We start from the raw sequence: 72089 nt of genomic DNA, 5'->3' as shown, positions 1-72089 counted from the left end.
TGTTCAATAATGTTCCAACTGGAGAATTCCATTGTCTGTAGAAAAGCAATGGAATGAGAGCTACCTCTCATGTGAAGTGCACATGACTGAGAACGAGGCTGCTGCCAGACCCCTTAATCAAACAGCTCTCATCTGGCCCCCCTTCACAGTAGAAGCCTGAAGCAACGTACTAAAGACAGTTGACATCTAGTGTAAGCAGTAAGAAGTGCAAAATGACCCATATCCCACTGTGTATTCAATAGGGGCTGAGTTCAAAAACTACAAACCTCAGATTTCCCACTTCCTGTTTGGATTTCTTCTCTGGTTTTTGCCTGCCATATGAGTTATGTTAAACTCACAGACATCATTCAAACAGTTTTAGAAACTTCAGAGTGTTTTCTATCCAAATCTAATAATAATATGCATATATTAGCATCTGGGACTGAGTAGGAGGCATTTTACTCTGGGCACGCTATTCATCCAACAGTGAAAATGCTGCCCTTATCTCAAAGATGTTTTAAGTAAAAATACTTAACTACTACTTACTTTGTTTTTTGGGGTATCTGTACTTTACTTTACTATTTATATTTTTACCAACTTTTACTTATACTTCACTACATTCCTAAAGAAAATAATGTACTTTTTACTCCATACATTCTCCCTGACAGCCAATATTACTTATAACATTTTGACAGGTAAATGGTCAAATTCATACACTTATCAAGAGAACATCCCTGGTCATTCCTACTTGCTCTGATCTGGCAGACTCATTTTACAAAATGCTTTGTTTGTAAGTTATGTCTGAGTGTGCCACTGGCTATCCATCAAAAAAATATATAAAAAATAATATGAATATATATATATATATATAAGGAATTTAGACTTTTGTACTTTTAGTAGTATTGTACTGGTGATTTTCACTTTGACTTGAGTCATTTTCTATTAAGTTATCTTTACTTTTTGTCAAATATGACAATTTAGCACTTTTTCCACCACTGCCATTGACCTATAATTTCTGAGCCCCACATGGAAATTTAATTAACATAATCAAACATTCCCATCAGAATCCATCTGTTTAAGCAAGGGATATCTGTTGATTTGCTTGGGCTGAGTCTCAATCCACCACATCCGCCGATATCGCCCTTCTGCATCTGCAGTGAATCGTGGCAGAGCTAGAGCAATGTTTGTTAGAACATGAGACAACCCAAAAATTGCTATTCTCAAAAAAACATCTGTAGCGTCCGAAATGTTTGGCCTAGAAAGTATTATGACCACTCTATTAAAAGATGAGACTCTCACAATTGCATTCTCCGTTTGGGCTACACACTAATATGACATCTCTGTGGACAGCTGAGACGCTCACTAACATAATGGTGTTCTCCGTTTTGCTCTAGGGGGACCACAAGCCAAACAAGACTTGTCTGAATGTCCCTGGTGCCAGTAAAAAAATATGGAAGCATATATGGAGATAGTTCAGAACTTAAATTAAAATTGTTTCCTGATCTTTCTTATATCTCTCAGATATAGGACAGACACGTCTGAACAAACCATGTTTTCCCCCCCCTTGATACCATTCCACTAATTCCACTCCAGCCATTACCACGAGCCTGTCCTCCCCAATTAAAGCACCAGCAACCTCCTGTGGTGTCCGGGTAGTGTACTCCTTACCGTTACCATAGAGGAGATAACACAGCACACTGTACACCCAGCTTTAATGTCTCCTTAACGAGCATACTGATGATGACAAGTAGGAGAGAATGTTATCTCTTCCTGTATGCCTCCTCTGCCCTGGTGAATGATTTAGATGGAGAATAAGAGAGACACGTAGCAACCTATTCACCAGATTATCACTTCATTAATAAACCTTAGGTGGTTTCAATACTTCAGCAGGCCTGCATTATTCAAATTAAATATCTGTCCTAATTACCTCCCCCTGGCAGATCTATGACTTTGTTTTGGCTCCCCGGGGAGAGGGGGGAGACGGGGGAGTAAAGGGGAGGCAGAGGAGAGGAGGGCCTGCAGACCAGGAGGATCCAGAAATAGGCCCTTTGTGGAATCCTCTCTTCTTGTTGCCTTTCTCCTACACTAATGATCATTAAGCTTGGCTTGTCCGCACACACGCCATCCTCCCTCAATGGAAAAGTTATCGGGTTGTTTGAGGGAATGTTGCTTTTGAAGAGAGAGCAAGAGAAGGAGTGCGCGGGAGTGGGGGTAGTCCAGTCATTTGTTTTTATTTTACCCTGTAAGTTGACTTAGACCATGTTGTTATTTACAAAACAATCCGGGGAATAGTTACAGGGGAGAGGAGGGGGGATGAATGAGCCAATTGGAAGCTAGGGATGATTAGATGGCCATGATGGAATACAGCCAAGACACCCGGGTTAACACCCCTACTCTTATGATAAGTGACATGGGATCATTAGTGAACACAGAGAGTCAGGCCACCTGTTTCAAGTCCCTTCCGAAAGGAGGCACCCTAATCAGGGTAATGACCCCAATCACTGCCCTGGGGCATTGGGATATGTAGGCCAGCAACCCAGAGTCGCCGCTTCACTGTTTTATTTAATTTTTTATTTCACCTTTATTTAACCAGGTAGGCTCGTTGAGAAGAAGTTCTCATTTACAACTGTGACCTGGCCAAGATAAAGCATAGCAGTGTGAACAGACAACAACACAGAGTTACACATGGAGTAAACAATAAACAAGTCAATAACACACTATAAACATTTTTTTTTTAAAGAGCCGATATACATTGTGTGCAAAAGGCATGAGGAGGTAGGCAAATAATTACAATTTTGCAGAATAACACTGGAGTGATAAATGATCAGATAGTCATGTGCAGGTAGAGATACTAGATACTGGTGTGCAAAAGAGCAGAAAAGTAAATAAATAAAAACAGTATGGGGATGAGGTAGGTAAATTGGGTGGGCTATTACCGATGGACTATGTACAGCTGCAGCGATCGGTTAGCTGCTCAGATAGCAGATGTTTGAAGTTGGTGAGGGAGATAAAAGTCTCCAACTTCAGCAATTTTTGCAATTCGTTCCAGTCACAGGCAGCAGAGAACTGGAAGGAAAGGCGGCCAAATGAGGTGTTGGCTTTAGGGATGATCAGTGAGATACACCTGCTGGAGCGTGTGCTACGGGTGGGTGTTGCCATCGTGACCAGTGAACTGAGATAAGGCGGAGCTTTACCTAGCATGGACTTGTAGATGACCTGGAGCCAGTGGGTCTGGCGACGAATATATAGCGAGGGCCAGCCGACTAGAGCATACAGGTCGCAGTGGTGGGTGGTATAAGGTGCTTTAGTAACAAAACGGATGGCACTGTGATAAACTGCATCCAGTTTGCTGAGTAGAGTATTTGAAGCTATGTTTGATATGAGTCTGGGAGGAGAGTTTACACCTGCATTGCTTGCTGTTTGGGGATTTAGGCTGGGTTTCTGTACAGCACTTTGAGATATCAGCTGATGTACAAAGGGCTATATAAATACATTTGATTTGATTTGATTAACAGTGTAGCCAGACACCTAAGTACTTATAGATGTCCACATATTCTAGGCCGGAACCATCCAGGGTGGTGATACTAGTCGGGCGTGCGGGTGCAGGCAGCGAACGGTTGAAAAGCATGCATTTGGTTTTACTAGCGTTTAAGAGCAGTTGGAGGCCACGGAAGTAGTGTTGTATGGAATTGAAGCTCGTTTGGAGGTTAGATAGCACAGTGTCCAAGGAAGGGCCAGAAGTATACAGAATGGGGTCGTTTGCGTAGAGGTGGAGCAACATCATTGATATATACAGAGAAAAGAGTTGGCCCGAGAATTGAACCCTGTTGCACCCTCATAGAGACTGCCAGAGGACCGGACAACATGCCCTCCGATTTGACACACTGAACTCTGTCTGCAAAGTAGTTGGTGAACCAGGCAAGGCAGTCATTAGAAAAACCGAGGCTACTGAGTCTGCCGATAAGAATATGGTGATTGACAGAGTCGAAAGCCTTGGCAAGGTCGATGAAGACGGCTGCACAGTACTGTCTTTTATCGATGGCGGTTATGATATCGTTTAGTACCTTGAGCGTGCCTGAGGTGCACCCGTGACCGGCTCAGAAACCAGATTGCACAGCGGAGAAGGTACGTTGAGACTGGTGTTTCGCGGGTACTATTTAATGAATCTGCAAGTTGAGAACTTGTGAGGAGTCTTTCTCAAACTAGACGCTCTAATGTACTTGTCCTCTTGCTCAGTTGTGCACTCGGGCCTCCCAATCCTCTTTCTATTCTGGTTAGAGCCAGTTGGCGCTGTTCTGTGAAGGGAGTAGTACACAGCGTTGCACCAGATCTTTAGTTCCTTGGCAATTTCTCGCATGGAATAGCCTTAATTTCTCAGAACAAAAATAGGCTGACGAGTTTCAGAAGAAAGTTAATTGTTTCTGGCCATTTTGAGCCTGTAATCGAACCCACAAATGCTGATGCTCCATATACTCAACTAGTCTAAAGAAGGCCAGTTTTAATGCTTCTTTAATCAGGAAAACAGTTTTCAGCTGTGCTTACATAATTGCAAAAGGATTTTCTAATGATCAATTAGCCTTCAAAATTATAAACTTATTATCTAACACAACGTGCCATTGGAACACAGGAGTGATGGTTGCTGATAATGGGCCTCTGTACGCCTATGCACAGTTGAAGTTGGAAGTTTACATACAATTAGGTTGGAGTCATTAAAACTTGTTTTTCAACCACTCCACAATTTTTTTGTTAACAAACTACAGTTTTGGAAAGTCGGGATTGGACATCTACTTTGTCCATGACACAAGTATTTTTTCCAACAATTGTTGACAGACAGAATATTTCACTTATAATTCATGGTATCACAATTCCAGTGGGTCAGACATTTACATACACTAAGAAGACTGTGCCTTTGGAAAATTCCAGAAAATGATGTCATGGGTTTAGTAGCTTCTGATAAGCTAATGTTTATTTTTTGAGTCAATTGGAGGTGTACCTGTGGATATACTTCAAGGACTACCTTCAAACTCAGTGCCTCTTTGCTTGACATCATGGGAAAATATGAAGAAATCAGAAGACCTCAGAAAAAAATTGTAGACCTCCACAAGTCTGGTTCCTCCTTGGGAGCAATTTCCAAATGCCTGAAGGTACCATGTTCATCTGTACAAACAATAGTACACAAGTATAAACACCATGGGACCACACAGCTGTCATACCGCTCAGGAAGGAGACCCGTCTCCTAGAGATGTCTCCTGGTGCGGAAAGTGCAAATCAATCACAGAACAACAGCAAAGGACCTTGTGAAAATGCTGGAGGAAACAGGTACAAAAGTATCTATATCCACAGTAAAACAAGTCCTATATCGACATAACCTGAAATGCCCCTCAGCAAAGAAGAAGCCACTACTCCAAAAACGCCATTAAAAAAGCTAGACTACGGTTTGCGACTGCACATGGGGACAGAGATCGTACTTTTTGGAGAAATGTCCTCTGACTGTTTGGCCATAATGACCATCATTAGGTTTGGAGGATAAAGGGGAACGCTTGCAAGCTGAAGAACACCATCCCAAACGTGAAGCACGGGGGTGGCAGCATCATGTTGTGGGGGTGCCCTTCACAAAATAGATGGCATCGTGAGGCAGGACAATTATGTGGATATATTGAAACAACATCTCAAGACATCAGTCAGGAAGGTCGCAAATGGGTCTTCCAAATGTACAATGACCCCAAGTATACTTCCAAAGTTGTGGCAAAATGGCTTAAGGACAACTCAGTCAAGGTGTTGGAGTGGCTATCACAAAGCCCTCCCCTCAACCCTATAGACAATTTGTGGGCAGAACTGAAACAGTATGTGGGAGGGAGCAAGGAGGCCTACAAACCTGACTCAGTTACATCATCTCTGTCAGGAGGAATGGGCCAAATTTCACCCAACTTATTGTTGGAAGCTTGTGGAAGGCTACCTGAAATGTTTGACCCAACCAATTTAAAGACAATGCTACCAAATACTAATTGAGTGTTTGTAAACTTTTGACCCACTGGGAATGTGATGAAATCAAAACTGAAATAAATCATTCTCTCTGCTATTATTCTGACATTTCACATTCTTAAAATTAAGTGGTGATCCTAATGGACCTAAGACAGGGAGTTTTTTTCAAGGATTAAATGTCAGGAATTGTGAAAACTGAGTTTAAATGTATTTGGCTAAGTAAACTATATAAACTTCCGACTTCAACTGCAGATATTCCATAAAAAAATAATTCCGTTTCCACCTACAATAGTGATTTACAACATTCACAATGTCTACACTGTACTTCTGATCAACTTGATGTTATTTGAATGGACAAAAAAACGTGTTTTTCTTTCAAAAACAAGGACATTTCTAAGTGGCCCCAAACTTTTGTAAGGTAGTGTATATGTCAATCCCTGATCTGGTTCACCTTTCTTTGTGCTTGTCCACCCCCCCTCCAGGTGTCGCCCATCTTCCCCATTATCCCCAGTGTATTTAAACCTGTGTTCTCTGTTTGTCTGTTGCCAGTTAGTTTGGTTCGTCAATTCTACCACCGTTTTTACCTTTGCTCCTGTCTGTTTCTAGTTCCTGTGTTCTAGTTTTCCATGTTTTGACCATTCTGCCTGTCCTGAGCCTGCCTGCCATTCTGTACCTTGTCACACCGGATTATTGACTTCAGCCTACCCTGACTCTGAGACTGCCAATAGTTCTGTACCTTTTGGACTCTGATCTGGATTATCGACCTCTGTATGCCCTTGACCTGTCATTTTGCCTGCACCCTGTTCTAGTAATGAACTTCTGTTACTTCGACACTGTCTGCATCTGGGTCTTCCCTAAAACGTTATATAGTATGTCGACACGTCATCAAATTAGTGGATTCGGCTGTTTCAGCCACATCCGTTGCTGATAAGTTTAATAAAATCAAGCACACAGCCATGCAATCTCCATAGACAAACATAGAATGGTGTTACTGAAGAGCTCAGTGACTGCCAATATGTCACCGTCATAGGATACCACATTTCCAACAAGTCAGTTCGTCAAATTTCTGTCATGCTAGAGCTGTTATTGTGAACAGGTGCCCCTGCCAGTGCTCACGCGCATTGACTGTACCGGTACACCCTGTATATAGTCTCGCTTTTGTTATTTTACTGCTGCTCTTTAGCTACAAGTTACTTTTATTTCTTATTCATATTTTTTAAACTGCATTGTTGGTTGGGGGCTTGTAAGTAAGCATTTTACTGTAAGGTCAACACCTGTTGTGTTTGGCCCATGTGACTAATAACATTTTATTTTAAGTGCAAACTTCTAGGAGCAACACTGGCTCAGCCGTGAAGTGGTAGGCCACACACGCTCACACAGTGGGACCGCCGAGTGATGAAGCTCGTAGAGCATAAAAATGATCTGTCCTCGGTTGCAACACTCACTACAGCATTCCAAACTGCCTCTGGAAGCAACGTCAGCACAAGAACTGTTTGTCGGGAGCTTTATAAAATGGGTTTCAATGGCCGAGCAGCCACACAAGCCTAAGATCACCATGCGCAGTCAGACTAACGAATCTGGGTTTGGTGGATTACAGGAGAACGCTACCCAGATGCATTGTGCCAGCTGTAAAGTTTGGTGGCAAAGAAATTATGGTCTGTGGCTGTTTTTCATGGTTCGGTTTAGGCCCATTAGTTCAAGTGAAGGGAAATCTTAACATTACAGCATACAATGACATTCTAGACGATTCTGTGCTTCCAACTTTGTGGTATCAGTTTGGTGAAGGTCCTTTCCTGTTTCAGAATGACAATACTCCCATGCACAAAGCGAGGTCCATACATAAATGGTTTGTTGAAATCAGTGGGGAAGAACTTGACTGGCCTGCACAGAGCCCTGACCTCAACCCCAGGCCTAATTGCCCAACATCAGTGCCTGACCTCACTAATGCTCTTCTGGCTGAATGGAAGCAAGTCCCTGCAGCAATGTTCTAACATCTATTGAGAAGCCTTCCCAGAAGAGTGGAGGCTATTATAGCAGCAAAGGGGGGACCAACTTCTTATTAATGCCCTTGATTTTGGAATGAGTTGTTCGATGAGCAGGTGAATATTCGTAAGTAGAATATTCCTATTCATGCACAGCGATATGCCCTCTGCATTTCAGATTCTGAGCCATACTGTGTTGTAAGCCTATCAGGGTCACTATCAATCATTGTAGGATAGTTCACCATCTTAAAAAGCAGGGGGTTGGTCTGATGCTCTCTCTTTAACGATGATACTGCTCCATCTCAATGTGCTGCATAAATCACAGACACACTCTGAAGACTACAAATCCTTATAATGCACAGTGATATGCCATCTGCATTTCAGATTCTGAGCCATACTGTGTTGTAGGGGAAAGTGTGGTAATTTGAGCCAAAGGGGTTAGTTGAGCCACCCTTGATTCTAGGAAACCATAAACAAAATGTAAAATTAGACCAATTATTTAGGAAGATGTCATCATTTCATGGAGTCTGTGAAGGAAGAAACCACATGGAAAAAGTGGTGAGCAAGTTAGGTCCAAAAGACAGATTTTCACCAAGTCAAACGAATTTAGATGTAGAGATTTCATAATACTTAAATCTAAACTAAAGTATATCATTGTAAGATTGTTCTATACATCAGTTTAGGTCTCTATAAGCTTCCATATGAGGTCCTAAACCTAGCATGAATGCACATCATTGTAGCATGTGGTCTAATATAGTCTAAATGTTTGGGTAAGTGGGTAAGTTGAACCAATGGCCATGAGGTAAGCTGAGCCAAAAGTTGAGCTAATGGCAAGTTGAGAATATTGAAGTGTTTTCTTCCCGGACATAATGCAAGGCATTATCACTGGCATATGAGGTAACAACAGGGCCTGTCCTATGTTAAAGTTTGTTTTAAGTACAATGTGTTTGTTAGGTGTTAACTTAGCTTGTGTTAAAATATGCTTAACGTTATTAAAATACGGAAAGCAATTGTCATTGTGTTCAATTGTGTTTTTGAAATATAGATAAACATGGTTTTAAAAAGGTAGTGGTAATATTTAATTCAGCACAGAAATGTGTAGGTGCTCCACATACCCCATAGCCGGGGTAAGTTGGGCCAAGGGACCACTTTTTTGGTACAAGTTATGTTTTCAAAACTGCAATGTTTACATTAATTCTGATTATTTCCAGGGATACAAGGAACTAATTGGAGTGGTGCTGAATGTAAAAAATGGCCCAACTTACCCCACTCTCCCCTAAGCCTATCAGGGTCCCTATTAATCATTTTAGTATAGTTCACCATCTTATAAGCAGGGGGTTGGTCTGATGCTCCCTCTTTAACGAGAATACTTCTCCATCTCAATATGCTGGATAAATCACTAACACTCTAAAGACTACTGTTTTGAAGACCACATCCTTATAATGTACTTGATTTTTAACATTCACTGCCTTTAAGTCAGCAAGGACAGAAATTACATAATGGTATTGACACATATTGTTTGGTACTGTAGAAAAGCAAAACAGAGCCATCCTGAACTCCATTGTAAATGACCTAATTATATTTTATTGGATCGAGCACTGAGTACTCCATTTGAGAAGCTGAGCTCATTACAACACAAAGTTTCCATTCTGATTCAGCCAGTGATAGAATCCATCTCTTCCTCAGTTTGTGAAGCTTCAGTCTCCCGTCACCAAGCCTCAGGTGTCATTTTTTAATCAAAGTTCCATTTAATGCCACCTTATTCCTCCTTCAAGGGGGAAAATCAATTTTTTTGCAGTGTTAGGACCATCTGTTATTGTGGGAATCATTTCAAGGTTGCCTATGTAATTTCACACCAGAGTAGGCTGAATTAAGTCCACAGTGTACCGCAGGTCTAAGTCATTGAACAACGGCCCACTCCTATAAGACCAATTCCAGCAGTGAAGTTTGATTCAGTCCCACATAAGGGTATGAACTCTAGTCAGTCACAATGCCAAGCTTGTTTGGTCATCAGACCAAAAGTGTGTTTAACATGCAGCCAGTAGTCACTATTGCTTTTCCTTTTGCCTTTCATGCTTACTTAGTTGAAGTTTGAAGCTTGGCTTGAATGTTTGAAATATAATTTCTCTCTGTAGCTTCCTTACTTTATGATATTTGAAAATTAATTTCACGGTTATTCCCCAGTGTTATTCCAGTGTCACTGAGTTCAATCACTGTTTGTTGCTGACAATAATAGACCTCTACAGGATCGGTGTCCCCCCAGTGGGACGGTTGAGCTAACATAGGCTAATGGGATTAGCATGAGGTTGTAAGTAACAATACATTTTCCCAGGACATAAACTTATCTGATATGGGCAGAAAGCTTACATTCTTGTTAATCTAACTGCACTGTCCAATTTACAGTAGCTTTTACAGTGAAATAATACGATGCTATTGTTTGAGGAGAGGGCACAGTTATGAACTTGAAAATATATAAACCAATTAGGCACATTTGGGCAGTCATGACACAACATTTTGAACATAAATGCAATGGTTCATCTAGTGGCAAAAATCTAAATTGTGCCTAGATTCTGAAGTTATATATTGGCCTTTCTCTTGCATTTCAAAGACGATACATTTTTTTTTACCAGATATAATGTGTTATATTCTCCTACATTCATTTTACATTTCCACAAAATGTGGAAATGGTATCAAGAATATGCATATCCTTACTTCAGGTCCTGAGCTACAGGCAGTTAGATTTGGGTGTCATTTTAGGCGAAAATTGGAAAAAAAGGGTCTGATCACTATAAGTAAACCATTCAACAATTGCCATTCTATCTCAAAGCACTTCTACAATCCCTGTTGTATCAGAATCCACTCATGCAATTACCAATCTATTAAACTACTCATACAACCACAATTAGATTTTACTGTAGCCTGTACAACACCTTTCTTCCCACTGCTTTTCACCTTTACTGTTATTTAACTCAGCAAGTCAGTTAAGAACAAATTCCTATTTTCAATGACAGCCTAGGAACAGTGTTCAGGGGAAGACCTACAGATTTGTACCTTGTCAGCGCAGGGATTTGAACTTGTAGCCTTCTGGTTACTAGTCCAACACTCTCACCACTAGGCTACCCTGCCGCCCCATGCTTGACTGATGATGTAGCCTACCCATTTCTCTGGATGCTACAGTAGCTGGCAACTAATTACATTGGAGTACATTGGCTTCTGTTTCTGCAAATGATGGGCTTTTCCCTCTGGAGTTTTTCCCAATCAGGCCTCCATGGGGTAGGTTCTCTGTGGCTTGGCCTAGAATGGGAGAGGGCTGGGCTGGCGTGTGTTGACCTTGTTGCCTGCATGGTGGCAGTGCAGTTTGAAGGTTTAGCCAACGTCCTTGAGTTTGACTGGGGAACTGTGAGGCTGTGCGGGCCCTTCTGCATACTGTGTGTGAGGCTGGGGATTAGGCCTTCCATGCTGGGGCCCGGTGGAACAGGACTGGCCAGATGGGCACCCAGCCCCTGGCTTCCACCAGTAATTTGTCTGAACAGCGTGGGACGAATGGCTTGGATGTGCTCTCTCTCTCTGTGTGTGTGTGTGTGTGTGTGTGTGTGTGTGTGTGTGTGTGTGTGTGTGTGTGTGTGTGTGTGTGTGTGTGTGTGTGTGTGTGTGTGTGTGTGTGTGTGTGTGTGTGTGTGTGTGTGTGTATGTTTGTATGTGAAAGAGAGAGAAAGACAGAGAGAGAGAGAGAAATGTCAGAGTAAATGGAAGAGCGCTGGGCAATGGTAAAGGGCAAAAATGTCCTCCCTTTACATCCCTGCAAATTCTGCCAGTCTGGAAAACTACCTTACAGTGGCCCTCACAGACTGTTGTCCAGAGCTGTGGCTGTGTTGCTATGGGCGATGTAACAAACCACTCTTGGCAACAGGTATGGCAGCTCTCAGCCAGGGAGTTTTGGATAGCAGTGTGTGTGTGTGTGTGTGTGTGTGTGTGTGTGTGTGTGTGTGTGGCAGCTATCCACAGCCTGCCTGTCTATCCATGTTTATGCGTAATCAAAGGGAAGTTAATAGGAGATCTCTCAACACTAAAGCAAAACAGGGCTTTATGTGTTCACTGTGCAGGTTTATGGACAGGGATTCATGGGCCATATTACGGCCTCTCAGTAAATTCCCTTTCAGTAAAATCAAACCCTGCACTGCAGTCAAACTCTGCAGTTACACCACAACAACTGGACTTCGCTTGTTGGCGTATGGCATGCTCCTTTGCTCACTCTCTCCTCTAAATTCAGAGCTGGCTGAGCTGAGCTAAGTGCAGACAAACACACACACACACACACACACACACACACACACACACACACACACACACACACACACACACACACACACACACACACACACACACACACACACACACACACACACACACATACCACACACACACTAGCATCCTCATTACCCGAGACTTTGCCCAGGTGTGTTCCATCAACTCCATAGGTGAGGGACAGTCAAGTGAGTCCTGACAAGGTCCCCTGCCTGAGACCCATTAAGTGGTTCCGGTAGTTTCTGGCCTCCTGTGGATGTGTATGGGGGTTGACAGGGAACCAGAGTAGTTCTGGGAACAACTAACTCTTGAGGAGACACTCTCTTTTACTCTTGGGAGCGTGGGCAGTGGCTGGCTGCAGTCAGAGTGTTTTTGGAAGCTAGCTGGTGTGAAAACTGTGTTTCTTCTCTCTCTGTGGAGGTGAAACCGGAAAAACAGTCCTGGAGGTCACACCAGTGTCATGTTCAGTTGGCACAAAACAGGGGATATGGGGAGGTAGGACCACATGAATTTGAAATGAAGAAATGCTTGTTTTTGTTTTTCTTTACAAAGTCTTTATGTCATGGTGTTTCCCACTGAACACAATCGGATTAATTTGTGGTGAGACATGTATTATGGCGTATATTTGGCCCAATTCTACAAACATATATTGACAGTTTATTATGCTAGTACAACTCTACTGTACCTTATCTTTGTAGCATTTTCAGGGGAAAACAGTTGACACGGTTATTGCTTAACAAGTTTAACCACTGAAGTTTTACCTCTACAGTAAAAGGAAATATTGAGCTCGCTGCAACCAGGGCCTTCTGGTCCCCACACATGAGTTTGAAAACATGGCACACGTCAGCTAATCCGCTGAGGTTTCATTATTCTGCTCCGTAAAAAGAGGATCAAGGTCATTTGGCCCGATGGTCCGACCTAGCTGTTCATTAAAACAAGCTTCAGAGAGAACAATTAATCAAAGCATTCTTTTAATCCATCTAACTCTGAGAAATGAAGGTGTGCTTGTTCCACAGATAAAAACAGTCATTAGCCGTTACTTTGAATTTTTCCCCTCATGTCCACGGATGCGACTTTCCGACTTTTTTATATTTCCCAGCTAGCCTCAGTACTTTTACCCCAGTCAGCTATTTGGAAGCCAATTACAAAGCAAAAAGCAGCATCCATCTACCTGACCTAAACCTGAGAGTAAAGAGCACACTTAAAATGACATTGAAACGAGTCTGTTGGTTGACACCCAAACAATATAGTTATAGTCTAAAGTTAGCATTTGAAAATTCATCAAGTATGTTCACCTATTTCTACTGCTTTCTATTACTCTTCCTGGAAGTGCAAAGTAGCGACAGAATACTTTTTATACCCAATAAGTATTCAAGTACTTTCACAATGTGTGAGAGACCTATACACATTGATTTAATGTGATCAACAAAACAATCTAACCGAGATGAATTTCACAAAGATGTACTAGAGAGACATATTGGCATGAGTCTGAAGAAAACTCTCTGAAACTTTTGACTAGCAACACAAGAATAATAAGTGGTTTTCAGTCGCTCTGTGAGAGAAATGTCTTGCCGTGGCAAAGCAATTTACCACATGTTTGAAAGAAAGGGAAAAACGGCGACGCAACAGGTGAGACAGCGGTGACAGACTTGTTTACTTTTAATTTTCTTTTCTGCTCCCCAAATGCTATGTGTTAGTCACACCACAGCTGCCAAGGTTAAAGTCTCGCTATTGCCTCTCACATCAACCATCAACCAGGAGCTGCAATATTGTTTTCTTCAGCCAAGTGCGTTATGACTCCCCAAAAATCAGGCACAGCGATAGAGGTCCACTCAATCACACTTACAAATTATTACTTTCCAGCCAGTTAACATTTATAATGACTCAAAACTTGGAATGAGAAAATATCTGTTTTCCTGAGAAAAACGTCCCCCCCAAAAATGTATTTAACACATCACACTGTGCAACTAACATCATTTTGAATTAATGCCATCACACTTCACTGGCTGAATGTCTATGAATTTGACAGTTAAAATGTAAATGAATAGCAATTCAAATGATCTCAATGTATTTATTTATCTACATATCAGTTGAAACTGCTGTTGGATGTAACTATTTAATCCATCCCAAATTAAACATTTTTATCACATCACATCTTTGTTTTTCATTTCCACAAAAAATGCAAAGAATATCACTACGTTGCATCAGCTTAAGGTTTTGCATTGGTACAAACAGTTGTCACAGCCAATGGAATGTTGTCACTACACTTGAAGTCTCAATATACTTTCGTTTCACAGACTGAAAGAAAGTCTTCAGAAGAAAGAGAAATATGCCATTGTGTGAGGTTTTGTAGGCTTGTAAATAAAAGAAACAGTGGAAATGACACGCAAAGTGAAACATCAGAGAGGCTTGATTTTATGAAATCCTCCTCCTCTCTCCTGAACTTGTCCCATACACATTTCTCTATTCTCTGTGTCACCTCTGGGCTCAGATCAGACTGTTATATCAGAGCTGCATGATGCACAAAACACAATAGATATATTGCAATCGTCATTTCAGACCAACTCGTGAAAGTCATATTTTCATGTGCATGTGCATTTCATGTCAGCATTGCATGCTTTAGTATTTTTTTTATGTGTACCTATACAGTATCAGTCAAAGGTTTGGATACACCTACTCATTCAAGGGTATTTCTTTATTTGTACTATTTTCCACATTGTAGAATAATAGTGAAGACATCAAAACTATGAAACAAACATATGGAGTCATGTAGTATTGAACAAATCAAAATATATTTTAGATTCTTCAAAGTAGCCACCCTTTTCTTGATGACAGCTTTGCCCACTCATTGCATTTGCTCAACCATCTTCACCTGGAATGCTTTTCAAATGGTCTTGAAGGAGTTCCCACATATGCTGAACACTTGTTGGCTGCTTTTTCTTCACTCTGCGGTCCGACGTATCCGAAACCATCTCAATTGGGTTGAGGTCAGGTTATTGTGCAGACCAGGTCAACTGATGCAGCACTCCATCACTCTCCTTTTTGGTCAAATAGTCCTTACACAGCCTGGAGGTGTGTTGGGTCATTGTCCTGTTCAAAAACAAATGATAGTCCCACTAAACGCAAACCAGATGGGATTGTGTATCGCTGCAGAATGCTGCGGTAGCCATACTGGTTAAGTGTTCCTTGAATTCTAAATAAATCACAGACAGTATCCCCAGCAAAGCACCCCCACACCATCACACCTCCTCCATGCTTCACGGTGGGAACCACACATGCGGAGATGGTTCGTTCACCTACTCTGCGTCTCACAAAGACACAGCGGTTAGAACTAAAACTCTCAAATTTGGACTCATCAGACCGAAGGACATATTTCCTCCGGTCTAATGTCCATTACTCGTGTTTCTTGGCCCAAACAAGTCTCTTCATCTTATTGGTGTCCTTTAGTAGTGGTTTCTTTGTAGCAATTCAACCATGAAGGCTCGATTCACACAGTCTCCTCTGTTACTGTTACTTGAACTCTGTGAAGCATTTATTTGGGCTGCAATCTGATGTGCAGTAATTCTAATGAACTTATCCTCTGCAGCAGGGGTAACTCTGGGTCTTCCTTTCCTGTGGCGGTCCTCATGAGAGCCAGTTTCATCACAGCACATTATGTTTTTTACAACCATACTTTAAGAAACTTTAAAAGTTCTTGAAATGTTCCGCATTGACTGACCTCCATGTCTTAAAGTAATGATGGACTGTTGTTTCTCTTTGCTTATTTGAGCTGTTCTTGCCATAATATGGACTTGGTATTTTACCAAATAGTGCTGTCTTCTGTATACCCACCCTATACCTTGTCACAACACAACTGATTGGCTCGAATGCATTAAGAAGTAAAGAAATTCAACAAATTCACTTTTAATAAGGCACACCTGTTAATTTAAATGCATTCCAGGTGATTACCTAATGAAGCTGGTTGAGAGAATGTCAAGATTGTGCAAAGCTGTCATCAAAACAAAGGGTGGCTACTTTGAAGAATCTCAAATATAAAATATATGTTGATATGTTTACACTTTTTTGATTTCATGTGTTGTTTCATAGTTTTGATGTCTTCTAAAATGTAGAATACAGTAAAAATAGTAGGTGTGTCCAAACTTTTGATTGATACTGTACATGTATACTTTTAGAAATCGGTGTATGTCATAATTCTTCCTTGCACCAGAGGGTGGCAGAGACCTTCCTCGAGACTTTTATTGGACTCAAGTCAATTATTATTTCATGATTGTATCCCTGTTAAAAAAAGGTGAGTTTTCTGTGGTCCTTTGCAGAAGCTTGAATTGTTTAGCGTGTGAGTTTGTTTCCTGAGTGAGTTTCTGAGACTAAGTGTTTGTTGTTTTTTCAAGTGTACTGTGATCCTGATGCTACCAAATCTCAGTAAATGTTTATGTTAATCTTTTACCACTGATTCCTCATATTGTCTCTTCTCTGCACCTGGGTCCAACCTTGCCACGTCACAGCGAACTTCTGCCACAACATGGACCCAGCAGAGATCACCCAGGTCCAGAATGTGGAAGCCCACCAAGGAGCAATGTTAGGACGGCAGCAAGAACAGCTGTCCAAAATCTCTGGGACCCTTGGGGCACTTGTCGAGTCCCTCCAACCACGGCACACCCCCAACCCAGGAGGAGCCAATGCCCGGGTCTCATCGCCCAGTGCAACAGATGTTGTCAGGGTTCCTCCAGGGAACCTGCACCAGGAACCCAAGATCTCAGCCCCCGAGCGGTATGATGGCCACCCGGGAAGATAAAAGGTGTTCCTTGCTCAATGTTCTCTGGTGTTTGAGCTACAGTCCTCCTCGTTCCACACTGTCCGGGCCATGATCACCTACATCATCTCTCTACTCTCAGGCAAGGCCCTGGCATGGGCAACAGCGGTGTGGGATCAGCAGCCACCATCTTGCAGATCCATATTAGCCTTCACTGCCAAGCTGCGATGAGTCTTCGACCACCCAGTCGAAGGGTGAGAAGTGGCCAGCCAACTGTTCAACCTCCGCCAAGGGGCCAGATCAGTGGCTGACTTTGCCATTGACTTCCACACCCTCTACGCCGAGAGGTTGGTCGGAATACGGCGGCACTGGTTACTGCTTTCCACCAGGGTCTGTCTAACGCCATCAACGATGAACTGGCCACTAGGGAACTGGCAGAGGAGGACCTCGAGTACCTGATAACGCTGGAAATCAGACATGACAACCGAAAACCCGGGAACGGGTGAGACAGCGGCCGTTTGAGAGCACTCGAGCATTTCAGTTTCCTGAGCACCCCAAGCCCACCGAGCCCAGCATGGAGCATCGCATGCAGCTGAGTCGCACATGTCTGAGCCCACAGTAGCATGACAGGCAAATGCATGAAGGATGCTGCCTCTACGGTGGTGGTCTCGTCCATCTCCGTGCTACCTGTCCAGAGCTGACAGGAAACGCCAGGGCTCACCAGGACAGGGGGTGTATCTCATTAAAGTATTATGTTCATCCTTGACCACTGATTCCTCGTTTGATGTTTTGTTTGCACCTGGGTCCAACCTTAGCACGTAACAGTGTATAAATGACTTATGTAGGGTCTTAATTTGACAAGTATGTCGTAGCAAAATAAATCTGCAGCAACAGGATTTGAACGTTTAGTCCATAAATTTGCTTGATCAGTGATTAGGCTAATAGCTGCTACATGAAAACTACAACACTGTTAATATGTTAGTGTGTGTTAGTGCGGGTTTTCAGCGAATTGGTTGTACTATAAATCACAAAGCTCATCTCCATTTCCTGTGGTGCAGGGAAATTCTTAGCAACCAAAGAGTGATCAAATTTCACATCGACCTGATGTAAAATACAACACCTTTAACAGTGTCTATAAATGCAGCATGCAGACAGATGGCAACTCTCCTATCAAACATGATAGATCAACCCACTTAATTTATCCCTTCGCTTAATTTATAACAATCAGCCTTGCGAGTGAATAATTTCACAGCCTCTTTAGTTTTCTCTAAAGAAGCAATTACCTGACGTCGCTGTATCTGTCATGTCGCAGACAGTAACAGATTAAACTCATTTTTAAACTGACCTTGATTGTAGGCGCTGCGTTTTTATGTGCTGATATACCGTCCGTCCCTTCGTATAATGCACAGAATCTATCCTTAATTAGTTATTAGCTAATTATGTAAATGTGCTGTGCCTTGGGAGATTCATGTAAACATTGCTAGTAATTTGCTAAGTTTGTGATTCTGTAGAAACTATGGAGAACCAGCACCCACTTAACAAGATAACAGAAAATAACTACAATACAAATCCTCATACTATCGGTTTCTATTGCACGGGCATTGTAATAAGAACACTTTCAAAAAGTGGTCACAGAGAAACACAGTAAAGGTGCTTTACTCTAATCAAGATCATCTTAATCAACATAAAGTAGGGTAAAGCACCGACCTGTCCTTTCTAGGTATAGTGACAAATGCTTTAAACACTGAAGAACAAGCAGTACAGAGAATGATAGACTGTGGTCAGTGAGTGGGTCCAATTCCATCAGACTGGCAAATAGCCAGCATTAATAACAATAGCAACAAGCGATGAACTGGTGCAAATCAGTAGCATTAGTGGTGCAGACACAAGCAGAGCTCTACATGATGCTGCTCATTCTACAGACTGATGAAAATTCCTTGGCTCCGTAATAAAATGACCCTGATGGCAGCCCATGCTATTTGATTTTGTTTCTCATGTTACACTATTGTGGCCTTCTTATTATAAGCATAACAACAAGGACAGCCTAGAGCATGCCATATGTTACAGACTCCCACACTTTATCAACTGATATAATGCAACTCGCCAGGATAACGTTGCATGCACGCAATGCTTTAAATTCAATAAAATTCAATAAAAATAGTAAATTCAATGAATAATGCTTTACGTTTTGCTATTGTATTGCTTCATAAACATGCAGCCTACAGTGTGCAGTCTGCTATAATAGATTGTCAGATGAATTAAAAAGTCAGAGGAAATATGGTACGTGTCTCAGTATTCAAACACAATGGCTATCATCTATCGAGTGCTCTTGGAATTAACAATGGAAAACATCCACCTTATCTACATTCACAAGACATACAGTGTGTCTGCTTATACAAATCTAGAAGTTGATCACAACTAGAGGTTGATCACTAAATCAATACAAGATAGGAATCCTTTTTTTGGTTGAGTGTTGCTGTGTTATTTTGATTTTTTTACCTGGGACAAAATTAGTTGTTCAGCGGTGTTTGAAAAATTGCCAAAGATTTCAGCCACCCGAGACATGGACTGTTCCCCATGCTCCCTTTTCAGCAGGCGGTACCGGTGCATCAAGGTTCAGACCAACTTCTAAAACAGCTTAAATTCTATGGCCTTAAGACAGTTAAATGGCTAACAACTACTGCACTCCCTCTCCCACAGACGATCCACACTATTCTATGCCCTCCACAGGTCTCTACCCACTCAAACACACACATCTTCCCTGCTACTCTTACTCACACGCAAACACAAATACTCACATACACACATATTCACACACACCCTCACTCACATACTCTTTTCTGAAGCCAAACACTTATGCACACATTACCCCTCACACCTACACTGCTGCTAAAATTATTATTAATTTGATTACTGCTACTACCACTATGCTGCTTTTCATTGATTATTGATTGACATTACCATTAGTATCTATCTATTTTCTCTGCTACTGGTTAATACTACTCCTGTTTACATGTACAGTATATACCATTAGTATATTACCATAAGTATTTATATATTCCTGCTACCAGTATATCCTCCTATCACACCTACACTGACATTCTTGCACATACACTCACATACTCAGAAACTCACACTAACACCCACCCACAACTTATTATGCTGCTGCCATACTGTTTGTTATTATTGCCAGTCACTTTCTCCTAATCCCTGCCTACATGTACATATCTACCTCAATACTTCAGTATCCCTGCACATTGTAAATGTGATATTGGCACTGGCCCTGAATATAGCTTCCTCTCTTATTTCTTATTTTCCTGTTTCTTATTTTATTTGTATTAGTTATACTATTTTGATATTGAATACTGTGCTGTTGCGTAGGGCTTGTAAGTTAAGCATTTCACTGGACTTGTGCACGTGACAAATAAAACTTGAAACAAAACATCAGACTGGATGAAAATAATCTGGGGGGATGAAGGGGTCAAAAACAAATGTCAAGAAGAGAAGGGGTACATCTGACCCTTATGGTCCTAGTCACAAGCCTCTGGCATTCTCAGACATTTCTCTAAGATAACACGCCCATCACACTCTCTGTGGATCTGCTTTTCGCTCCACGCTGCCTGGGAATACAAGGGCAGTCCATCAGTCTGGAATTGAGTGCACTGCATGAAAGATCAGACAACAGATCGATGTGCTACATCCTTAAGGATGAGTCAGCTAAATCAGACAGAAAGAACAGGATCACTTTGATATACAAGGGAGGTAAGGAGAACAAGTCATACCAGGCAACAAGACACTGACACACACACACACACACACACACACACACACACACACACACACACACACACACACACACACACATTCATATTTACCTGTGCACACACGTGCACTCACACATTTTCATGGTGCCACACACATTCACGTAAACTTGAGATAAATATAAATGTTGCACAGCACATAAGTGGCTTTGACAGTAGTACAGTCATTCCATTGAATGTTTCCATTTAGTTGATTGGAGTTGATCATGTGATGTGGTTTCAAGCAGTGGTCTCAACTAATCCAAACCAAAGAATTGCATGAGCAATGGAGAACTGTAAGAATGCAGCGTAACATAGTGTACACAAGATTAGAGAATGAATGGACTGGTAGTGGAGTAGGGTTTTTGACAATGTGAACCACCTTCCTTTGTTTTGTAGACTACCAACTTCTTCAGGAGCTTTAGTTCACTTTGTAAGTGTAAAGTAAAATAATTACCATGTCAACCCTACTCTGTGTTTTGGGAGCCCTGAGATGGCTGCTTCTGTTGGCCCACTGAGACATTGCTCTGAAGCACTGGCACGGTTTCCCCTGTGTGTGGAAGTTGAGACTTTCTCATTTAAAACTCCTTCGGACTACTCAGGTGGCTAAAACAGTCAGTAAAACTACTCCACAAACCCCACACTGGTACTTAAATCACGTAGTTCCAGGAGTGTAATTTATTCTGATAGCAATCTGCATTAAATGGAAAAAATAAAGGAGTTTTTAATGCGCAGAATGCTTTCAAGCATCATTAGTTCTTTGGTCTGATTTTATGTTGGATGGCAGAGAGCCTGTGGGAATAATCTACCTCTGTGTTTACATCTAGCAGTATCTCTGGTCTAATCTAAATGTTAGATGATACAAATCAGGAAACTTCTATGATGACTTTTTCATTGACTTGCACTTACATTGGACCTTCAGGTTATAATGGCATGACAGGAGCAGATATATTGGACAATGACTTCATGCATTGATTGTAAAAAGTACAGAGGGTATAGCTGAAAACTGATCAGAATAACCAATAGGCAGTTGTGGAAAAAGTAGCCAATTTTCATACTTGAGTCATTTTCTTTTATAGGTATCTCTACTTTTACTCAAGTAAATGTGAAAGTCACCCAGTAAAATACTATTTGAGTAAAAGTCTAAAATTATTTGGTTTAAGTGTACTTAAGTATCAAAAGTAAAAGTATAAAAAATTTAAAATGCCTTATATTAAGCAAACCAGACTACACAATGTTCTTTTTTTTTACAGATAGCCAGGGGCACAGTTAAACACTCAGATATAATTTACAAATGAATAATTTGTGTTTAGTGAGTCTGCCAGATCATAAGCAGTAGGGATGACCAGGGATGTTCTCTTGATAAGTGCGTGAATTAGATAATTGTCCTGTTCTACTTTTGGGTGTCAGGGAAAATGTAAGGAGTAAAAAGTACATTATTTTGTTTTGGAATGTAGTGGAGTAAATGTAAAATTTGTCAAAAATATTAATAGTGAAGTAAAGTACAGATACCCCCAAAAACTACTTAAGTAGTACTTTAAAGTATTTTTACTTTACTTTACACCACTGCTAACAGGTGTAAATATCTTTATTGTTTTAAAATTAATTTTATTACTGTACACCTGCATTTTCTTGTGACCCACCACAACCAAGTCAATATAGTTGGCCACAGCAGAGACTTCAGCTACAGCTGAAGAGGTACTAGCCAACCTACCATGTGAGCTCCATGGGCTTTACAGTATCCTGTTGGTATCCATAGATGTAATAAGCAGTAACATCAAGCCATGTGTGGAAACTGTCATAACTGATGAAATTGAACTGAACACAAACCGAGTGAAGTGATGAAACCAAAGCAATGCGTTAATTGTGACTAATAAAGCAAGTTTAAGACATAAAGAGCTTCTGCTTTGCTCCTCAAACAGTTCCTACCAAGACTCCCACAGGAAGCAGACTGCAGGAGCAGTGCAGTCAAAAACAAGATATTTCCACAATGAGGCCGAAATAACACTCTGAAATTTTGAAAATTATGATAATGCCCTTATTGTCTCAGATGGGATGGAGTTTTATCTGATCGGATTATTCTGACCAATGACCAGTCATCTTTTATTTGCATATGTATCCTTTTACTTTGAATGGGTACGCATAGGCTCTAGAGTCTAGACAATCCTATCCGTCAATCAGGTCTGTGTATGTAAATATATAAAAAATGATATCAACACGCCAACACGACCAGACTGAGCATTCCACTGGCAAAAGGAGGCTCAGGGAAATGATGAAAATTAGTTATTTTCATGAAATAAACAAACACAGTGATTTATTAGGCATACAGTGATGTTTAAAATGTCAATTTAAAAGCCTGCTTGGGGGCTTTAATTTAAAGGTAATAGTTTGAATTAGTCTTTATATCATTACCCTACTAATTATATAATAATTGAAATAATTACAGACATGTATATGTTCATTATAGCCATTCATATCAAACAATGAAGTTTGGTAGGTTCCTTCAAAGGGTAAAAACTAGATCAGAACTCACAGAAATTGGAACACATTAGATGGAATTCCAATGCCATTCTGATCCGAAGAAGTGATCCTGGATGCCCAATGCCATAGTCTTGATGACATATGATCATTGAACTACGTTCACCAGCCAATGAAGACATACTTTAATATCTAGTATTTGTGAACCAAACGGTATCTCTCTATAGTTCTAAACCATTTGATATGGAAACGTATGTTACCTTCATGCATAAATCCGTTCGGGATTGCTAATGCAAAATACATTTTTATGATTCATGTATTCCATTTGCAGTGGGCGGTGAGATGTAGAGCAAGCTAATGACATAAAACAGATGAGCTCAATTTAGTCCTGTATAGCATGTACATTAAACATGCTTACTAGTTGGTCTTGTTTCGTATATTATTCATAAAACAGTATTTTAATAGATTCTAGGTCATGTGGACTAAGATTTACTTATTTTATGTTCATATAAATGCTTTCTCTGACAACCTTAATGGTACAAAATAGGATCCTATGGAGAATTGTCTTTCTCCTTCAAGGCAAAAAACAAGGTGTTTGTCCATAAATGCATAAATCATGCAGACTGTGTGCCAATAATGATCCTTTTACAACCACAGAGCAGGAGTATCACGTCTCTAAAATGTACTGATTGGATGTTATTGTCCAAAAGCACATCTGAGATTTGACACAGCATCTGATAATGAAACAGCATCCATTCTCATTCTACATTTTCTAGGATTTTATTTGAGTTTCCAAGCATCCGAAAAATCATTTAGGTAATCTGATGAATTTTGGATTCACATGTTCTGTAGGACAATTTAGGAGCACTTCCTCTCTGTTTTATTTAAAACTTATGAGTGGGTATGAGCAAAATCTTTCTGAATATTAATTTCCCAATTTCTGTCCAGCAAGGATTCCAATAATTGTTCTATTTAGCTGTGGGTTGCATCAGTGTTAGTGTTGTGCTTCGAGATAGTGTTAGCCCAAGAAGAAGCAGTGTGGTACCCCCCCTTCTCCTCCCTGATCCCTACAACACAGGGGCCAACCAATTAAACCTCTTGTTGGAGAGAGGTTATCTCCCGAGTCCGTGACACCAGCACAGCAAACATGTCCCACTGCGGAGCAACGTAAACACACGCTCCATGTTAGGGGGGGGGGGGCTGCTATCAGCAGAGCAGGAGAGTGTGGGCTACCCCATACCACCCTCTTACACAGCACGTTCCCTTTGCTTAGACCAGGCCCCCTCTTTTGTAGATGTGGAGCTGTAGGGCACAACGTTTAAAATACTAAATTATGAACACTGGACCTCATAGCCCTCTCATTACTGGCGGAGTGATTGTGTTGGAGCACAGTGGGCCATGCTGAAGCATGCAGCGTGTCGATGGGGGTGTACTCTGTTCTCTCTGCTATCTGACGCTGAGATTTGAGCAATTTAGATCCAATCTCCTGCTCAGCGTTCTGACCTGGCCTTGCCCAGCTGGGAACAGTGCAGCCCAGAGGACCATGCAGCTCCCAGTACAATCCAGCTCACATTTAACATGGTATGTGGCATGTCTCATAGGTTATTGTTTACAATGGCAGTTAAACAAATGATCCTTTAGTACAACATTTGTAATTTTCTTGAATGATGGTGTAATTGAATGATATTTCACAATTTTATCTGAACACACCACAGGTCTATTACTTGTTGGCTGGGGAGGCAGGCAAAAAAAAACATTATCTCACGGTGTAGTTTTTCGAAGCAGGTATGGAGTCACAGCATGTATTTGTGAAGTTTAAAAACAAGTCACCACGCTGATGCCTTTCCACTTCGCAAGCTTACACTGCCACTGTTCAATCCCTGGTTCCCATCACCTCCCCACTTCCCACTATCGGAATGCACTTTCCTTTTAGTCATTGCACACTGATGTGGCCAACGCCTGTAGGTGACTGTGCTCTGTAGGTTTCCATCCGCCCTCTGAAGATGGAATTTGAGGGTAAAGCACCACCTGGGGAGCACAGCTAGGGTTCCAGGCTAGATCCATTGTTTTTTTCCCAGCAATGGTAATTCATCTGGTTCAGAAGGTGTAGCCAGGGGTATTTTTCTCTCTCCCTTTACCTCAACATAAGCCATTGCAATAAAGCTTTTAACTGTGAAACATTTCTAAAATTGAATTAAAATGGGCTTCAGTTTTTCGATCATAGCATTAACTGAGGAAGCTTAGCATGTTTATGAATGCCTTTCCAAGGACTTCAATATATCCTTTAACTACAATAACCTATCTACCTATGTGTTTTAATATAGATTAATCAACCATAAGATACCTGTAACGCTCGTTGTCCTCATCTGAGGAGTATGAAGGATCGGAGGACCAATGTGCAGCATGGTACGTGTTCATGATGATATTTATTAAACTCAGAACACAAAAACAAAAATAACAAAGAGAATGACACGAAACGAAACCGTCCTGTCTGGTGAAGACACAAAACAGAAAACAATCTGCCTCTGATTGAGAACCATACCAGGCCAAACACAAAACCACAAGATAGAAAAAGAACATAGACTACCCACCCAACTCACGCCCTGACCATAATAAACAAAAGACACAACAAAAGAACTAAGGTCAGAACGTGACAGTACCCCCCCCCCAAATGTGCGGACTCCGGCCGCACAACCTGAGCCTATAGGGGAGGGTCTGGATGGGTGTCTGTCCGTGGTGGCGGCTCTGGCGCTAGTCGTGGACCTCACTCCTTCATATTATCGGCCCACTTAAGTGGCGCCTTGAGAGCGGCGACCCTCGCCGCCGACCTCGGACTGGGGACCCCTGCAGCAGGCCCCGAATGGACTGGAGATTCCGGCAGCACCGGACAGGCGGGAGACTCCGACAGCGCCGGTGGGAAGGGCGATTGCGGCAGCACATGACTGACGGGCGGCTCCGGCAGCTCCTGACTGACGGACGGACGGCTCCGGCAGCTCCTGACTGACGGACGGCTCCGGCAGCTCCTGACTGATGAGGGAGACTCTGGCAGTGCTGGACAGGAGGGAGACTCTGGCAGCGCTGGACAGGAGGGAGACTCTGGCAGCGCTGGACAGGAGGGAAACTCTGGCAGCGCTGGATAGGAGGGAGACTCTTGCAGCGCTGGACAGGAGGGAGACTCTGGCAGTGCTGGACAGGTGGGAGCAGCTGGAGGAAGGAGACGCCTGGTGCGTGGTGCCTGGTGCACCGGATAGACCGGACCGTGGAGGCGCACTGGAGGTCTCGAGCACCGAGCCTGCACAACCCTACCTGGCTGGATACTCGCCGTCGCCAGGCCAGTGTGGCGAGGTGGAACAGACCGCATTGGGCTGTGCTGGCGAACCGGGGACACCGTGCATAGGGCTGGTGCCATGTACCCCGGCCCGAGGAGACGCACTGGAGACCAGATGCGCTGAGCCGGCTTCATGGCACCTGGCTCGATGCCCACTCTAGTCCGGCCGATACGAGGCGCTACGATGTAACGCCCCGGACTATGCCTACGCACCAAGGACACCATGCCTCTCACGGCATAACACGGTGCCTGCCCGGTCCACCTCTCTCCACGGTAAGCATGGGAAGTTGGCTCAGGTCTCCTACGTGACTTAGCCACACTCCCCGTGTGCCCCCTCCAATAAATTTTTGGGCCTGCCTCTCGTCTCAGCCGCGCTGCCTTGCTAACTCCTCATGCCACCGCCGCTCAGCTTTCGCTGCCTCCAGCTCTGCCTTGGGGCGGCGATATTCCCCAGCTTGTGCCCAGGGTCCTCCTCCGTCCAGAATCTCGTCCCATGTCCATGATTCCAGAGATTTCTGCTGCTGCCCGATACCACGCTGCTTGGTCCTTGGCTGGTGGGTGATTCTGTAATGCTCGTCGTGGGTGGAAGAAGAGGAGGACCAATGCGCAGCGTGGTAAGTGTCCATATTTTTTTAATAAAAATGCTGAACACTGAAGAAAAACAATAAAACGACAAAACGAACAGTCCAGAACGGTGAAGCAAAACACAGAACAGAAAATAATCACCCACCCCACACAGGTGGGAAAAGGCTACCTAAGTATGATTCTCAATCAGAGACAACGAACGACACCTGCCTCTGATTGAGAACCATACCAGGCCAAACACAAAACCATGTGGAAGATGCAGTTGCTAGTTGAATTAATCAATTTACAATACCTATAGTGGGAATTGCTAATACAAAATGATATAAAAAATGTCAGCTGAATAGTATTTCAGTTTTCATTTGCCTGTGTTCAATATTTCACTATCCTCACTAGTAACAGAGAGTATACATTTCACAGGATAAAAAACAAGCTACACTGTTAGCTTCAACGTGTGTTCCTTCCTGTCTTAGATAATTTATTCATTGCTGGGCACAGGATGTGTATATGTGTGTGTGTGTGTCGCTCACTGACAAACAGACTCCAGAAAGAATCTGGTTGCATGGGGAATGATTTATGAGGGTCAGAACACGTATCACAATATGATATATACATTCCACCCAGAGAGAAAGGAGGCCAGTGCCTGGCCAACGGCTCTCTAATATATATTTCGATAACATCTTGACATTTCACTTAAGACACGGTTATCCCAGGCCATGCATATTGGTGTCAAAACCAAGGTAAGATGCTTACCCTGTCAGCCAGTATGATACTCCCAGATTGCAATATTACCCAGGAATCAGGGCAGCACTCTCTAGGGGGCATGGTCCCTATACTGCAAAGCTCCCTCTATGCTTGACCACACAGAATGAATAGAGGAACAATGGCTTTTTTATTTGGTCACTGAACGTCAACAACAAATGCCGGCACACTGTATTGCTCTCAGACTACCTTTAATGTGACAACACATCACAGTAAGTCACAAGAGAGCGTGCACACTTAAAGGGAGTGTTGAATGGATAACAATGTGTGGTGTTGGATAATCAAACTCAAATCACAAATCCAGACACTGTTATTCATAATATCATCCATTTCACTCTTTCAACACCATTAAACAAATAATAGAAAAGTAAGGGGGCAACTGAAAACTTCACGGACAAGTTGTAATAAATCCTAAATGGAATGATACAGAGACTACAAGCCACCACGTACGCTTCTGCTATAGTGACTATAGTACTATACCGTTAATAAAAACAAAAAAACAACATAAAACATAAAACATAACATACAGAAGCACCAAAACATCCACCTCACCCGGGCCCAGTCCCTCCTGCTTACACATCTCCAGCGCCTGCATCACTCTCTGCCACATAGCCTCAAACTGCACCATTCTGTTTCTCTCCGTCGCCCACACACTTTCAACATTTAGATAATAAATAATTTGGCCTTTCCATTGTATTCATGATGGAGGCTGGATGATTTCCAGTTTAAAGTATACTTTTTTTCAAGATGATTAACGAGAAAATTGTCCAAACAATTGCGTATCTCATTGCACCCTCATATGCCATACATTGAAATATGCAGAAAGATGGATTTAAAGTAAATTTACATTGTAGTACAAAAGTATGTGGACACCTGCTTGTTGAACATCTCATTCCAAAATAATTGACATTAATATGGAGTTGGTCCGCCTTTGCTGATATAACAGCCTCCACTCTTCTGGGAAGACTTTCCACTAGATGTCGGAACATTGATGCGGGGACTTGATTCCATTCAGAAACTAGAGCATTTGTGAGGTCAGGCACTGATGTCGGACGATTAAGCCTGGCTCGTAGTCAAAGTTCCAATTCATCCCAAAGGTGTTCGATGGGGTTAAGGTCAACGCTCTATGCAGGCCAGTCAAGTTCTTCCACACCGATCTATACAAACCAGACCTTTCTGTTTGGACCTCACTTTGTGCATGGGGGCATTGTCATGCTGAAACAGGAAAGGGCCTTCCCCAAACTGTTCCCAAAAATTGGAAGCACAGAATCGTCTAGAATATCTTTGTATGCTGTAGCGTTCTGATTTCCCTTCACTGGAACGAAGGAGAATGAACTATGAAAAAAATCCCCAGACCATTATTCCTCTACAGTTGGCACTAGGCATTGAGGCAGGTTTGGTTCTCCTGGCATCCGCAGAACCCAGATGCCCAGACTGCCAGATGGTGAAGCGTGATTCATCACTCCAGAGAACCCGTTTCCACTGCTCCAGAGTCCAATGGCTGCAAGCTTTACACCACACCAGCCAACCCTTGGCATTGCGCATGATGATCTTAAGCTTGTGTGCGGCTGCTCGGCCATGGAAACCCATTTGATGGAGCTAGCTCCCGACGAACAGTTATTGTGCTGACGTTGCTTCCGGAGGCAGTTTAGAACTCGGTAGTGAGTGTTGCAACTGATGACAGACGATTGTTATGTGCTACCACTTTGCGGCTGATCCATTATTGCTCCTAAAGGTTTCCACTTCAAGATAACATCACTTACAGTTTACCGGAGCAGCTCTAGCAGGGCAAAATTTTTACGAACTGACTTGTTGGAAAGGTGGCATCCTATGACGGTGCCAAGTTGAAAGTCGCTGAGCTCTTCAGTACGGGCCATGCTACTGCCATTGTTTGGCTATGGACATTGCATGGCTGTGTGCTCAGTTTTATACACCTGTCAGAAAAGGGTGTGGCTGAAATAGCCAAAACAACTCATTTGAGTTGGGTGTCCATATACTTTTGGCCTTCTAGTGTATTTTTGTAACTTTAGATTTTATAGCATTCACAGAAGGCATTGTTAGTTTTGTTAGTTAAGTTTTCTTAGTTTTACACTTAAGACATTACTCTGCCGTTCTGCTGTAGAATTTGTGACTTTTGTCTCTTGTGTAATTCTAAATAAATTCTAAACATTAGTTTATACTGGATTTAGCGTACATTTTTGTACACTGTAAACTGTTAAATTTCAATCCTCCATCCTGTGTCAATATGAGTTATTTTTAAATCGTGGTTCAAGTAGCTTATAATTTCTTTCTAATTAGATTAGATAGGCTCTCTGGAAAGTTTTGTATATCTTTTTTAAAATATGAATATCATTTTCTGACTCAATTAGGATTCCCTCAAGATTGCTCTGATGGTCAAAAGATTTCAAATCCAAATTTCTTGAAGTGAAACTTTTGAATTGCATATATTTGAAAATAACTACATTGGTCAGTGCACAATTGATTTTTCATTCTGAAATGGAAATAAATGTACTGTTTTTCCTATTACCAAATCATTTACGGTTTATATGCCTTTAGTTTTCCATGTGGGCCAATTTATCGGTGAATTCAATTACCATTACTTCTACCATTATGCTGCTGCTATATTGACTATCTGATTATTATTATTATTATTATTATTATTGGTGTTTATCCTATAGCTAGCCCCTTCTCCTCCTGTCAACATGTACACATCTACCTCAATCACACCAGGTATCCCTCTCGGGTTATTTCTCTTGTGTTTTTCTTAATTAACTGTGTTATTACTTTTATTCTACATTGTTGAGCAACAGCTTGCACGTAAGCATTTCACCATACTGTTGTACACCTGCTGTATCACTTTTTTACCCATACTTGTGCTGTGGACATTTAGATTCATTAGGCAGAGCTGCTCATGGACTGTGGCCAGGCTGTGAAGCTTTTTGATTGACCCACTTTCTGGCCACGCTTGGATTTGGGGGCCTCTTCAGAGGTGCCTTAATTAGTGCCTAATTGAAAAGTTTCGAGACAAGCCCAGCTCATAAAGCAAGGAGTGCCACGGATATTTATGATGGAGAGGCTTAAAACATTAACATTCTCCAGGACTGGAACCGACTGAGGAGCAAGCTCTATTGGAGAGGGATGTATCAAACATCGAGGTACAGTATTTCTGAGCCCCTTGATTAATGTGGGCTTCTAAGATGTTCCAGGGATATTTTGAGATATTCAGTGGAGAGTAGACTGTGACAGGCTTAGGCTCTGCTACGGCATAGAGATAACAGATGTGCTATATTTGGTTGAAGTCCTTGCTGTGACTCGTTAACAAAATCTGCATCAACGAACCTGCCAGGTTATTTAAGGTGAGAGCACTGATTATTTCTTGACACATTTAGAACTTATCATAACAGGGTCCAACAGCCAATGATTGAACAGGATATGTCTCTACAGGACAGAAGTACATATCATGACACATGGTAGACAGCACACACACTTAAACATGTTTGTTTTTTGTGGTGAACATGACCGTTTTCCCATCTTCTGTGAAGTATTTATTTGTTCAAGAGCAGAGGACAAATAGACAAAAGAAAGAAAAACAAACACAGATGAGGCATTTTTCCATTTCATTTTTTCAATGTGTGTCCTTGGCACACCCTTTTGATAGCCGAGGTATCAGCACAGTGTGCCACAAAATTTCTATTAGCTCTTTACCATCCCATTCCATTAACTCTTAACTTTATTTTTTTGATAAGTGGAAAGGCTTTAAGAGGGGAAAGGGAATATCAGTAGTAATACTTTCCACACTGGGTACCCTGGGAAGAGAAGGAGAGAGGGAGTAGGGGAATGTTTCTCTCAATGGAGCAATAAATATAACATGCAATGCATTACCGTACTGTATATGAATACAGATATTCCACTATACAGTATACAGAGCTCTGAATATAAAAAAAACCATAACCATAAAGACTGAATGAGTTATTGGGTAGTTTCACGGAAATATGATGATCCGCCTTTTGGTGTGCAAGGAGAATATATATATATATATATATATATATATATATATATATATATATATATATATATATATATATATATATATATATATATATGTGTGTATGGATTTATCGCACAGCACACCTTACACTTGTGGCCATTCGTATCTGCAAGTGTCCAACAAACCAAAAGTGATGGTCTCTGTGTGATATTGCATCATGACAGATAAAGGTAGATACCAATGTGTGTATATTTCATAGCAGGAATAAGCTTTATTTTAGTCATACTGTAGACTGTCCTACCTTGAGATAAAATATCAAATCTTTGCATAAATGATCCATTGATGTCAACATGAGATTTGGGCAAATGATTACGGAGTTCTATAAACATTCCACAAGTTAGGATTCAGTCCACAGCCTGAAACATCCTGAAACATCCTATATTCCTGTTAATTAGAAAGGGGTCTGAACGCTTAACCTGGGGATTTCTGGAGGCAAGGGATTTCTGCTCAATGTCACCACCTGTAACAAGCCACCCGGAGTGCCATGGACCTCCCCAACACAACCCCTACAAATCCCACACACAATCTGTATGGGTGTCACTCATCCCACCACCTTCAAGCAAGCCATCAGAATCCAAATGAGATTGTTTCTAATCAGACTATTGCTTTAGTGCAAATTGATTACTAGCTCAACAGCAAGCAGACTAGTGGAAAACAAATGGGAAACATGTAATGTAAAAATGTTTGGTAACCTGGAAAGAAAGTCTGTTCGCTAAAACAGACAGTCACATATACAATGTGCTTGTATGTCATTGTGCATGTCTATAGTCCAGGCACATACATGCTGTAAATGTCAGGGGTAGTCCAGAGTCCAGATATTTGCAGCTGAAAGTCTGGTTCTGAATGGCACACTAGTTCCAAAAAGGCAGTCAATTTTATATATCACCTTAAGCATTGGGATCTAAACATAGCACATATAAATGGCCCTATATATGTTAATTAAATTGACAACATCTGCTATATCTTATCAAATAAATCATACAACAACTCAAAATTAAATGTATCAACCTCAATAATGAAAAGTCAGTTGAAAACAAATCAGTAATAAATTGGATCATCTTTCACCTTAAAATCTTTGATTCAGTTTAATTTGTTTATCTTGGCAGACATATTAAATATAATGTATTGGATATTGCATGCAATTTACTTAACTTATTAAAATATTGGATAAAATCTTGCATCAAAATTAAATCTGTAAAATATATTGACTTGATTTCAATGGATTTTGCATCTAAATGTCAAGATGTCATCAATCAACTTAATATGACCAAAGCAGTCAGAAATTGCTCATAGATAACATTTTATTTTCAATTTGTATTTTTATTAAGAACTGACAAACATTTATTGGAACATGAAACTACTTTTACTCAAATGACTGAAATGCCAATCATGCTGATAGATATCATGACTTCTGGTCATTTAATTTAGACTTCAAGATCATATCAGCAGAAATGTGTGTGTGTGTTGGCTGAAGACTGAGATGGTGGATGGTAGCTGAATGAGGTGATTTGTCATGGCCGACATTAGGAAGGAGAGTGGGGAGAGCTCATCACGGTAATGACAGTGCTCTACAAACCCATGTTCAACACTCCGAGTTCAACACTCACAAAGTACCATCCACGGAGCCACTTTAGCCTGTGTTGGACACATTATAATATCGAACAGATTTTCCAATTTCAAGTCATATTTGCGTAGAAAACCTATACCCTCCGTCCTTTAAAAAACAACTCCACAGAATTCCACACATACAAGTGCCTTCTGAAAATATTCATACCCCTTGACTTATTCTACATTTGTGTTACAGACAGAATTCCAAATGAATTAAATGTATTCATCTACACTCAATATCCCATATTGACAATGTGAAACATGCTTTTAGAAATGTTACAACATTTATTGATAATGAAATACAGAACTATCTAATTTACACAAGTATTAACATCCCGAGTCAATACATGTTAGAATCACCTTTACCAGTGATTACATCTGTGAGTCTTTCTGGATAAGTCTCTAAGAGCTTTGCACACCTGGATTGTACAACATTTGTACTTTTTTTTAAAACTCTGTTAAGTTGGTTTGTATTCAGGGCATAGAGTTAATTTTTTTGCACATTTTCTGCAGTTTTACTTGTGTCTAACTGCAAACAGGATGCATGTTTTCAAAATATTTGTATTCTGTACAAGCTTCCTTCTTTTCACTCTGTCATTAATATTAGTATTGTGGAGTAACTACAATGTTGATCCATCTGCGTTTTATCCTATAACAGCCATTAAACTCTTTTAAAGTCACCATTGGCCTTATGGTGAAATACCTGAGCCATTTCCTTCCTCTCCCGCAACTGAATTAGGATGGACGCCTGTATCTTTGTTGTGACTGGTTGCATTGATAAACCATCCAAAGTGCACCATGCTCAAACGGATATGTCTGCTTAAAAAATAAATAAAAAATATAAAAATCTACCAATAGGTGCCCTTCTCTGCGAGGCATTTGAAAGCCTCCCTGGTCTTTGTGGTTGAATCTGTGTTTCAAAATCACTGCTTAACTGAGACACCTTACAGATAATTGTTTGTGTTGGGAACAGAAGTGATGTAGTCATTCAAAAATCATGTTAAATATTAATATTGCATTCAGAGTGAGTCTATGTAACTCATCATGTGACTTGTTAAGACCCCAATTTTACTCCTGAACTTATTTAAGCTTGCCATAACAAAGGGGTTGAATACTTATTGACTCAAGACATTTCAGATTTTAATTTTGTATTAATTTGTTCAAATATCTAAAAACATAATTCCACTTTGACATTATGGAGTATTGTGTGTAGGCTAGTGACACACAATCTCAATTTAATACATTTTAAAATCAGGCTGTAACACAATAAAATGTGAAAAAAGTCAAAGGGTGTGAATACTTTCTGAAGGCACTGTGGTAAGTACAATCACAAAAGTTCGAGCAGTAAGTTAGACAACCTTTCAGTTCACCTTGGAAATACAGAAAATGTTGCCCACATACGCCGCAAAGGTTTTTACAGTTTCCCATCAATGGTTCTTTGAAGAAGAAAAAAACATAATGAGTTTGTTTCTCATACACACACACACACGCACACACACACACACACACGCACGCATGCACGCACGCACGCACGCACACACACACACACACACACACACACACACACACACACACACACACACACACACACACACACACACACACACACACACACACACACACACACACACACACACACACACACAATAGTCCTCTTCCCCACTGCAAACCTGAGAGCCAGAGGCAAAGAGCTGCACCTGGACCTGCATAACCCTGACCCTGTTATCTTTGCAGAAAGACTACTGGGCATACCATAGTGTTCCATAACACAATTCCTGTACATTACAAGGGCATTGTTGTTTTCATAATACATGGTCCTTGCACGAAATTGTAACATTTGCACAAACTTCTTGGTCTTGATTTCATATTCTGACAGTTGTTTTGAAAAAGAAAAATCACTTCCTAAATTGAAATAGAATTGACCCCCAATCCTCTTGAATGGCACATACAACTGTTGTTTGGAAGGTTGTTTGGAGAATGTTAGGAGTGACGATTGAAATATAACAGGGACACCATAATAGCTACTCTGCCATGTGCCCAGGCACATGTGATAAACAACACCACGTGATCAACCACCTCAGTACAGAGGATGTTTCTGCATCTTATTGTTACACCACAACAATGTTTACCTCAAGGAATCACAGCACATTGCATGTCAATATTTTATATTATGTGAAATGTAATTTCTTCTCATAATGGCATTGTTCAGAGAGAGAGGCAGTCTGGGAGCGGCTTTGTGTTCTTGAATTAAAATGATTTCCTCAGTGTTAAAGCAGCATGAAATTGCTTCTGTTTGGAAACGATTCCTGGGACACATATTTCTCCAGTCAATTCCCATGTCATTGCCCAAATGATTCCACAGAGTGGGAGTGCATAGAGTCTTTTCAATTAGAGAATACAGCAGGTTGGCACTCAGCGGGGCTCGGTGCGGAGTGGAGCTTGGAGACAATTCACTATAACACGGGGGAATTTATAGAGTTCACTTCACCACTACCACCATGACAATGAGAAATCACCTCTTTCACAGCTTCTTTAGATATATGAGAATGTTAAGAGGGAACCTTGAGGTAGCTAGGACAACTGCATGTTACTGTATTATAGACTAAACGTTACTGTCCCCAAGGGTAAAATTGGTTTTGCAGCAGCAGTGTCAATATGAAGAAGACATTTCAACTGGACTATGTGTAATGCATAAACACAGAAATGGTTCATGTGTTTGACATGTGTATTATTTTTTTATTTTATTTTATTTAACATTTATAACTGGTTAACTAGGCAAGTCAGTTAATTAAGAACAAATTCTTATTTACACTGACGGCCTATCCCGGCCAAACCCTAACCCGGACAACGCTGGGCTAATTGTGTGCCGCCCTATGGCTCCCAATCACGGCCAGCTGTGATACAACCTGGATTCGAATCGGGGTCTGGAGTGACGCCTCTAGCACTCAGACTGCTAAACCCACAGATATGTGAACTAATTACTGCTAACGGTACATTGTTACTAACTAACATCGGATAACATTCATATACTGTCCATCTCTTAAACTTAGTACCTTTGATGATACAGCAGTAGCAATACAAAGATATTGACAGAAATGCCTATGGGGGAGGTGTTGTGGTATATGATCAGATACATATTCCTGTAAAGCTTAGAGAGGGTCAAATGTTGTTGAAGTGTTGTGGTTGCAAGTTCATCTGCCTCATACAAGCCTCTTCTTTTGGGGTGCTGCTATAGGCCACCAAGACAGTCAGTATTTGGATCATATGTGTGCAACGCTTGATAGTTCTTGTGATGTTAATTGTTTTAAAGTCACCACTGGCCTTATTGTGAAATCCCTGAGCAGGTGACGTCCTCTCTGGCAACTGAGTTAGGAGGGACGCGTGCATCTTTGTAGTGACTATTGATAAACCACCCAAAGTGTACTTAATAACTTCACCAGGGATATTCAATTTACATTTACATTTACATTTAAGTCATTTAGCAGACGCTCTTATCCAGAGCGACTTACAAATTGGTGAATTCACCTTCTGACATCCAGTGGAAGAGCCACTTTACAATAGTGCATCTAAATCATGTAGGGGGGGTGAGAAGGATTACTTTATCCTATCCTAGGTATTCCTTGAAGAGGTGGGGTTTCAGGTGTCTCCGGAAGGTGGTGATTGACTCCGCTGTCCTGGCGTCATGAGGGAGTTTGTTCCACCATTGGGGGGCCAGAGCAGCGAACAGTTTTGACTGGGCTGAGCGGGAACTGTACTTCCTCAGTGGTAGGGAGGCGAGCAGGCCAGAGGTGGATGAACGCAGTGCCCTTGTTTGGGTGTAGGGCCTGATCAGAGCCTGGAGGTACTGCGGTGCCGTTCCCCTCACAGCTCCGTAGGCAAGCACCATGGTCTTGTAGCGGATGCGAGCTTCAACTGGAAGCCAGTGGAGAGAGCGGAGGAGCGGGGTGACGTGAGAGAACTTGGGAAGGTTGAACACCAGACGGGCTGCGGCGTTCTGGATGAGTTGTAGGGGTTTAATGGCACAGGCAGGGAGCCCAGCCAACAGCGAGTTGCAGTAATCCAGACGGGAGATGACAAGTGCCTGGATTAGGACCTGCGCCGCTTCCTGTGTGAGGCAGGGTCGTACTCTGCGGATGTTGTAGAGCATGAACCTACAGGAACGGGCCACCGACATGATGTTAGTTGAGAACGACAGGGTGTTGTCCAGGATCACGCCAAGGTTCTTAGCGCTCTGGGAGGAGGACACAATGGAGTTGTCAACCATGATGGCGAGGTCATGGAACGGGCAGTCCTTCCCCGGGAGGAAGAGCAGCTCCGTCTTGCCGAGGTTCAGCTTGAGGTGGTGATCCGTCATCCACACTGATATGTCTGCCAGACATGCAGAGATGCGATTCGCCACCTGGTCATCAGAAGGGGGAAAGGAGAAGATTAATTGTGTGTCGTCTGCATTGCAATGATAGGAGAGACCATGTGAGGTTATGACAGAGCCAAGTGACTTGGTGTATAGCGAGAATAGGAGAGGGCCTAGAACAGAGCCCTGGGGGACACCAGTGGTGAGAGCGCGTGGCGAGGAGACAGATTCTCGCCACGCCACCTGGTAGGAGTGACCTGTCAGGTAGGATGCAATCCAAGCGTGGGCCGCGCCGGAGATGCCCAACTCGGAGAGGGTGGAGAGGAGGATCTGATGGTTCACAGTATCGAAGGCAGCCGATAGGACTAGAAGGATGAGAGCAGAGGAGAGAGAGTTAGCTTTAGCAGTGCGGAGCGCCTCCGTGATACAGAGAAGGGCAGTCTCAGTTGAATGACTAGTCTTGAAACCTGACTGATTTGGATCAAGAAGGTCATTCTGAGAGAGATAGCGGGAGAGCTGGCCAAGGACGGCACGTTCAAGAGTTTTGGAGAGAAAAGAAAGAAGGGATACTGGTCTGTAGTTGTTGACATCGGAGGGATCGAGTGTAGGTTTTTTCAGAAGGGGTGCAACCAATGTCTGCTTTTCAAATTTTAACCCATCTATCAATAGGTGCCCTTCTCTGCGAGGCATTGGAAAATCTCCCTGGACTTTGTGGTTGAATCTGTGTTTGAAATTCACTGCTCGACTGAGGGACCTTACAGCAAATTAAGAGGGTACAGAGATGAGGTAGTCTTTCAAAAAATCTTGTTATACACTATTATTGTACACAGAGACCATGCAACGTATTATGTGACTTGTTAAGCAAATGACTTATTTAGGCTTGTCATAACAATGTCACACCCTGATCTGTTTCACCTGTCTTTGTGATTGTCTCCACCCACCTCCAGGTGTCACCCGTTTTCCCCATTAGTCTGTGGGTATTTATTCCGGTGTTCTCTGTTTGTCTGTTGCCAGTTTGTCTTGTCAAGTCAACCAGCGTGTTTTCTGTGTGCCTAGTTTTTCTTATCTCTCTTTTGCTAGCCCTGCCGGTTTTGACCCTTGCCTGCCTTGACTCTGAACCCGCCTCGAGCCTGCCTGCCACTCTGTACCTTCTGGATTCTGACCTTGTTTATGATCTTTTGCCTGTCCATGACCATTCTCTTGCCTGCCCCTTGGATTATAATAAATATCAGAGACTTGAACCATCTGCCTCTCATGTCTGCATCCGGGTCTTGCCCTGTGCCCTTATAAACAAAGGGATTGAAGACTTTTCATTTTTCATTAATTTGTAAAAATGTCTAAACATAATTCCACTTTGACCTTATGGGGCAATGTGTGTAGCCCAGTGACAAACAAAATCTCAATTTAATCATTTTAAAATTCAGGCTGCAACACAACAAAATGAGAAAAAAATCAAGGGGTATGAATACTTTCTGAAGGCATTGCATAAAACATGTTAGCATGCTGGCTGAGCTACAGAGTGTATCAACCGAGAGACTGAAGTGAGATGAGTGGAGGCCCCACACACACTTCAGAGAAGTGTCTGATGCCCTCCCAGTCACCCCATCCCAATCACTCAGATAGAGCCCCTCTTCACTCTCACCAATAACCACCATTGAATCTTATCTATAATGACAAAAAGGAATAATAATTACTCAACATCCTCTCTAAATCTGTCCAGAACTCATTCTTTTTACAGCAGGTTTGCAAGTCACAAAAATAAATACAATTACATTGTAGTATTGTTAAATCCTTCCTTCTCTCTCTCTCTCTCTCTCCCAAAGCCAAACCCATCCCATCCCACTTCCCCTCCCTGTTTTGACCACCCTTTACCATACCCAAGCCAATCTTTTCTCAACCTCCCATCCTAGCCCACTCTTGCCCACCCAAGCTAAGCTTGCATCAACCTCCCATCTTTTTCCACCCTCCCGACCTCTCAGACACATTACACCCATCCATCCATCTACTTACACATCCATTCTCATTCATCCTCACCCAACACACACCCATTCTCTCCCACCCTCATTCACACAGTACCGGTCAAAGGTTTTAGAACACTGATTCATTTAACAATTTTTCTTTTTTTTTTTACTATTTTCTACATTGTAGAATAATAGCAAAGACATAGCGATCTCCAATTTGGACTCCAGAACAAAGGACAAATTTCCACTGGTCTAATGTCCATTGCTCATGTTTCTTGGCCCAAACAAGTCTCTTCTTCTTATTGGTGTCCTTTAGTAGTGGCTTTTTGCAGCATTTCAACCATGAAGGCCGGAGTGATGGCGCCGGAGGGGAAGGCTGCCGTCTTATCGGCTTTTAATTAACCAACTATGCTATTTGTTTTGTTTTTTTTGCGCTGTTAGTTACTTGTCTTGTACATATTGTTGCTGCTACCGTCTCGTATGACCGAAAATAGCTTCTGGACATCAGAACTACGATTTCTTACCTCAAACTGGATGAAGAGTTCTTCTTCAATGAGTCGGACGGGAGGGATAAAATACAAAACACCCGACCAGGCCCAAATCCCCGTTATTCACTTTCGCAGAAAGAGATCAGGGTGCCTTGTGAGGATCAGGTGACAAGTGGCTAATCTACCCTTGACCTCCTTCCTGCTAGCTAACATTCCATAGCTGGAAAATAAATGGGACAAACTGAAAGCACGTTTATCCTACCAACAGGACATAAAAACTGTAATATCTTGTGTTTCAACAAGTTGTGGCTGAACGACGACATCAAGAATATACATCTGGTGGGTTAAACACTCTATAGGCAGGATAGAACAGGTGCCTCTCGTAAGACACGGGGTGGGGGCCTATGCATTTCTATAAACAAGAGCTGGTGCAAGATATCTAAGGAAGTCTCAAGGTTTTGCTTGCCTAAGTTAGAGTATCTCATGATAAGCTGTAGACCACACTATCTATCATCTGTATTCTTCGTAGCTGTCTACATACCACCACAGACCGATGCTGCTCTCAGTGGGCTGTATACCGCCATAAGCAAACAGGAAAACGCTCATCCAGAGGCGGCATTCCTAGTGGGCGGGGACTTTAATGCAAGGAAACATAAATCTGTTTTTCCTCATTTCTATCAGCATGTTAAATGTGCAACCAGAGGGAAAAATCACTCTAGACCACATTTACTCCACACAGAGAGACGCGCATAAAGCTCTCCCTCGCCCTCCATTTGGCAAATCTGCCCATAATTCTATCCTCCTGATTCCTGCTTACAAGCAAAAATTAAAGCAGAAAGCACCAGTGACTCTGTCTATAAAAAAAGTGGTCAGATGAAGCAGATGCTAAACTACAGGACTGTTTTGCTAGCGCAGACTGGAATATGTTCCAGGATACAGGTTCCAGGAGTACACCACATCAGTCACTGGCATTATCAATAAGTACATTGAGGACGTTGTCCCCACAGTGACTGTATGTGCATACCCCAACCAGAAGCCATGGATGGCTACATTTGCACTGAGCTAAAGGAAAGAGCTGCCGCATTCAAGGAGCGGGACTCTAAACCGGGAAGCTTACAAGAAATCTCTCTATGCCCTCTGACAAACCATCAAATAGTCAAAGCATCAACATAGGACGAAGATCGAATTGTACTACACCGGCTCCGACGCTCGGCGGATGTGGCAGGGCCTGCAAACCATTACAGACTACAAAGAGAAGCACAGCCGAGGGCTGCCCCAGTGACACGAGCCTACCAGACGAGCTATATGACTTCTAAGCTCGCTTTGAGGCAAGTAACACTGAAATACGCATGAGAGCATCAGCTGTTCCGGACGACTTTGTGATCATGCTCTCCGCAGCCAATGTAAGACCTTGAAACAGGTCAACATTCACATGGCCACAGGGCCAGAAGGATTATCAGGACTCTGAGCATGTGCTGACCAACTGGCAAGTGTCTTCACTGACATGTTCAACCTCTCCCTGTCCGAGTCTGTAATACCAACAAGTTTTAAGCAGACCACCATTGTGCCTGTGCCCAAGAACACTAAGGTAACCTGCCTAATTGACTACCGACCCGTAGCACTAAAATCAAATCAACTTTTATTTGTCACATACACATGGTTAGCAGATGTTAATGCGAGTGTAGCGAAATGCTTGTGCTTCTAGTTCCGACAATGCAGTAATAACCAACAAGTAATCTAGCTAACAATTCCAAAACTACTACCTTATAGACACAAGTGTAAGGGGATAAAGAATATGTACATAAAGATATATGAATGAGTGATGGTAAAGAGCGGCATAGGCAAGATACAGTAGATGGTATTGAGTGCAGTATATACATATGAGATGAGTATGTAAACAAAGTGGCATAGTTAAAGTGGCTAGTGATACATGTATTACATAAAGATGCAGTAGATGATATAGAGTACAGTATATACGTATACATATGAGATGAATAATGTATGGTATGTTAACATTATATTAGGTAGCATTGTTTAAAGTGGCTAGTGATATATTTTACATCATTTCCCATCAATTCCCATTATTAAAGTGGCTGGAGTTGAGTCAGTGTGTTGGCAGCAGCCACTCAATGTTAGTGGTGGCTGTTTAACAGTCTGATGGCCTTGAGATAGAAGCTGTTTTTCAGTCTCTCGGTCCCAGCTTTGATGCACCTGTACTGACCTCGCCTTCTGGATGATAGCGGGGTGAACAGGCAGTGGCTCGAGTGGTTGTTGTCATTGATGATCTTTATGGCCTTCCTGTGACATCGGGTGGTGTAGGTGTCCTGGAGGGCAGGTAGTTTGCCCCCGGTGATGCGTTGTGCAGACCTCACTACCCTCTGGAGAGCCTTACGGTTGTGGGCGGAGCAGTTGCCGTACCAGGCGGTGATACAGCCCGACAGGATGATCTCGATTGTGCATCTGTAGAAGTTTGTGAGTGCTTTTGGTGACAAGCCGAATGTCTTCAGCCTCCTGAGGTTGAAGAGGCGCTGCTGCGCCTTTTTCACGATGCTGTCTGTGTGGGTGGACCAATTCAGTTTGTCTGTGATGTGTATGCCGAGGAACTTAAAACTTACTACCCTCTCCACTACTGTTCCATCGATGTGGATAGGGGGGTGTTCCCTCTGCTGTTTCCTGAAGTCCACAATCATCTCCTTAGTCTTGTTGACGTTGAGTGTGAGGTTATTTTCCTGACACCACACTCCGAGGGCCCTCACCTCCTCCCTGTAGGCCGTCTCGTCGTTGTTGGTAATCAAGCATACCACTGTTGTGTCATCCGCAAACTTGATGATTGAGTTGGAGGCGTGCGTGGCCACGCAGTCGTGGGTGAACAGGGAGTACAGGAGAAGGCTCAGAACGCACCCTTGTGGGGCCCCAGTGTTGAGGATCAGCGGGGTGGAGATGTTGTTGCCTACCCTCACCACCTGGGGGCGGCCCGTCAGGAAGTCCAGTGCCCAGTTGCACAGGGCGGGGTCGAGACCCAGGGTCTCAAGCTTGATGACGAGCTTGGAGGGCACGATGGTGTTAAATGCCGAGCTGTAGTCGATGAACAGCATTCTCACATAGGTATTCCTCTTGTCCAGATGGGTTAGGGCAGTGTGCAGTGTGGTTGAGATTGCATCGTCTGTGGACCTATTTGGGCGGTAAGCAATTTGGAGTGGGTCTAGGGTGTCAGGTAGGGTGGAGGTGATATGGTCCTTGACTAGTCTCTCAAAGCACTTCATGATGACGGAAGTGAGTGCTACGGGGTGGTAGTCGTTTAGCTCAGTTACCTTAGCTTTCTTTGGAACAGGAACAATGGTGCCCTCTTGAAGCATGTGGGAACAACAGACTGGGATAGGGATTGATTGAATATGTCCGTAAACACACCAGCCAGCTGGTCTGCACATGCTCTGAGGGCGCGGCTGGGGATGCCGTCTGGGCCTGCAGCCTTGCGAGGGTTGACACGTTTAAATGTTTTCCTCACGTCGGCTGCAGTGAAGAAGAGTCTGCATGTTTTGGTTGCGGGCCGTGTGTCCTCAAAGAGGGCAAAAAAAGTTATTTAGTCTGCCTGGGAGCAAGACATCCTGGTCCGTGATGGGGCTGGTTTTCTTTTTGTAATCTGTGATTGACTGTAGACCCTGCCACATACCTCTTGTGTCTGAGCCGTTGAATTGAGATTCTACTTTGTCTCTATACTGACGCTTAGCTTGTTTGATTGCCTTGCGGAGGGAATAGCTACACTGTTTGTATTCGGTCATGTTTCCGGTCACCTTGCCCTGATTAAAAGCAGTGGTTCCCGCTTTCAGTTTCACGCGAATGCTGCCATCAATCCACGGTTTCTGGTTTGGGAATGTTTTAATCATTGCTATGTGAACGACATCTTCAACGCACGTTCTAATGAACTCGCTCACCGAATCAGCGTATTCGTCAATGTTGTTGTTTGATGCAATACGAAACATATCCCAGTCCACATGATGGAAGCAGTCTTGGAGTTTGGAATCAGATTGGTGGGACCAGCGTTGAACAGACCTCAGCGCGGGAGCTTCTTGTTTTAGTTTCTGTCTGTAGGCAGGGATCAAATGAACTCGCTCACCGAATCAGCGTATTCGTCAATGTTGTTGTTTGATGCAATACGAAACATATCCCAGTCCACATGATGGAAGCAGTCTTGGAGTTTGGAATCAGATTGGTGGGACCAGCGTTGAACAGACCTCAGCGCGGGAGCTTCTTGTTTTAGTTTCTGTCTGTAGGCAGGGATCAACAAAATGGAGTCGTGGTCAGCTTTTCCGAAAGGAGAGCGGGGCAGGGCCTTATATGCGTCGCGGTAGTTAGAATAGCAATGATCGAAAGTTTTTCCAGCCCTGGTTGCGCAATCGATATGCTGATACAATTTAGGGAGTCTTGTTTTCAGATTAGCCTTGTTAAAATCCCCAGCTACAATGAATGCAGCAAAAGGATATATGGATTCCAGTTTGCAAAGAGTCAAATAAAGTTTGTTCAGAGCCATCAATGTGTCTGCTTGGGGGGGAATATATGCGGCTGTGATTATAATCGAAGAGAATTCCCTTGGTAGATAATGCGGTCGACATTTGATTGTGAGGAATTCTAAATCAGGTGAACAGAAGGACTTGATTTCCTGTATGTTGTTGTAGCCACACCACGTCTCGTTAACCATGAAGCATACGCCCCCGCCCCTCTTCTTAACCGAAAGATGTTTGTTTCTGTCGGCGCGATGCGTGGAGAAACCAGCTGGCTGCACCGACTCCGATAGCGTCTCTCCAGTGAGCCATGTTTCCACAAAGCAAAGAACGTTACAGTCTCTGATGTCCCTCTGGAATGCTACCCTTGCTCGGATTCCATCAACCTTGTTGTCAAGAGACTGGACATTGGCGAGAAGAATGCTAGGGAGTGGTGCACGATGTGCCCGTCTCCGGAGTCTGACCAGAAGACTGCTTCGTTTCCCCCTTTTACGAAGTTGTTTTTTTGTGTCGCCGGCTGGGATCCATTCCGTTGTCCTGTGTGAAAGGCAGAACACAGGATCCGCTTTGCGAAAGTCATATTCTTGGTCGTACTGATGGTGAGTTGATGCTGCTCTTATATTCAGTAGATCTTCTCGACTGTATGTAATGAACCCTAAGATGACCTGGGGTACCAATGTAAGAAATAACACGTAAAAAAAACAAAAAACTGCATAGTTTCCTAGGAACGTGAAGTGAGGCGGCCATCTCTGTCGGCGCTGGAAGACATGAAATGCTTTGAAAGGCTGGTCATGGCTCACATCAACACCATTATCCCAGGAACCTTAGACCCACTCCAATTTGCATACCGCCCCAACAGATCCACAGATGATGCAATCTCCATTGCATTCCACCCTGCACTTTCACACCTGGACAAAAGGAACACCTATGTGAGAATGCTATTCATTGACTACAGCTTAGAGTTCAACCCCATCGTACCCTCAAAGGTCATCACTAAGCTCTGGGACTAAACACCTTCCTTTGCAACTGGATCCTGGACTTCCTGACGAGCAGCCCCCAGGTGGTAAGGGTAGGTAACAACACATCCGCCATGCTGATCCTCAACACAGGGGCCCCTCAGGGGTGCTTACGCAGTCCCTTCCTGAACTCCCTGTTCACTCATGACTGCATGGCCAGGCACGACTCCAACACCATCATTAAGTTTGCTGATGACACAACAGTGGTAGGCCTGATCACCAAAAACTATGAGACATTCTATATGGAGGAGGTCAGAGACCTGACTGTTTTGTGCAAGGACAACAACGTCTCCCTCAACATGATCAAGACAAAGGAGATGATTGTGGAATAAAGGAAAGATGACCGAGCACGCCCACATTATCATCGATGGGGCTGTTATGGAGCAGGTTGAGAGCTTCAAGTTCCTTGGCGTCCACATCACCATCAAACCAACATGGTCCAAGACAGTCGTGAAGAGGGCACGACGAAACCTATTCCCCTCAGGAGACTAAAGAGATTTGGCATGGGTCCTCAGATCCTCAAAAGGTTTTACATCTGCACCATCGAGAGCATCCTGACTGGTTGCATCAATGCCTGGTATGGCAACTGCCCGGCCTCCGACCGCTAGCCACTACAGAAGGCAATGCTTACGGCCCAGTACATCACCGGGTCCAAGCTTCCTGCCATCCAGGACCTCTATACCAGGCGGTGTCAGAGGTAGGCCCTAAGTCAAAGACTCCAGCTCCAGCAGACTCCAGCAACCCTAGTAATCGATTGGTCACTCTGCCACCTCACAGCAAGCGGTACTGGAGCTCCAAGTATAGGTCCAAGAGGTTCCTAAATAGCTTCTACCCCCAAGCTGAGGGCTTGTAGGCCTGTTGTAAGGCAGGTCCTCAACAGACATCCCTGGCAAAAACATTGCTTTTGGGCACAAACCCACCGTCGCTGGACCAGACAGTACTGCTCTTCACTGACGAGTCACAGGTTTGTCTCACCAGGGGTGATGGTCGGATTCGCGTTTATCGTCGAAGGAATGAGTGTTACACCGAGGCCTGTACTCTGGAGCAGGATCGATTTGGAGGTGGAGGGTCCATCATGGTCTGGGGCGGTGTGTCACAGCATCATCGGACTGAGCTTGTTGTCATTGCAGGCAATCTCAACGCTGTGCGTTACAGGGAAGATATTCTCCTCCCTCATGTGGTACCCTTCCTACAGACTCAACCTGACATCACCCTGCAGCATGACAATGCCTCCAGCAATACTGCTCATTCTGTGCATGATTTCCTGCAAGACAGGAATGTCAGTGTTCTGCCATGGCTAGCGAAGAGCCCGGATCTCTATCCCATTGAGCACGTCTGGGACCTGTTGGATTAGAGTGTGAGGGCTAGGGCCATTCCCCCCAGAAATGTCCGGGAACTTGCAGGTGCCTTGGTGGAAGTGTGGTGTAACATCCCCCAGCAAGAACTGACAAATCTGGTGCAGTCCATGAGGAGGAGATGCACTGCAGGTTAACCTCTTGAAACTCCCCATCCCGGATCCGGGATCGTGACTAAAGCCTCAGGCTCATTAGCATAACGCAACGTTAACAATTTCTGAAAATCGCAAATAAAATTAAAATAATGCGTTTGCTCTCAAGCTTAGCCTTTTCTTAACAACACTGTCATCTCAGATTTTCAAAATATGCTTTTGAACCATAGAAATTGACTAATTTGTGTAAGAGTATGCAAAGCTAGCATAGCATTTTGTGTAGCAAGCAACATTTTCACAAAAGCCAGATAACCAAATAAATAAAATCATTAACTTTGAAGAGCTTCGGATGTTTTCAATGAGGAGACTCTCAGTTACATATAAATGTGCAGTTTTTCAAAAAAATATTATTTGTGTAGGACAAATCGCTCCGTTTTGTTCACGTTTGGCTATGAAAAACCCTGTATACAGTTATAGCCTGAAGCTCATTAGCATAATGTAACGTTAACGATTTCTGAAAATCGCAAATAAAATGAAAATAATGCATCTGCTCTCAAGCTTAGCCTTTCTTAACAACACTGTCATCTCAGATTTTCAAAATATGCTTTTGAACCATAGAAATGGACTAATTTGTGTAAGAGTATGCAAAGCTAGCAATGCATTTTGAATAACATGTAGCACGCAACATTTTCACAAAAACCAGATAACCAAATAAATAAAATCATTTACCTTTGAAGAGCTTCTGATGTTTTCAATGAGGAGACTCTCAGTTACACACCAAATGCGCAGTGTTTCCTGAAAGCGTCTGTGTGTAGGAGAAATCGTTCCGTTTTCTACATTGCGCCTGGCTACTGAAACGAACCGAAAATGCAGTCACCTACAACGTAAAACTTTTTCCGGATTAACTACATAATATCGACGAAACATGGCAAACGTTGTTTGGAATCAGTCCTCAAGGTGTTTTTTCACATATCTCTTCATTGACATGCAGTTCGTGGAAGCTTGCTTTACTCTCTGTATTGTTTGGAAAAATACTGGCAGGTGACTTTTGCGCACCAATTTCGGCGCAGGACACCGGGCGGACACGTGGTAAATGTGGTCTCTTATGGTCAATCTTCCAATGATCTGCCTACAAATACGTCACAATGCTGCAGACACCTTGGGGAAACGACAGAAAGGGCAGACTCATTCCTCTTGCGTTCACAGCCATATAAGGAGATCATGACAAACAGAGCCTCAAAATCCTTGTCATTTCCTGGATGCCATCTCATCTTGGTTTTGCCTGAAGCTCACGTTAAAGGGCACGCACAGAGAAGATCTTTGTATTTCTGGACACGTCAGAGTGTTTTCTTTCGAACAGTAGCAATTATATGCATAGTCGAGCATCTTTTTGTGACAAAATATCTTGTTTAAAACGGGAACGTTTTTCATCCAAAAATGAAATTGCGCCCCTAGAGTTCCAAGAGGTTAATGCAGCTGGTGGCCACACCAGATACTGACTGTTACTTTTGATTTCAACCCCCCCTTTATTCATTGACACATTACTCCATTTCTGTTAGTCACATGTCTGTGGAACTTGCTCAGTTTATGTCTCAGTTGTTGAATCTTGTTATGTTCATACAAATATCTACACATGTAGTTTGCTGAAAATAAACGCAGTTGACAGTGAGAGGATGTGTATTTTTTTGCTGAGTTTACATATTACCTCAATTACCTCGACACTGGTGCCCCCTGTATATATATTGCCCATAACTGTTATTTACTGCTGCTCTTTAATTATTTGTTATTCTCATCTCTTACTTTTGTAATTTTATATTTTTTTAAGGGCTTTTAAGTAAGCATTTCACTGTAGGGTTGTATTCAGCACATATGACAAATTAAAATTGATTTGATTTGATGCACACGGTACTCTGTACAGTTGATGTTGAGATGTGTCTGTTACTTGAACTCTGTGTAGCATTTATTTGGGATGCAATTTCTGAGGCTGGTAAATCCAATGAACTTATCCTCTGCAGCAGATAGGACTCTGGGTCTTCCATTCCTGTGACGGTCCTCATGAGAGCCAGTTTCATCATAGCGCTTGATGGTTTTTGTGACTGCACTTGAAGAAACGTTCAAAGTTCTTGAAATTTTCCGTATTGACTGACCGTCATGTCTTAAAGTAATGATTTACTGTCGTTTCTCTTTGCTTATTTAAGCTGTTCTTGCCATAATATGGACTTGGTCTTTTACCAAATAAGGCTATCTTCTGTATACCCCCCTACCTTATCACAACACAACTGATTGGCTCAAACGCATTAAGAAGGAAAGCAATTCCACAAATTAACTTTTAAGAAGGCACACCTGTTAATTGAAATGCATCCCAGGTGACTACCTCATGAAACTGGTTGAGTGAATACCAAGAGTGTGCAAAGCTGTCAACAAGGCAACAGATAATTTTTTGTGGATCCAAATAAACAAATACACAACAATGTTATGGTTGGAAGAACCCATAAAAAAACAAACCTTTGGTTTAAATAGTAACAGTTCAATGGATAAAGCGGATTAGTGTTTGTTTTCGCCATTCTCTCTACCCAAGTACTTTTCAGTATGGTGGCCTGTCCTCCATGACTGATTAAATAGCAGCACATAGAGTATACACATGCAGGCTGATTACTGATCTGACAGATGGCGGGAATGGAGTCATTTCTCGCTACTTTTATGCCTCATGGCGTATTTTTTAAAACAATGTTTACTTTGCTCTCGTGTAAATTGTTGTTGTGTTTGTGTGAGAGTGATAGGTTAACAGTGATGTAAGACAAGATATCATTTAACAAGTTGGAAATCATTCTGAGAATTGTTACTTTTCCCAGTCTTTCATGCCGTTATCTTCTCCCGACTCCATTATATAAATACATAGAGTCCAATTAAGATTACATTTCCACTGAAAGCTAGACGGATAAACCTACTCAATATGGCAAAATATTGATGTCTTTGATCTTATCTGCTCCATTTTTATGTGTGGTACCCTGCGATAAAATAAATGGTTCTAGTGTTGAATCTTTTTCCATTCTCTGTACTGTATAGATAGTGCAATAATTAATTGATATTAGCCATTGAAAAAAGCATCAAGACATTAATGCATTCCTCTAGCATGTTGGAGTGACCCCGAGGGTTCAGTGCATGTCGTTTTACTGTAGATATGGAATGCTGAGTAGACTCATCCGCTTGAATGTTACAGTTATTTTCAATGACTTTGGAGCAGTTTTCAGATGTAAGTGGTATATTTTCAAAACTCTTAAGTACAAAACTCTAAAATTATAACCCTTTTAATGCTCCCTATCTTATGTTCATTATGTATTCATTCGGGTCTCACACATCTTTCACCCCTGAGTCATTCATGCAAAATCTGCCCTATGCAACATTGTAAAATATCACCTTTTTACATGATTTCTCAACTGATTATTGCCTGCTAGCTTACAGTGTATGAATGAAATTCAGATAATGAGTGGAATATGTTGTTATATACAACCCAGGTATAAATGTAGTGTTGTATACAACTCAGCAGTGCATTGTACACTACACTATATTTCCAAATGGTAGCACATAGAAACTCTTTCTACTTTGTCCTATTGAAGCACACTGGCTGACAGAAAATGAGACTGTAGTATTTACACCACATCCATATATTATTTGGTTTTAACCTTCCAACATAAATTGATGTCAAATTGATACATATATGAGGTAAGAATATATGTAGAACGTTACAGTGTTCAAATTACTTTGTTAATATGTTTATTGTACTCAATCAATTGAAAATGTGCTTAGTGCTTTGAAACATGAGCCAATTTGATGATCTGTTTGGATTTTGTGCTAAGAGATGTACCACATACAGTGCATTCGTAAATATTCAGACCCCTTGTCTTTTTCCACATTTTGTTAGGTTACAGCCTTATTCTAAAATGGAGCAAATAATTCCCCCCCCCCAACAAGTGACACACAATACCCCATAATGACAAATCATTAGCTATATAGGTCAATCAAAACAGGTTTTTAGAAATGTTGCCTTATTTGCATAAGTATTCAGACACTTTGCTACAATATGAGACTCCAAATTGAGCTCAGGTGCATCCTGTTTCCATTGATCATCCTTGAGATGCTTCTAAAACTTGATTGGAGTCCAACAGCGTTAAATTCATTTGATTGGACATGATTTGAAAAGGCACACACCTCTCTATATAACGTCCCACAGTTGGCAGTGCATGTCAGAGCACAAACCAAACCATGATGTTGAAGAAATTGACCATGGTGCTCTAAGAGAGGATTGTGTCGTGCACAGATTTGGGGAAGGGTACCAAAACATTTCTGTAGCATTGAAGGTTCTCAAGAACACAGTAGCCTCCATCATTCCTAAATAGAAGAAGTTTGGAGCCACCAAGACTCTTCCTAGTGCTGTCTGCCTGGCCAAACTGAGCAATCGGGGGAGAAGGACCTTGGTCAGGGAGGTGAGCAAGAACCCGATGCTCACTCTGAAAAAGCCCCAGAGATCTTCTGTGGAGATGGGAGAACTTTCCAGAAGGACAACCATCTCTGCAGCATGCCACCAATCAGGCCTTTATAGAAGAGCAGCCAGACGGAATCTACTCCTCAGCAAAATACACATGCAGGCCCCCTTGGAGTTTGCCAAAAGGCACCTAAAAGACTCTCAAGCCTGGAGAAACAAGATTCTCTAGTCTGATGAAACCAATATTGATATCTTTGGCCTGAATGCCAAGTGTCACATCTGGAGGAAACCTGGCACCATCCCAACAGTGTAGATAGAGTTATTAAAGTGACTATGCATAGATGTTAACAACAGAGAGTAGCAGTGGTGTAAAAGAAGGGGAGAGGGGGGGGATTTGCAAATAGTCTGGGTAGCCAATTGATTAGATTTTCGGGAGTTGGACCTAGACTTGGCTATCCTGTACCGCTTGCCGTGCGGTAGCAGAGAGAACAGTCTATGACTCTTTGAAAATATTCAGGGCCTTCCTCTGACACCGCCTGGTATAGACGTCCTGGATGGCAGGAAGCTTTGCCCCAGTGATGTACACTACCCTCTATAGTGCCTAGCGGTCTAAGGACGAGCAGTTGACATATCAGGCAGTGATGCTCTCGGTGGAGCAGCTGTAGAACCTTTTGAGGTTCTGAGCACCTATGCCAAATATTTTCAGTCTTCTGAGGGGGAATAGGTTTTGTCGTGCCCTCTTCACGACTGTCTTGGTGTGCTTGGACCATGTTAGTTTGTTAGTGATGTGGACACCAAAGGACTTGAAGCTCTCAACCTGCTCCACTGCAGCCCCATCGATGAGAATGGGGGTGTGCTCGGTCACCTTTTTCCTGTAGTCCACATTCATTTCCTTTGTCTAGATAACGTTGAGGGAGAGGTTTTTGTCCTGGCACCACATGGCCAGGTCTCTGACATACTTATAGGCTGTCTCGTCATTGTCGGTGATCAGGCCTACAACTGTTGTGTCATCGACAAACTTAATGATGGTGTTGGAGTCCTGCATGACCGTGCAGTCATGAGTGAACAGGGAGAACAGGAGGGGACTGAGCACGCACCCCTGAGGGGCCCCTGTGTTGAGGATCAACGCATGTGTTGTTGCCTACCCTTACCACCTGGCGGCAGCCCGTCAGGAAGTACAGGAACCAGTTGCAAAGGGAGGTGTTTAGTCCCAGGGTCCTTAGCTTAGTGATGAGCTTTGAGGGAACTATGGTGTTGAATACTGAGATGTAGTCAATGAATAACATTCTCACATGGGTATTCCTTAAATCCAGGTGGGAAAGGGAAGTATGGATCTTTTCGGGCGGTATGCAAATTGGAGTGGGTCTAGGGTTCCTGGGATAATGGTGTTGATGTAAGCCATGACCAGCCTTTCAAAGCACTTCATGGCTAAAGACGTGAGTGCTACGGGTCAGTAGTCATTTAGGCAGGTTACCTTAGTGTTCTTGGGCACAGGTACTATGGTGGTCAGCTTAAAACATGTTGATATTACAGACTTGAAAATGTCAATGATGCTACTTGCCAATTGGTCAGTGTATACTCGCAGTACACGTCCTGGAAATCCGTCTGGCCCCGCGGGTTTGTGAATGTTGACCTGTTTAAAGATCTTACTCACATCAGCTGCAGTGAGCGTGATCACACAGTCATCCGGAACAGGTGTTGCTCTCATAGATGTTTCAGTGTTATTTGCCTCAAAGTGAGTATAGAAGTAGTTTAGCTCGTCTGGTAGGCTTGTGTCACTGGGCAGCACTCGGCTGTGCTTCCCTTTGTAGTCGGTAATGGTTTGTACACCCTGCCACATCCAACGAGCGTCAGAGCCGGTGTGGTACCTTTCGATCTTGGTCCTTTATTGAAGCTTTTCCTGGTTGATGGTTTGTCGGAGGGCACAGCGGGATTTCTTGGAAGCTTCCGGGTCAGAGTCCCGCTCCTTGAAAGCAGCAGCTCTAGCCTTTATCTCAGTGCAAATGTAGCCTGTAATTCATGGGTTCTGGTTGGGGTATGTAAGTACAGTCACTGTGGGGACGACATCATAGATGCACTTATTGATGAAGGCAATGACTGATGTGGTGTACTTCTCAATGCCATGGGAGGAATCCTGGAACATGTTCCAGTCTGTGCTTGGTAAACTGTCCTGGAGCTTAGCATCTGCTTCATCTGACCACTTATTTATTGATCGAGTCACTGGTGCTTCCTGCTTGAATTTTTGCTTGTAAGCAGAAATCAGTAGGATAGCATTATGGTCAGCTTTGCCAAATGGAGGGCGGGGGAGAGCTTTGCATGTGTCTCTGTGTGTGGAGTAAAGGTGGTCCAGAGTTTTGTTCCCTCTGGTTGAACATTTAACATGCTGATAGATATTAGGTTAAAAGGATTTAAGCTTCCTTGCATTAAAGTCCCAGGCTACTAGGAGAGCTGCCTCTGGGTGAGTGTTTTCTTGTTTGTTGATGGCAGAATACAGTTCATTCAATGCTGTCTTAGTGCCAATCTCAGTCTGTGGTGGTATGTAAACAGCTACGAAAAATACAGATGAAAACTCTCTAGGTAGATAGAGTATCTCATGATAAGATGTAGACCACACTATCTCAGGCAAACAATAGATCGAGACTTCCTTAGATATTGTGCACCAGCTGTTATTTACAAAAATACATCGTCTGCCTCCCATTGTCTTACCAGACGCTGCTGTTCTATACTGCCGGTACAGAGTATAACCAGCCAGCTGTATGTTGATAGTGTTGTCGTTCAGCCATGACTCCGTGAAGCATAAGATATTACAGTTTTGAATGTCACGTTGGTAGTTGAATCTTCTGCATAGGTCATCTGTTTTATTCTCCAAATATTAAATGTTTGCTAGCAGAATGGAAGGAAGAGGAGGTTTATTCGCTCGCCTACGAATTCTCAGAGGGCAGCCTGCCCTCTGGCCCCTTTTTCTCCGCCACCTCTTCACGCAAATCACAGGGATCTGGGCCTGTTCCCGAGAAAGCAGTATATCATTCGAGTCAGACTCGTCAGACTTGTTAAAGGAAAAAAAGGATTCTGCCAGTCCCTGGTGAGCAATAACAGTCCTGAGGTCCAGAAGTTATTTTCGGTCATATGAGATGGTAGCGGCAATATTATGTACAAAATAAGTAAGAAAATAAGTTCCAAACAATGTAAATAAACTAACAAAAACGAAATAGTTTGGGGACACGTAAAACGTCAGCCTTCTTCGCCGGCGCCATTGTTACAAAAAAGTCAGGATCGAGGGAAAGATGAATAGAGAAAAGTACAGAGAGATCCTTGACGAAAACCTGCTCCCGAGCTCTCAAGACCTCAGGCTTTGGCAAATGTTCACCTACCAACAGAACAATGACCCTAAGCACACAATCAGGACAACGCAGAAATAAAAAATAAATAAATAAATACAGTATGGGGATGAGGTAGTTGGATGGGCTTTTTACAGATGGGCTATGTACAGGTGCATTGATCGGTGAGCTGCTTTGACTGCTAGTGCTTGAAGTTAGTGAGGGAGATGTGAGTCTCCAGCTTCAGTGATTTTTGTAGTTTGTTCCTGTCATTGGCAGCAGAGAACTGGAAGGAAAGGCAGCCAAATGAGGAATTGGCTTTGGGGGTGACCAGTAAAATATACCTGCTGGAGCGCGTGCTGCGGTTGGGTGCTGCTATGGTGACCAGTGAACTGAGATAAGGCGGGGCTTTACCTTGACCTACCTGAGACTTGTAGATGAGCTGGAGCCAGTGGGTTTGGCGACGAGTGTGAAGCGAGGGCCAGCCAACGAGAGAGTACAGGTCGCAGTGGTGGGTAGTATATGGGGCTTTGGTGACAAAACGGATGGCACTGTGATAGACTGCATCCAATTTGTTGAGTAGAGTGTCATAGGCTATTTTGTAAATGACATCGCCGAAGTCGAGGATCGGTAGGATAGTCAGTTTTACGAGGGTATATTTACGAGGATGCTTTGTTGCGAAATAGGAAGCCGATTCTATGTGGGTCCGGAAGGAGAGTTTACAGTCTAAACAGGCACCAGGTATTTAAAATCAAATCAAATCACATTTATTGATATAGCCCTTCGTACATCAGCTGATATCTCAAAGTGCTGTACAGAAACCCAGCCTAAAACCCCAAACAGCAAGCAATGCAGGTGTAGAAGCACAGTGGCTCGGAAAAACTCCCTAGAAAGGCCAAAACCAAGGAAGAAACCTAGAGAGGAACCAGGCTATGTGGCGTGGCCAGTTCTCTTCTGGCTGTGCCGGATGGAGATTATAACAGAACATGGCCAAGATGTTCAAATAAATGACCAGCATGGTCCAATAATAATAAGGCAGAACAGTTGAAACTGGAGCAGCAGCACGGCCAGGTGGACTGGGGACAGCAAGGAGTCATCATGTCAGGTAGTCCTGAGGCATGGTCCAAAGGCTCGGGTCCTCCGAGAGAGAATTAGAGAGAGCACACTTAAATTCACACAGGACACCGAATAGGACAGGAGAAGTACTCCACAAACTGACCCTAGCCCCCCGACACATAAACTACTGCAGCATAAATACTGGAGGCTGAGACAGGAGGGGTCAGGAGACACTGTGGCCCCATCTGAGGGCACCCCCGGACAGGGCCAAACAGGAAGGATATAACCCCACCCACTTTGCAAAGCACATCCCCCACACCACTAGAGGGATATCTTCAACCACCAATTTACCATCCTGAGACAAGGCAGAGTATAGCCCACAAAGATCTCCGCCACGGCACAACCCAAGGGTGGGGGGAAAACACGCCAACCCAGACAGGAAGATCACATCAGTGACTCAACCCACTCAGGTGACGCACCCCTCCCAGGGACGGTATGAAAGAGCCCCAGTAAGCCAGTGACTCAGCCCCTGTAATAGGGTTAGAGGCAGAGAATCCCAGTGGAATTAGGGGATCCGGCCAGGCAGAGACAGCAAGGGTGGTTCGTTGCTCCAGAGCATTTCCGTTCACCTTCCCACTCCTGGGCCAGACTACACTCAATCATATGACCCACTGAAGAGATGAGTCTTCAGTAAAGACTTAAAGGTTGAGACCGAGTTTGCGCCTCTCACATGGGTAGGCAGACCGTTCCATAAAAATTGAGCTCTATAGGAGAAAGCCCTGCCTCCGGCTGTTTGCTTAGAAATTCTAGGGACAATTAGGAGGCCTGCGTCTTGTGACCGTAGCATACGTGTAGGTATGTACGGCAGGACCAAATCAGAGAGATAGGTAGGAGCAAGCCCATGTAATGCTTTGTAGATTTGCAGTAAAACCTTGAAATCAGCCCTTGACTTGACAGGAAGCCAGTGTAGGGAGGCTAGCACTGGAGTAATATGATCACATTATTTTGGTTCTAGTCAGGATTCTAGCAGCCGTATTTAGCACTAACTGAAGTTAATTTAGTGCTTTATCCGGGTAGCCGGAAAGTAGTAGTCTAACCTAGAAGTGACAAAAGCATGGATTAATTTTTATGCATCCTTTTTGGACAGAAAGTTTCAGATTTTTGCAATGTTACATAGATGGAAAAAGCTGTACTTGAAATGGTCTTGATATGTTCTTCAAAAGAGAGATCAGGGTCCAGAGTAACGCCGAGGTCCTTCACAGTTTTATTTGAGACGACTGTCCAACCATTAAGGTTAATTGTCAGATTCAACAGAAGATCTCTTTGTTTCTTGGGACCTAGAACAAGCATCTCTGTTTTGTCCGAGTTTAAAAGTAGAATGTTTTCAGCCATCCACTTCCTTATGAAACACATGCTTTTTGCGAGGGCAATTTTGGGGCTTCACCATGTTTCATTGAAATGTACAGCTGTGTGTCATCCACATAGCAGTGAAAGTTAACATTATGTTTTCGAATGACTTCCCCAAGAGGTAAAATATATAGTGAAAACAGTAGTGGTCCTAAAACGGAACCTTGAGGAACACCGAAATTTACAGTTGATTTGTCAGAGGACAAACCATTCACAGAGACAAACTGATATCTTTCCGACAGATAAGATCTAAACCAGGCCAGAACTTGTCCATGTAGACCAATTTGGGTTTCCAATCTCTCCAAAATAATGTGGTGATCGATGGTATCAAAAGCAGCACTAAGGTCTAGGAGCATGAGGACAGATGCAGATCCTTGGTCTTGATGCCATTAAAAGGTTATTTACCACCTTCACAAGTGCAGTCTCAGTGCTATGGTGGGTCTAAAACCAGACTGAAGCATTTCGTATACATTGTTTGTCTTCAGGAAGGCAGTGAGTTGCTGCGCAACAGCCTTTTCTAAAATTGTTGAGAGCAATGGAAGATTCGATAAAGGCCGATAGTTTTTTAAATTTTCTGGGTCAAGGTTTGGCTTTTTCAAGAGAGGTTTTATTACTGCCACTTTTAGTGAGTTTGGTACACATCCGGTGGATAGAGAGCCGTTTATTATGTTCAACATAGGAGGGCCAAGCACAGGAAGCAGCTCTTTCAGTAGTTTAGTTGGAATAGGGTCCAGTATGCAGCTTGAAGGTTTAGAGGCCATGATTATTTTCATCATTGTGTCAAGTGATATAGTACTAAAACACTTGAGCGTCTCTCTTGATCCTAGGTCCTGGCAGAGTTGGGCAGACTCAGGTCAACTGAGCTTTGAAGGAATACACAGATTTAAAGAGGAGTCCATAATTTGCTTTCTAATAATCATGATCTTTTCCTCAAAGAAGTTCATGAATTTATCACTGCTGAAGTGAAAGCCATCCTCTCTTGGGGAATGCTGCTTTTTAATTAGCTTTACAACAGTATCAAAAAGGAATTTCGGATTGTTCTTATTTTCCTCAATTAAGTTAGAAAAATAGGATGATCGAGCAGCAGTAAGCGCTCTTCGGTACTGCATGGTACTGTCTTTCCAAGCAAGTCGGAAGACTTCCAGTTTGGTGTGTCACCATTTCCTTTCCAATTTCCTGGAAGCTTGCTTCAGAGCTCGGGTATTTTCTGTGTACCAGGAAGCTAGTTTCTTATGAGATATGTTTTTAGTTTTTAGGGGTGGAACTGCATCTAGGGTATTGTGCAAGGTTAAATTGAGTTCCTCAGTTAGGTGGTTAACTGATTTTTGTCCTCTGGCGTCCTTGGGTAGACAGAGGGAATCTGGAAGGGCATCAAGGAATCTTTGTGTTGTCTGTGAATTTATAGCACGACTTTTGATGTTCCTTGGTTGGGTTCTGAGCAGATTATTTGTTGTAATTGCCAACGTAATAAAATGGTGGTCCTATAGTCCAGGATTATGAGGAAAAAGATTAAGATCCACAACATTTATTGCATGGGACAAAACTAGGTCCATAGTATGACTGTGACAGTGAGTGGTCCAGAGACATGTTGGACAAAACCTACTGAGTCGATGATGGCTCCGAAAGCTTTTTGGAGTGGGTCTGTGGACTTTTCCATGTGAATATTAAAGTCACCAAAGATTAGAATATTATCTGCTATGACTACAAGGTCCGATAGGAATTCAGGGAACTCAATGAGGAACGCTGTATATGGCCCAGGAGGCCTGTCATCAGTAGCTATTAAAAGTGCTTGAGTTGGCTGCATAGATTTCATGACTAGAAGCTCAAAAGACGAAAACGTCTTTTTTTTTGTAAAATGAAATTTGCTATTGTAAATGTTAGCAACACCTCCGCCTTTGCGGGATGTGCGGGGGATATGGTCACTAGTGTAGACAGGAGGTGAGGCCTCATTTAACACAGTAAATTAATCAGGCTTAAGCCATGTTTCAGTCAGGCCAATCATATCAAGATTATGATCAGTGATTAGTTCATTGACTATAATTTCCTTTGAAGTAAGGGATCTAACATTAAGTAGCCCTATTTTGAGATGTGAGGTATCGTGATCTCTTTCAATAATGACAGGAATGGAGGAGGTCTTTATCCTAGTGAGATTGCTAAGGCGAACACCGCGATGTTTAGTTTTGCCCAACCTAGGTCGAGGCACAGACACGGTCTCAATGGGGATAGCTGAGCTGACTACGCTGACTGTGCTAGTGGCAGACTCCACTATGCTGGCAGGCTGGCTAACAGCCTGCTGCCTGGCCTGCACCCTATTTCATTGTGGAGCTAGAGGAGTTAGAGCCCTGTCTATGTTGGTAGATAAGATGAGAGCACCCCTCCAGCTAGGATGGAGTCCGTCACTCCTCAGCAGGTCATGCTTGGTCCTGTTTGTGGGTGAGTCCCAGAAAGAGGGCCAATTATCTACAAATTCTATCTTTTGGGAGGGGCAGAAAACAGTTTTCAACCAGCGATTGAGTTGTGAGACTATGCTGTAGAGCTCATCACGCCCCCTAACTGGGAGGGGGCCAGAGACAATTACTCGATGCCGACACATCTTTCTTGCTGATTTACATGCTGAAGCTATGTTGCGCTTGGTGATCTCTGACTGTTTCATCCTAACATCGTTGGTGCCGACGTGGATAACAATATCTCTATACTCTCTACACTCTCCAGTTTTAGCTTTAGCCAGCACCATCGTCAGATTAGCCTTAACGTCGGTAGCCCTGTCCCCTGGTAAACAGTGTATTATCGCTGGATGATTCATTTTAAGTCTAATACTGCGGGTAATGGAAAGTTTCTGCCAATGACTAGAGTTTTAATTTTGTCAGAGCTAATGGTGGGAAGCTTCGGCGTCTCAGACCCCGTAACGGGAGGAGTAGAGACAAAAGAAGGCTCGGCCTCTCGGTTTCATCCTTTCCTACACTGAAATTACCATGTGACTCGCTGAAAAACAAAAATGGGGAAAACCAACCTGGCGTACCAGTGACGTATTTGTTGTTGTCCAAATATTCTAGGTCAGAACTGTCCAGAGTAGTGATGGTGGACTGGTGGGCAGGTCTGGGCAGCAATCGTGCGGGCAGGTGCGGGCAGCAAAAGAGCATGCATTTGGTTTTACTTGCATTTAAGAGCAGTTGGAGGACACATAAGGAGAGTTGTATGGCATTGAAGCTCGTCTGGAGGTTAGTTAGCACAGTGTCCAAAGAAGGGCCAGAAGGATACAGAATGGTGTCGTCTGCATAAAGGTGGATCAGAGAACCACCAGCAGCAAGAGCAACATTTTTGATGTATACAGAGAAGAGAGTCGGCCCGAGAATTGAACCCTGTGGCACCCCCATAGAGACTGCCAGAGGTCCAGACAACAGGTCCTCTGATTTGACACACTGAACTCTATCAGAGAAGTAGTTGGTGTATCAGGCGAGACAGTCATTTGAGAAACCAAGGCTGTTGAGTCTGCCGATAAGAATGTGATGATTGACAGAGTCGAAAGTCTTGGCCAGGTTGATGAATATGGCTGCACAGTATTGTCTCTTATCGATGACAGTTATGATATAATTTAGGACCTTGAGCGTGGCTGAGGTGCACCCATGACTAGCTCGGAAGCCAGATTGCAAAGCGGAGAAGGTACGTGGGATTCGCAATGGTTGGTGATCTGTTTGTTAACTTGGCTTTTGAAGACCTTAGAAAGGCAGGGTAGGATATATATAGGTCTGTAGTAGTTTGGGTCTAGAGTGTCTCCCCTTTTGAAGAGGGGGATGACCGCGGCAACTTTCCAATCTTTAGGGATCTCAGACGATACGAAACAGAGGTTGAACAGGCTAGTAATAAGGGTTGCAACAATTTCGGCAGATAATTTTAGAAAGAGAAGAATGGGAGAATCTCCCCAAATACAAGTGTGCCAAGCTTGTAGCGTAATAGTCAAGAAGACTCACGGCTGTAATTGCTGCCAAAGGTGCTTCAACAAAGTACTTGAGTAAAGGGTGATACTTCATTTTTTTGGGGGGGTTGTCTAAAAACCTGTTTTTGCTTAGTCATTATAGGGTATTGTGTGTAGATTGATGAGGATTTTTAAAAAACAAACATTTTGAATAAAGCTGTAACATACCAAAATGTGGAAAAAGTCAAGGTGACTGGATACTTCCCGAATGCACTTTACTTGTGAAAATTTCACCAAAGTGATTGAAACAAAAACAGAATATGAATTCCGACACTACAGTTTTATACTTGGTGTGTGTTCTTGTATTCAAACCATACATCTATTCAAACCATACCATTCATACGACATTATAAGAAGTATTTTTTTATTTACCCAAAGCTAGGCTGCAGTAATCATGACTCAATGTGCTTAATGCCACTCTGATGGCTCAATAATACTCCATAAATTACAAAGTCTCTCTCTCTCTCTCTCTCTCTCTCTCTCTCTCTCTCTCTCTCTCTCTCTCTCTCTGTCTCTCGGCTACAAATTAAAGAGCCATAAAGCAGTTAGAAAACATCCATGAGCGTCAGTGGGACAGAGCTAGCTGTCGTGTGTCAGTTGATAAAGTATGGTGCTTTTATGTATTTTTTCACTCTCTACTGTAAGTTGCTCTGGATAAGAGAGTCTGCTAAATGACTAAAAATGTAAATGTAAAAATGTGTGCAGAGCCAAGATACCAAGCTAGCACCCTTGAGGCAGTGGTATAACGTCAGCAGCGGAGCTGGAACCAGATCCACGAGCAGGCTAACACGTCTCACAAACTCATGAGCAAGGCAATTAGCAGTAGCCCCTGCGGATAACTAACACATTCCTCTCCCAATGATTGTTTCTTTCTCTTGCTTCCACTTCCCTCTCTTTCACTCCTTAATTATCTCAGCCGCTTACTCTCTTGCCAGTCCAAGATTTATGATTCGGCCGTCAACACATTTCCAGACCTGACCATGGTATTGTATTCTATTCCTGTATGGTTGTTCAGTCCATTATTGTCCACTGGCCACATTCCTCATCATTTTAATTACATTTCCCAGGATATAGAATAGAATGAAGTAAAGTTACATTTAGATGACCAATTAACAAAATTGCAACCTCATCTACAGTGGCGGAACCTATGACAGCGCTACTAATTAAATTGTAAAAAAATCATATCATTGTTAGAAAAGGGTGATTAACACTGGAAAAGTAGTCTTAGGGACCTGAAGACTATAAATAGTTTTTAGCTGAACTATCACTGTTGTTCAACCAACACAGAGGTGTTGGAATATGGCTGCTGCATATCTTGTGTGGCTCAGCTGGTAGAGCATGATGCTTGTAATGCCAGGGTTCTGGGTTTCAATTCCCATTGGGGACCAGTACGAAGATGCATGCACTCATTATTGTAAGTCAAAACATGTAAATGCATTTTTCCCATATACCAGATGTGGGATCTTGAGTTGATATATATTGTCACAGCAATATAATCCTGCAGCAACAGGGTTTGAGCGTTTAGTCCATAATGTTGCTGAATCGGTGGTTAGGCTATTAGCAGGCCACAAGTAGGCTACATGAAAAGTGCAATACTGTGAATTGAACCATGTGTTAGTGTGGGTTTTCAGTGAAGTAATGTAAATCACAAAGCTTATCTGCATTTCCTTTGGTGCAGAAAATTTCTCAGCAACAAAAGTGTTATCAAATTAAGATCCTACACCTGCTCAGTAGCGGCTTAGGTCTGAGAAAGGAAGAATTTGGTTTTCCTTTTTGGTTTAGGAATGGTTGTACTGACTTCCTGAAAGAAAGAAATAAAGAAAGACTGTCATCTCTCCATCACAGAGAATAGTGATTTTATTTACTAGAATCCACCCAACAACAATATAACTCCACCACCACTTACACACCAGCAGGAAAACAAATCAACCAACCAAAATCCATCAAAAATGCCAAAGCTGCACCACCACTCACTATGTTAATGTCACCTCCTCCGTCCCGAGCCCCACGATGCAATCACAAACACAGCGTTTCCTGTCAAGAGTCTTGGCTAGGCTAATAGTGCCCGTATAAAATGGCTATGGAGCTCTGGAGACAGAGAGAAAGGGGGTTAAAATAATAATGAAACACCATGCAGCCAAGCCAGCGGGAGAAGAAATGTTGAATGCAGCTTCAAAGCGGTAGCTCTGCTTCCTTCTCCCTGAGTTGACTCTCTGGAAAGCAGCCCGCTTGTGAAAAACAAAGAGCACCCTTCTTCCCTGAGCCTGCACATGCTGAGAAATTAATACACATTCTTCATTATTCCCTTAGCTGGATCTAGTTAGCCAAAGCATCATCAATCCTGCAGCAAAACAAATGTTGTCGGGAGAAAAGTGTCACTGCCCTGGTAAGTGCCATTATAGAGGCCCAGATGCAACTCAAAATAAAAAATATTTAAAGCATTTGAAACAGAAAATCTCTTAGCATACATGCAGAATTCAGAGCATGATGAGGTAGGGGCTATGAGATGAATAAAGAGTAACCAATTTGGAAAGTCTTGATTGTGTGTTTAAGATTGATTTGAAGGCCAGATCAGTAAAGCAACACTGAGCTTTTTGTTTGCCAACAGCTCCCTTAATTAAAAGGAGTCTGTGTTAGGCTCAGCTGTTTGAAGATTTTGATTTAGCATTAAGGTAATGAATTCAGGGGAAACACTTTTTATCATCATGAAATCCATGAATCACTTGTTAAGCAGACAGGCCTCTGTAGCTACTAATAAGATCTCTGTTGACAGCTAATGGAAGCTAAATCATCCATCACACTCCTTGCCTATTTCTGTTGAATTCACTTTTTTCGCTGTCACTTTCACTCTTCACTGTGAGGATACATCTGCTTTGGGAAACAGCTCTCATGAGGCCTTAGTTAGTATGAGATCTTTAACTATATATATATATATATATATGAAAACATAAAATTAAAGGCAAGAAACTTTATTATATGGTGCTATCAGAGAACATATATATATATATGTTCTCTGATAGCACCATATAATAAAGTTTCTTGCCTTTAATTTTATGTTTTCAATGGCTGGCTTGTTTTACAGGATACTAATGTATTTACTTTTCCAACTGTAGCCAGCTATGAGGAGGTGTTCTGTAAACAATCCAGGACACCTACAGCACCCGATGTCACAGGAAGGCCAAAAAGGTCATTAAGGACAACAACCAGCCGAGCTACTGCCTGTTCACTCCACTATCATCCAGAAGGCGAGGTCAGTACAGGTGCATCAAAGCTCGGACCGAGAGAACGAAAAATAGCTTCTTTCTCAAGGCCATCAGACTGTTAAATACTGTAGCCATCACTTGGCGGCTTCCACCTGGTTACATAACCCTGCACCGAACAAGCTGCTGCCCTATATACTGTACATAGACTTGAAATCACTTGCCACTTTAATAATGGAACAGTAGTCACTTTAATAATGTTTACATAATGTTGCTTTTCTCATCTCATATGTATATACTGTATTCTATTCTACTGTATTTTATTCTATGCCACTCCAACATTGCTCATCCTAATATATATATATATATATTCCTTAATTCCATTCTTTTACTTTTAGGTTTGTGTGTATTGTGTGTATGGTTGTGAATCGTTAGATATTACTGCACTGTTGGAGCTAGAAACACAAACATTTTGCTACACCCGCTCATTTCAATACTAATTGTTGTGGTATCGGCCCACTACACAGTACAGATGAGCTTCTGTGAGGGAAACAGCACGTATGAACAAAATGAACATTCATTACAGTTGATGGAGACTTTTGTGTAACAAAGAGCCCGAAACCGCTGCAGCTTGGTTATGGAGTTGTTTAAGTGCTAATGTTGAGCTTAAGATTATACACACTATCTCACTGAATCTGTAGCTCTGTAACTATTCACTTTTAATGAGGACACATTCATTTAATGAAAAAAGAAGAGTTTATGAACAGGCATTCCTTCCCTCACTACATCCGGGATGTATGCCCATTGCCCAACAAAGTAGCTTGATCGATGTGCGATCCAATCTGTGATTAAAAAGATGTGAAGAGGGAGGGATTGGTCCTTTTCACTGAACACAGTATGATACATTCATCAATACTGCCAGAGCCAAGCGGGCCAGGGCAACTCCAAAAGTGTTCTATTCTTGGCCCAGCAGATAGCGTCTCCTTGTTAAATTCCTATGTCAATGCGTTTGGGGAGTGTGATAAGAAGTGCAGTGGCCCCCACATAAAATCCGTCGAAGTCATATCGACCACTCACCTTCATTTCTTCAGGATGATTAAAAATGAGTAGGGTTCTGGAACTGAAGTTAATTCCCTGGGATTGGGTCTGTGGAACGGGACTGGGACATAATCAATGTAAATGATCCCTGCACTCACGTGCTATCAAATAACAGGCTCTCATAGGCACAAGCTTAATCAAACCCTGACTGTCATCATTTAAGATTAGACCATTAGCCCGCCGAGGCCACCTCTCACCAATTGTTTGGCCAGTATTTGCTGGAGGCTATTTTAAAAGTATAAAAGATTCCAAATAAGGCCATTCTGATAGCAACGTATCCTAAACTAAGTATACTGCAAGTGTGTTTTTCAGATCATCCTGACCTCTTTGATGGCTGTGTTTCAAATCTTGTAAGAGAGGGGGTTGAAGGAGTGGATTGATTTTGGTTGAAATATTGCAGGCCAAAGCACCACTGATTGTCATACCACGTTGCCAACTAATTGACAGTAATTGATGATTTCAAATACTGCCTATTTTTTAAAGAAGTGGTGAGAGAGAGAGAAAGAGAGAGAGAGAGAGAGAGAGAGAGAGAGAAGGAGAGAGAGAAGGATCACTGGTGGGAGAGGACTAGAGAGGTGCCCTCAACACTCTTTGGAGTGGAAGGACACATTTAAAATCAGAATGTGACATCGAAGGAGGAAAAAACCCTCCTCTCTGCCTCCTGTTGTCACTGATGGAGCTCTGATTAACATTGGCTAATTTACTCTGAGTGAATTGGTAGGTTAAGGACATTAAAGGCCGCAGGCTCAATGTAGGGTACCATGGTAATTATACTCCCCATGGACACTGAGAAAGCCCCCAGAAAATCCAAACACCCCATCTGGTATTGTACCATTTAGAATAAGAAGGAGTAGTAGAACGCTTAACTTACACTCCTTTTCAAAGCAACATTCCATGGTGGGTGCACCACTGGCCATATTTGGTGTAAGATTAATTTTCTTAATTGGCACTCAGCATACTAGAATTAGAGTTCTACGATGCCTTTATCTGTGTTCTGTACTTCCACAATGGCAATTTCCATTTGTTCCACCGTATATGGTGTTCCACCCACAAATCCATGGTGCTTTGACTGAGGAACTGCTGAAGTGATTGTGATTCTGTGGTGCACTCCATCAGGGTGACTTCATAGCACCCCCGTCAGGCTGTAGTAAGACAGGCTTTCATCTGCACTAAGGGAAAGTCACCTGTCATTCGATCAGAAGGAGTGGTCTCCTCCTCTAGAGGGAAAAATAGGAAGACCGGAGTTTGAGGTCAGAGTGAGAGAGAAACCTTGTCAATGTTGTATAAATTCAAAAATGTGACTGGTCAAGAAATGACAGCCATTAGGAGTATATGGTACTAGGGTATACCATCATCGGATAAAGACCTCCTCCATTCCTGTCATTATTGAAAGAGATCATGATACCTCACATCTCAAAATAGGGCTACTTAATGTTAGATCCCTTACTTCAAAGGCAATTATAGTCAATGAACTAATCACTGATCATAAACTTGATGTGATTGGCCTTACTGAAACATGGCTTAAGCCTGATGAATTTACTGTGTTAAATGAGGCCTCACCTCCTGGCTACACTCGTGACCATATCCCCCGTGCATCCCGCAAAGGCGGAGGTGTTGCTAACATTTACGATAGCAAATTTCATTTTACAAAAAAAAAATGACGTTTTCGTCTTTTGAGCTTCTAATCATGAAATCTATGCAGCCTACTCAATCACTTTTTATAGCTACTGTTTACATGCCGTCTGTGTCACCAGTAAGTACAGATAGTAACGTTAGTATAAATCCCCTCGCACGGTCCCTGCAGCCGGACAACTTTCTCACGGTTTCTGGAAGGAAATGCTGTAGGAATGCTCAACCGGTGTTGCTCATTCAGCCGACAGAAACTTTCAACCGGTTTTCCCCATTAAGCAGCGAGTCGGAGTCAGAGGCCGAGCCTTCTCTTGTCTCTACTCCTCCCGTTACGGGGTCTGAGACGCAGAAGCTTCCCACCATTAGCTCTGACAAAATGAAAACTCTAGTCATTGGCAACTCCATTACCCGCAGTATTAGACTTAAAACGAATCATCCATCGATAATACACTGTTTACCAGGGGACAGTGCTACCGACGTTAAGGCTAATCTGACGATGGTGCTGGCTAAAGCTAAAACTGGAGAGTGTAGAGAGTATAGAGATATTGTTATCCACGTTGGCACCAACGATGTTAGGATGAAACAGTCAGAGATCACCAAGCGCAACATAGCTTCAGCATGTAAATCAGCAAGAAAGATGTGTCGGCATCGAGTAATTGTCTCTGGCCCCCTACCAGTTAGGGGGCGTGATGAGCTCTACAGCAGAGTCTCTCAACTCAGTCGCTGGTTGAAAACTGTTTTCTGCCCCTCCCAAAAGATAGAATTTGTAGATAATTGGCCCTCTTTCTGGGACTCACCCACAAACAGGACCAAGCATGACCTGCTGAGGAGTGACGGACTCCATCCTAGCTGGAGGGGTGCTCTCATCTTATCTACCAACATAGACAGGGCTCTAACTCCTCTAGCTCCACAAGGAAATAGGGTGCAGGCCAGGCAGCAGGCTGTTAGCCAGCCTGCCAGCATAGTGGAGTCTGCCACTAGCACAGTCAGTGTAGTCAGCTCAGCTATCCCCATTGAGACCGTGTCTGTGCCTCGACCTAGGTTGGGCAAAACTAAACATGGCGGTGTTCGCCTTAGCAATCTCACTAGGATAAAGACCTCCTCCATTCCTGTCATTATTGAAAGAGATCACGATTCCTCACATCTCAAAATAGGGCTACTTAATGTTAGATCCCTTACTTCAAAGGCAATTATAGTCAATGAACTAATCAGACTAGTTCCGGCGCCGACAGAGATGGCCGCCTCGCTTCGCGTTCCTAGGAAACTATGCAGTTTTTTGTTTTTTTTTACGTGTTATTTCTTACATTAGTACCCCAGGTCATCTTAGGTTTCATTACATACAGCTGAGAAGAACTACTGTATATAAGATCAGCGTCAACTCACCATCAGTACGACCAAGAATATGTTTTTCGCGACGCGGATCCTGTGTTCTGCCTTACAAACAGGACAACGGAATGGATCGCATGCAGCGACCCAAAAAACGACTCCGAAAAAGAGGGAAACGTGGCGGTCTTCTGTTCAGACTACGGAGACGGGCACATCGTGCCCCACTTCCTAGCATTCTTCTTGCCAATGTCCAGTCTCTTGACAACAAGGTTGATGAAATCCGAGCAAGGGTAGCATTCCAGAGGGACATCAGAGACTGTAACGTTCTGTGCTTCACGGAAACATGGCTCACTGGAGAGACGCTATCCGAAGCGGTGCAGCCAACGGGTTTCTCCACGCATCGCGCCGACAGAAACAAACACCTTTCTGGTAAGAAGAGGGGTGGGGGTGTATGCCTTATGGCTAACGAGGCATGGTGCGATGAAAGAAACATACAGGAACTCAAATCCTTCTGTTCACCTGATTTAGAATTCCTCACAATCAAATGTAGACCGCATTATCTACCAAGAGTATTCTCTTCGATTATAATCACAGCCGTATATATCCCCCCAAAGCAGACACCCCCACACTCCAAGACTGCTTCCATCACGTGGACTGGGACATGTTTCGTATTGCGTCAAATAACAACATTGACGAATACGCTGATTCGGTGTGAGAGTTCATTGAGGTCTGTCCAACGCTGGTCCGACCAAGCTGACTCCACACTCCAAGAGCTTCCATCACGTGGACTGGGACATGTTTCGTATTGCGTCACACGTACGCTGATTCGGTGTGAGAGTTCATTAGAACGTGCGTTGAAGATGTCGTTCCCATAGCAACGATTAAAACATTCCCTAACCAGAAACCTTGGATTGATGGCAGCATTCGCGTGAAACTGAAAGCGCGAACCACTGCTTTCAATCAGGGCAAGGTGTCTGGTAACATGACTGAATACAAACAATGCAGCTATTCCCTCCGTAAGGCTATCAAACAAGCTAAGCGTCAGTACAGAGACAAAGTAGAATCCAGATTCAACGGCTCAGACACAAGAGGCATGTGGCAGGGTCTACAGTCAATCACGGACTACAGGAAGAAATCCAGCCCAGTCACGGACCATCCAGCCCAGTCACGGACCAGGATGTCTTGCTCCCATGCAGACTAAATAACTTTTTTGCCCGCTTTGAGAACAATACAGTGCCACTGTCAACGCCTGCAACGGAAAAATGCGGTCTCTCCTTCACTGCAGCCGAGGTGAGTAAAACATTTAAACGTGTTAACCCTCGCAAGGCTGCATGCCCAGACGGCACCCCAGCCGCGCCCTCAGAGCATGCGCAGACCAGCTGGCTGGTGTGTTTACGAACATATTCAATCAATCCCAATACCAGTCTGCTGTTCCCAAATGCTTCAAGAGGGCCACCATCGTTCCTGTTCCCAAGAAAGCTAAGGTAACTGAGCTTAACGACTACCGCCCCATAGCACTCACTTCCGTCATCATGAAGTGCTTTGAGAGACTAGTCAAGGACCATATCACCTCCACCCTACCTGACACCCTAGACCCACTCCAATTTGCTTACTGCTCAAACAGGTCCACAGACGATGCAATCTCACCAACACTGCACACTGCCCTAACCCATCTGGACAAGAGGAATACCTATGTGAGAATGCTGTTCATCGACTACAGCTTGGCATTCAACACCATAGTACCCTCCAAGCTCGTCATCAAGCTCGAGACTCTGGGTCTCGACCCCGCCCTGTGCAACTGGGTACTGGACTTCCTGACGGGCCGCCCCCAGGTGGTGAGGGTAGGTAACAACATCTCCTCCCCGCTGATCCTCAACACTGGGGCATACACATCACAGACAAACTGAATTGGTCCACTCACACAGACAGCATCGTGAAGAAGGCGCAGGCACTCAGCGCCTCTTCAACCTCAGGAGACTGAAGAAATTTGGCTTGTCACCAAAAGCACTCACAAACTTCTACAGATGCACAATCGAGAGCATCCTGGCGGGCTGTATCACCGCCTGGTACGGCAACTGCTCCGCCCTCAACCGTAAGGCTCTCCAGAGGGTAGTGAGGTCTGCACAACGCATCATCGGGGGCAAACTACCTGCCCTCCAGGACACCTACACCACCCAATGTTACAGGAAGGCCATAAAGATCATCAAGGAAATCAACCACCCGAGCCACTGCCTGTTCACCCCGCTATCATCCAGAAGGCGAGGTCAGTACAGGTGCATCAAAGCTGGGACCGAGAGACTGAAAAACAGCTTCTATCTCAAGGCCATCAGACTGTTAAACAGCCACCACTAACTATGAGTGGCTGCTGCCAACACACTGACACTGACTCAACTCCAGCCACTTTAATAATGGGAATTGATGGGAAATGATGTAAATATATCACTAGCCACTTTAAACAATGCTACCTTATATAATGTTACTTACCCTACATTATTCATCTCATATGCATACGTATATACTGTACTCTATATCATCGACTGCATCCTTATGTAATACATGTATCACTAGCCACTTTAACTATGCCACTTTGTTTACATACTCATCTCATATGTATATACTGTACTCGATACCATCTACTGTATCTTGCCTATGCTGCTCTGTACCATCACTCATTCATATATCCTTATGTGCATATTCTTTATCCCCTTACACTGTGTATAAGACAGTAGTTTAGGAATTGTTAGTTAGATTACTTGTTGGTTATTACTGCATTGTCGGAACTAGAAGCACAAGCATTTCGCAACACTCGCATTAACATCTGCTAACCATGTGTATGTGACAAATAAATTTGATTTGATTTGATTTGTTTTTAATCACTGATCATAATCTTGATATGATTGGCCTGACTGAAACATGGCTTAAGCCTGATAAATGTACTGTGTTAAATGAGGCCTCACCTCCTGGCTACACTAGTGACCATATCCCCCGCGCATCCCGCAAAGGCGGAGGTGTTGCTAACATTTACGATAGCAAATTTCATTTTACAAAAAAAAGACGTTTTTGTCTTTTCAGCTTCTAGTCATGAAATCTATGCAGCCGACTCAATCACTTTTAATAGCTACTGATGACAGGCCTCCTGGGCCATATACAGCGTTCCTCATTGAGTTCCCTGAATTCCTATCGGACCTTGTAGTCATAGCAGATAATATTCTTTGGTGACTTTAATATTCACAT

The sequence above is a fragment of the Oncorhynchus masou genome, chromosome 24 (genome assembly GCF_036934945.1).
Source record: "Oncorhynchus masou masou isolate Uvic2021 chromosome 24, UVic_Omas_1.1, whole genome shotgun sequence".
Classification (NCBI taxonomy): Eukaryota; Metazoa; Chordata; class Actinopteri; order Salmoniformes; family Salmonidae; genus Oncorhynchus; species Oncorhynchus masou.
This window is presented reverse-complemented; position numbering follows the sequence as displayed.